The sequence below is a fragment of the Trachurus japonicus genome, chromosome 10, assembly GCF_045865225.1.
Source record: "Trachurus japonicus isolate A0001 chromosome 10, Traja_1.0".
Classification (NCBI taxonomy): domain Eukaryota; kingdom Metazoa; phylum Chordata; class Actinopteri; order Carangiformes; family Carangidae; genus Trachurus; species Trachurus japonicus.
Genome location: NC_140916.1, coordinates 12,487,362 through 12,557,563, shown reverse-complemented (window position 1 = coordinate 12,557,563; position 70,202 = coordinate 12,487,362). Strand labels below are relative to the sequence as shown.

Here is a 70,202-nt window from a genome sequence, read left to right as displayed (position 1 = left end):
ACTTTTTATCGCCACTTTTTTGTGACTTTTTTAAAATAGGTTTTTATTCATTTATTTCAATAATGACAGTGAGTTACAGCAACAGACAACATGCCTGTCATTCTGCTTTAATGCTTCTCTATGTCTCATGAAACGTTTCATTTTTCTTATGGCATGTGAAATTATGAGAGTAGGATGAGCGTCCTGTGTTGATTCACTAAGGGACAGTGCATTTTATATTTCAATAGATTCCAGTATTAGCCTATTATCTGCCGATTCATCCTGTTTTAGGCTATCACTGTGTAATTACTGTGTTTTGGCTGTTTAATAACAAAAGTGCGTGGCCAAGCCCAAGGCCACACAGCCATTTTTCTTTTCTGAAGCAGTTGCCTAACCCTAGCAATGGTCTGTTACAGAAACAGACCTTTGAATGCAGTGATTGACCAATCAGAATGCAGCTTTTAATAGAGCCGTGTAATAAATGTAAATTGTATGTAATGTAAATTTTGTCAGAGAAAGGTTTTGAGGGCCCTACTGGGCTGTAGGCCACTTGAATTGTCATCACCTTTCTCCTCAAGGCAACAGGCCTGATGACAACTATAAAGAGCTGTTGAGATATTTCATTCAGTTGGATTGACATCTCCACAACTGTGGTATTAACATGATGTAAGGTTATGATGTAGGTTTTTGTTTGTGCTATGTGTTGAGTAGCCTTGGGGTGTTGCCAGTCTGACATTTGAATCATTCATTCAGTTATATTTGTTTTTCATTTTAAAGAAAACTCACCTACATGAACAATATGGCTGTAATAAATCTGGAAACGTGGCTGATGTAGAATCTGTTTTTGCCTCACGGTGTGTGCCGTCATCTTGTCTCAGGGCAGATAAATGTTTGCTCGTTTGATTAAAGCATATGAAGTCAGGCCATTAAAAGTCCTCTGTCAAAGCTTTGGTGAAAACTGTGTAAACTGATGAATAATTCAAAGACAACTATCATTTTACTTGAGCTTAGCGTGCTAGGTTGCCATGGTAGGGATGCATGTATTATTTACTGGCAGAGTGAGTCTAACCGTAAGCAGGCTCTCAGTCATTTTTAGATCTGTTCAAACGGTGAGGAGGATTAAACGTGGTAGTAATCCATGGGAAGGAAAATAGTGTGTCTGAGCTGCATGCTTACCTCTGAGTGAGCAGCAGGGAGCTACACTGCAGTGCTGTGGACCATGTAATGTAGCACAGGGTTGGCAATGGAGGGGACGATGCTGACGGCCGACCAGGAGAAGCCACAGAAGAGGGTGAGGTTCCGCGTGGCTTCGGGGAACAGCGGACGGGTGCTGAAGGAGATGTTCAAAGATGAGGGGCCTTCAGACTCCCTGGATTCAGACTGCACCAGCAGCTCGGATGCCGACCGGGCCAGTACGCCCTCCACAAGTGGGGAAGCACAAGGACACCTGTTTGGATACCTGGGCTCGGAGCTGGACGACAGTGAGACCGAGCCCGATGACCTGCTCACGTACGCAGCAGGAGCCACCAAGGACTGGATGTTCACCACCAAGAGGGTCAACATACTCAGTAAAAATGGGACTGTGAGGGGGGTCAAAAACAAAGTCATCGCAGGTCAGACGCTGTTTGAAAACTTTCCCACTTCCAATGGTGTAAGTACATCCAACTGGGCTGCGTCTTATCTAACTCTTTAACACAACCTCTTCATAAAGTCACAATTTCTCTTAAAAGCTTCCAGCTGCAGTTCCCATCAGTGAAACTTCCTGTCCTCAAGTCTAGTTACAGGTAGCAGCTACATACAGGTGTATGAATGGGATAAAAGCTCACAATAGGGGACAAGGTCACAGAGCAATTAAAGTTTAATGATGCATTTCGTTAAGTGTTTCAAGAGAAACTAATCAGGTTAATGAATTCTCGGCACTTTGCTTTCTAGTATCCGTGCACAAAGAACTGTTTGTTATTCTGATGTCAGTCTTGGCCTCTATGCTGATGCAAAGGTGATGTAAAAGGTCATATTGAAGAAACTATTTCTCTGCTGAGTGGTATTAGGTGGAGGCAGCGTCACTGTAGACTAGATAAAGCTTCTCACCATGATTAAATGAGATTATCTTTCTGTTGGGGGTGAAGTTTAAATGCGTATCAAGGTGATGCAGAACAGTCTGGTCCCAAAGGAAATTTTGGGTGTTTCGATTCTATTACATTAGTTTTTCTCTCATTTGAGGTATATGTATATCCATATACAGTATAGTGGTTGTTTGTTTGTTTGATCCACACTCTGCCAATCAAAAATACATAACTTTGATGAATCTCACAATTTGAATGTACCACATTCAGTATGTCGAGGTTTTCCTGTGTAAATTGATTTCAAAACCAAAATAGAAACCAAAGGCAGCTGCCAATACTGGGGGGACAGAGCCTTCTCCATTGCTGCCCCCTCCCTCTGGAACTCACTCCCCAAACCCATCCACACCTGCACTCACCTCCCAACATTCAAGACCATGTTAAAAACACACCTTTTTAAATCAGCTTTTAATACATAATTTCTGTGTGTGTTTTATATTGTTTTCTATGTTTTATTAACTGAATTTATATGTCTTGTGTTCTTAACTGAATGTACTGTATGTAAAGTGTCTTTGAGCTTCTGTAAAAGCGCTTATAAATAAAATTTATTATTATTATTATTATTATTATACGGTAGGGTGAACACATTTAAAGTATATTTATCTGTCTATGGTAGGCTATGTATTGGCAAGTTCTTGAAACTTATAGATGGAATACATAACAAGGGTTAAAACATGAGTTACTGCTTTGAAGGGTTTATAACCTAATAATAACAACACACAGGCACCCAAAAATAGGCCTGGGAAGGATTTAGTTAACGCATTGGGGATGTTATTTGGTTGAATCCGAACTACAACTGGTCAAACTGCGTCATTGTTGGCCCCACAATTATACAGTATGAGTGTAAAGCTCTTTTGTAAGAGGACTATGAATTTACCTTGAACATTTAGGTGAACTTGTTTCTCAACAATGTTGTCCTCCATTGTTTTGACTAATGCTGACTCAGATTGTAAACTTGGAAAAGACTAAAGTCATAGTTACCTTGATTGAAGAACAGCAACTGATACTACTCTTGAGACCCCTACGTAACATTGTGACAATTTGTTCTGGTATTTCTCAATAACATCTAAAGCATGTAGTAGGATTTCATGTCATAATCTGAACCTTCAGGATAAAAACGAATAGAGGAAATCTCATGTTTTCTCTCCCTCGTGTAGGTGGATATATCTCTGGAGTTTGGGCGGGTTGTGATCTATACAACCAGTTTCCGTGTGGTGAGGACAACCTTTGAACGCTGCGAGCTGGTCAGGAAGATTTTCCAGAACCACAGGATGAAGTTTGTGGAGAAGAACATCGCCCTTAACAGCGAATATGGGAAGGAGTTGGAGGAGCGGTGCAAACGTGTGGAAGAACCTCCTTCATTACCAGTCGTGTTCATTGACGGACACTACCTCGGGGTCAGTTATTATCACTCCTTGTGGGATCAATATCTTGCATATTCTACACTGAGTTCACTGAATATTGACTTTGAGTGTTTGCCTTATTTTGCAGGGTGCAGAGAAAATACTTAGCATGAACGAATCAGGAGAACTTCAAGATCTTCTGACGAAAATTGAGGTTGGTTTTAACTGTGTTTGCCTTGGAAATCACACTATTAATAATTAAAAGTGGCTAAATATGTTTTTCCTGTGAACCAGGTTGAGTCAAATATTTGATTTGGCATTATGTTCTTGAATTATTTACACAAAATTCCCATTAGATTAACCAAATGATGTTATATATGCTTTGTAGCACCAGTAATTTTAAAGTGATGATTATAAGCGGTGAGTATACAGTCATAATAAATTGATGCTTTGTGTGTGTCCAGAACCATTAAGATGAACACAGTGCAAACAGGAGCAGTCATATCCACTCGCTAGTCATGTCGTCAATAAAACATGAGCGAGCTGCAATGTTAAAGATGCATGCACATCAATAAGTGACCATCAATAATGGAGGGCTTGTTATTGATTCTGCCTCCAACACATTTGTTCAAACACACCAACGCTGAGCACATCGCTCCGCAGTACAAACTGAGATTGTGTGAACTATTTTTTTTTTTACGTTTCACTGTGAGCTGCGGGAACGTCACTCACACAAGCGCTGGCCTTTTCTCAGACTGTGCCGTGGCTACGATTTGGAGTTTAGACTCAACAAAAGTCTTCATAACTGAGAGCAGTGTGATGACATTTACGTAATGCATCCCACTCACTGCAGGCTGTTAAAAAAAAAGTATGCAGCTCTGAAAGGTCATGCATTCACTAATCAGTCTAGAACTAGCCAGCAACATGACTTTAATTTGGGTTTACAGCATATAAACCCAAACACAGCATTATTTACCCAAACACTATCCCAATTTGTAGAGGGAAATAATAGTTTGACATTTTGGAAAACACTTTTCTTGCCAAGAGTCAGAGGAGAAGATTAACGTCACTGACTTGTCTGCTGTATGAAGCTACAGCCAGGAGACGCTTAGTTTAGTTTACCTTGGCTTAGTTTAGTATTTGTCCCAGTACCGCACTTGTTTTTATTTTTGCTCATATTTTGTCTTCCAACTATGTTGTTCACGGTTTTGCATCATACACCCGGGCAAATCCCTTATGTGTGAAAACTTACATGGCAATAAACCAGATTCTGATTTTTAATTTAGTTTAGTTTGGCCTGACTCAGCTTGGCTTGGCAAATATGCAGCCCTTTTCTCAGGATCAGCATCACGCTAAGCCCTGTACTGACTTAATGTTCCTTATAATCATTGGGGCCGGCAAAGGCCATGTGCATGGCCCAGCCCAAGGCCACACTGTCTCTGGCCGCATTAAATAAATGTTTCCTTCACTTCCTGATAATACTTACTAATGATGACACAGAGCTAAATTTATTGCGATCACAGTAAATACTTTTCATATATATTCATTATAAGAAAACAAGGCCATCGTTGGCAGATCTTGTTGATTCAGCCAGGTAACATAGTTGTCCCAGTTGGGATTTAAACCCCAAACTCCCACTCCAAAGTCAGTGTCATTAACCACTGAGTTATCCAGCTGGATATATTGAACCCTATAAGGTCCACCATATTATTATCTTGCATTACACTTCCTGATAATACTAATGATGACAAAAAACACAATTCATAAAGCATATCATACGAAAGCAGGCTCTTCTTCTACAGATCTCGTTGACCTGGGCGATATAGTAGCAGTGACTGTGATTCGAACCGTCAGCCTCTCGATCCTAAAGTGAAAAGGCAATACACACTGACCTATCCAGCTGCTTGTGTTGTTCAGGGACTCCTCTGACTCTCCACACACACTCACACAAATGCACACAGACAGGTTGACAGCTCCTTCATGTCAGTGTCTGGAGAGAGAGAGACAATCATGTGTCTGTCTGATTAGCTCTGTCTGTACAACGTGTGACTCCTGATGTTAGGGTTGTGAGTTGGATTCCCATGTTGACAGGGATCACATCCCACCCCCATGGCGCTGTCAAATTCTCTGCAAGGAAACTTTCTGCTTTGCAATGCAGTCTTACAAGTGGAGGATGGAAGCACCAGTAGTATAATTAAAACCTGCTGTCTGTGTGTTTATTCTTAAATACTTTTAGATCATATCTATCAACATGTTAGACTAACTCGTATTGGTATTGGTTGTCCCATATAAAAACTGTCTTTGTCCCACATTTGTTCTTGGGATCTGGTGACCCTAGTGGGAGCAGCCCTCCTGCTAATTAACTGAACTCACATGATTTAAATATCTTAAATTAGCTAATTTACTGGTTCAATGTATTCATTTACTTGTAAAACTGCATTCAGACTGACTGTTTACCATTTCTGTGGTTCACACCAAAAACAGGACATATCGGTACTGTAGAGTGCTGAGCATAAATTGAGGGTTGTACCTCAATTGATGCTCAGCACTCTGCAGCAGGTGATCACCTCCTGTATAGGTGCTGGCAGTCATGGAGGATCGTCAGGGCAAAATACTATTAGTTTAGTATTTTTTGCGACATTTTCATTGGCATTTAAAAGCCGACTTGTCTCCTTTTGTCGCATACATCTAACCAGTTTGAGACAACACTACCAGAAGTCTGCAAATTCAAAATTACTCCAGTTTCTGACATGAACAGCTCTTCTGACTTAATTGCTCCCAATGATGACCTAAACGATTTAACTTGACCACAACATAAATCCTGTGGTGACCTTCTCAGGTCTGTCAGTTTCCTGGTAACCTACCAGTAGATGCAAGGCCAGTAATTCCTGATTAAATAATTAGATATCATGGTAATTAGTGAGCTTTAGACCAATTTTTTATACCTTTTGGATACAGGTGCTTGCTGTTCCCAGTCACTATGCTATGCTATTATTAGAAAAGTGAGACAAACTATATGCACAGACCAATTTTAACCCTGAATTAAAACCATTTTGGTTTAGGAACAGAAATAAATGAACACTAATTTGCACTGAACATATTTTAACATGGGATATCTAAATTGAAGTATATATGTTATCTATTCCTTCCCCCAGAGGGTACAAGATCCCCAACTGTGCCAGACCTGTGGGGGCTTCGCCTTCATCCCATGCCCGACGTGCCATGGCAGCAAGATGTCCGTGTTTCGCAACTGCTTCACGGATTCCTTCAAAGCCCTCAAGTGCACTTCCTGCAACGAGAACGGCCTGCAGGCCTGTGTGAGCTGCAGCCAGTGAGGATGTAATGTGCCTGACCCAATATCTTTACTCCCGCCTCGAGGACCCTGAACTGGACTGAAACACAGGCAGTGAAATGAAACTTCTATGGCCATTGTTAGTTTAGAAAAAAAGAAAAAAAAGAATTTGTAATAAATAAAATCTGTGAATTTGGTATCATTGCTGTGAATGTGTTGAATCTCAGTTTAATTCAGGAGCTGAATGTTAATTATTTAGGATTTAAGCAAATCAAGTCTCCCTCATCAGATTGTTTTAGTTTGTAACACGTGTTGTGTACATGAACTAGTTACACCTGTACACCTGTGGTGAACTTAAGCTTGTTAGCTAATTAGCGAGGAGGCTCCTTCATTGACAATGCTTGCATCACTAATCCCATATCAGACAGAGTTAAGGAGAACGGACAGTGAGGACAGAGAGCGAAAGTCAAGGGCTCAGCTTGCAGTCAGTTGAAAGCCTGAAATTGGACCTTTGTTTGTTGACGTCAGAGAACAAAACCTCATTCAAACACTACTGATTTTTTTCTTTTCTCTCTCTCTCTCTTTTTTTTAACATTTATGAGGAAGTCAGATACATGCACGTGTGTAATTCACAAAAAAACAAGGGAATCAAATTTATTTCAAATGTTTTATTTGACTTTATACATTGGTCTTTCAATTTACATACACCCAATCACAATCAATGGTGCCAGTTTGTGCTTGGACACAGTCACAAATCTATACATCTAATTATGTGAATAACAATAACTGCTATATGAGGCCAGTGTTGCACCTCTGTGACTAAAACGTTTAATACTAATACATAGGGTGCACAAACCGAGGCTGATCCAGAAGCAGCACAATGCAGTGTAACTAATTGGCTCAATAATGTATCGGCTGCTCCAGGATGTAGGTTTGCAGTGACTCATTCAACCCAAGGAGAACTTATTGTGCTCCTTTTTTTTTTTTTTTTCTGCTGCTGCTGCTGCTGTTGTTGTTGTTATTATTTTCTTCTCTTACCATGAAAAAGCAGAGACATTTCAGAGTGTGTGACTGTGCCTGTGTGAGAATTAGAAGACACAGTCACTCCATTGCCAACAATCCCTGCGGGTCACATCATGCTGTCCTCTCAGTTTTGTGTTTTTTAAACGGATGATGTCATTTGTTGGCTGCCATCCAGGGGGGGGGGGGGGGGGGTCAGGGGGAAACGCAGCTCAGCTCTCTACGCTGTCATAGCCCTGTACAATGCTGCTTGAACATGATAAAACAAGGCAGCACTGTAAAGAGGCTAAAAGCGAAGAGCAGGGTGATGATGATGGTGGTGATGGTGGTGGTGATGGTGCTGATCCGCCATCACACACCAGCCGGATTGTGCTCCATCCTCCTGAACCTGTGACTGAAACAGCAATCGATCATTTAGTGAGGTAGAAGACACGCACGCGCGCACATGCACGCATGCACGCACGCACGCACGCATGCATGCACGCGGACACGGTGCCTAAAGCAATAATAAAGGTTAATGAGTTCAGGTTTTCTCGCATGGGCAAATGGGAGGTGATTATACACTGCTGCACGAAAACTCGTTCCTTTCATTCAATCCCGCACCGAAGGAAAATGTGGAGAGAGAGAAGCAATGGAGAAGAAGGAGAAAAAGAAGAAGAAAGGGAGATTGGAGGATTTGCAAACCACAGGGATGTGCTGATGGAGGGGGTTGGGGGGGTTGCATGAAAGAAAAAGAAGAGAAAAAAAAAATCTGAGACCCCAACTGTGCAGGTTGACTGCGCCCCCATCTGTAGGCTGCTGGAGGTGAAAAATACCGAGGAGGGAGAAAACAGGATGCATCGAAAAAATATCATAAAAAGCTACATTCATAATAATAATAATAATAATAATAATAATGAAAAGTGTCTGACAAATATGTGGCAGCTGATGAGGGTGGAAGCAGCGATGTGATGTGCAGGAGGCTGAGGAAGGAGCGGAGATGTGTTTGGTGATCTCCAGACGTGACAGGCGCGTCTCGACGCATGTTTCTATTCTTTTTATAATAATGAAGCCAAAATGAGCCAAAGGATCTGCTGGTGTGTCATTGTTGTAGGTTTTGTTTTTTAAAAATCAACGTGCACAAACGAAACCTCTCTTCTTCCTCCTCCTCCTCCTCTTTTCCTTCTCTAAGTGCATCATGAAAGGAAACGAGATGGGCAGTGGCACTGGCACAACTGACTGACTTGGGGATGGTAATGACGAGACATGACACTGATATGCGCGCAACACCCATAATGTGAAGACAACATTGAATGGTCAGAAAAACCTGCAGTGGAGTTTTGTCCGCATTGTCTTCCGCTCTCCGGGGCTCGGCGAGAAAAATTATTTCAGTCGAGTAGTCTAGCGTGGTCCGGCCGCGGTGCTGTGCGTAATGTTTTGAATGGTCGGTCAATGCGCAGACTGGTTGGAAATGACTGTTTTTATTGACGTCAGCGTACAGGCTATAGTCCCCCCTCCCCACCCCCACCTTTCTATTTCTCCTTCTCCTTCTCCCTCCTCCTCCTCCTCTTCTCCTCTCTCATCCCTACAACTGCACCATCTAATGGACTCAGGTTTACATTCCAGTCAACCAGCTGAGATTTAAACAGGAAACAAGCCTCACATCCAAAACACAGAGGCTGATCCACATGTGTAAAGGACTTCACAGTCCAAGAGCTCCTGCTAGATAGACCTCCTTGCAACATCTGGATGAGACTGGCAATGTTGCCTTTCATTAATAATATAATCACACATAAAAAAAGAAAGAAAAAAGCACAAGGTCATGATGTTAAATGCAGAAGACAAAAGAAAGAAAGAAGAATAAGAAATCCAGGTACATGACAGAGAAGGAAGCAAATTATTTTAATAAATTATTTCAAATTTATTCCAACTCCTTCAGCAGTGGCAATATCGTTATAACCAAAAGGTAAATATTACATTATTAACACCTTCAAAAATATATATCCACCCCTCCCGATAATGTTTGAAATGACTCCAGCCCACCTCCTGTTTTCAGCAGGCAGGTGTGTGTGTGTCGCGCTGCAGCTGTGGACTGTGAGGCCGCCGGCCGTAGGTTCAGAACAAAAACATCAAGCACAGCCAGCATTTACCGTATCTGCACACTGATTATTCAGCAGAAACAACCACAGAACATGAGATTATTCACTTTGGTATTTTTGGTACGCGGACTGTACAGGGGTGACATCCTGAATGGTTAAAACAAAGCCTTTCTAAATGTTGACACGTGATTAAAACCTGTTTGACTGCTCTGTTTGTTTGGTGCCTTTTTTCCTTTTAAATCGGCCACTTATTTACACTGAGTGTCCTCCAGTGTTATTGAAACAATCATCTGCTGATCAGCTGCCAACCTCACGAGACAAAGTAACTACACCTCAAATTTGGAAAACATGGAAGTTCGGAGTGTGGAGCCAGAAAAGAGAGAAGGTAGAGTTTAGATGCCACCGCCTATTACATTGTTTTATGGCGTGGAAGGATGTTTAAACTTCTTTTTTGATGTCCAATAAATGGTTATTTATCAGATTTGTTAGTTTGACCTTCAATTTATCTTCATTATATCACAGGAATACAACAACCTGTTTTCTAATAGGGTTTTTTTCTTTTTTTTGCACAAGCTAATGCTCATTAAGTGCTACTGTATTAAACATCAGTTCACTCCTCAGCACTATCATACAAATCAAATGGAAAGTCATTACAACACCTTTTACTTTGCATATTTTTCTGCAATTGCAATAAAATCTATTCATCACAGATTCTGTCTGTACTAGAGAGGCTGCAGCAGCACATCGCCATCCTCAGCTCCTCCGTTTTTACATTAAAAGAAAAAAAAAAAAATCTAATATCAACTAGAATTTAAATAAGTCTAGTTTAAATATGTAGCTCCCAGGTTTCTTTTGTCCTATTGAAGGCAACACTATCACTGTGGTTCAAGCATAACAATAATGTAAAGTACAAGTAGAGTAAGTGATACTGGTCCTTTTCTTGTGAGTTTGTTTTTTGAAGGAGAAATGTTTTCAACTATATCCAGACACATTCATGGAGGAATGTGAGTTCAAGCAAACGACCAAAAGGACTAAACCATCAGATTTTAAATATTCTTAAAATTCAAGGAGTCTACTGAGAGTCCTTGGTCTTTAGCCAGAAACACATGCATCTCTGGCAGCTTGAACTCTTGCTATCGCTACATGAAGTTTTTAAGCAGCACAGAGACAAAGTCGACCGTTGCTCAGGCGACGTCCCTGCGTGCCGCTCTGGACTATTCTACAGTAAGACTTGTGCAGAGACGGATGTTTGTTATGCGGAGGTCAGGATGGGAGGCAGATTGTGGAGGTGGACTGGGATCCTCCTTTCGCCTTTTTCTTCTTGATGCAGCAGGATGTTCCCTCAGCAGAGACCAGGAAGTATTATAGGATCTCCAAGTCCACGTGACGAACCTCTGGGTTACGTTGCTATGGAAGAACCAAACACAATTAGATACCAATCTATCCCGCAATGTTTAGTGGTTAACACCAACACTGAAATAGTTTTTTAAAAAGTAATTTCTAGATATATTGTAGCTTCAACAGGACTACAATGAAGACAGGATTAATGTGTCAGCACCTTGAGCTCTTTCTCCAGGCGGTCCACCTCAGCTCCCAGGGTGTCGATGATGTTCTCCCCGTGTTTCAGCATGAAGTTCTCCAGCTCCTCGGGGGTCTTCACCTGCTGAATTTCCTGCAGAGAGAGAGAGAAAAAAAGCCCACACTTAATGGTCTCTGTGATGAAACACTAGGTAAACTACCTGGATGCATGTTGGACACAAAACAAAAACATGAAACACACAAAACAAGATAAATACTGATTAAGATAATGCAGGTAAACAACAGATCAGCAACAATAGAGATCATTGCTACACTTGTCCAAATACATGTATCTCTCATAAAAATTTACTAATATGTTTGAATTACACCACGTCAAATGAGGTAACAGATTAAACTCCTACACCTCTGTACACTTCGCAGTTAACACCTATAGAGAGTTTTCTGTGCAAGTGGAGACCACTGCAGAATCTGGTTACACTCACATACACGACAATTTAACCTAAACAAAACTTTGTAGCAATTCACTGTAATCAAAGCAACTGTTGTACCAAAAACACCATCTGAATAATTAAAATACACTGTGTTAACTCTATAGGTAACTTTATCTGTCAATTATGATCTTCTTCTTCCCTAACGTACCGTCATGGTGGCGTAAACAAACATAATTATCCTTGTTTTGAATTGAAAACTCAAAGCATCAGTTTAGAATGTGAATGAAGAAACAAAAATAACTTACATTAAGGATTTGGTCAATGTCTTGTTTTTCCAGATACGACCGTGTCACTACTCGGCCATCAAAGTCAACTTCAGCCTTGAACCGCACTTTACTCAGTCCCATATCGGTGGCCTTCACGTCGTGGATGGCCCTGCTCACAACAACACAACAAGTTCAGGGGTTGCAGGTAGAAAAACAACAAAACTAATCAGCTCTACTGGATATCAGTGAATTTGAACAAAGAATTATAAAAAATTTAACTTGAAAAGCTCATGTAAAGTGAAATGTTGGAGTGAGGTGTTCAATAAAACAAGATATTTACAGATCTTGAAAGGTTATTTGATATTATTTTGAAAGAAATTTGACAATAGCTGAGTCTTAAATTGTGTTTAAAAAGTCTTAAATCTTTTTTTTGTGAGTTATAAAATGTTTGATTTTAGGATTTCCAGTTCCATTAATCTCAGATATCAGGTTTTAATAAAATTCAGATAAATATATGAAATATTTGAGTAAATCAGTTTTTTCTGAAACTCACCCTGATGATGTTTAGTGATTAATTAATAATATTATCAGGAATTAACGTTACGTGCAGCTGGGAAGACGTTAGCTCAGTATATAAGTCACACTTTCATGTTATAACAGTGGCATTAACCAGGGCCACTGCTCTGTATGGAGCTAGAGATATTCACATATGAAGAGCAGTACATACCACATGGTCTATTTTAAGCATGAACACTGTCCATTAACTTTGTTGTGGGCCTATCAATTCACTGTTAGTCCAAGTGGATGGCTCACTCAGTGGGTGGTGGATTTATTTGTATTCCCATGAATGACTTTAGACCTGACATCGACAACAGCTGGTTGATGTGTTACAGCTGTGTGTGTGTCTGCGTTCACCAGAGCTACTGACCTTACAGCGGGGTCATTCTCTAGGAACTCTGTCAGCTTCTGTACACGTTCGGCCTGTATGGAGCGTCCCAGCAGGGCCTCTGTGTTAGTGTAGATGAGGAAGGCTGAGACGGCGCCCAGCAGTGTGCCCACGCCCAGAGAGCCCAGACTGTCATAGTACGGGTTACCTGAGACAACACAGACGGAGAAAATCAGCGAAAGTTTGAGATCTAGGTGAGAAACAACACTGAAAAGTAGAAAGACCAAAGTCCAAATTCACAAGAGAGAAAAATTATCCTGAGGGTAATTTATAAACCAACCACATCAGAATACAGTACAGATCAAGGAAATATTATTTAAGAAAATAATGAAATGTGAACTTTGCATTGCATAACTCAGGACCACAGAACAGACTAAGCAGTGTGAACAATACGTCCATGTCTTGTTGTTTACCAGTGAGCGACGTGAGCCCCATGCAGCTTGCAGCCATGATGACTCCTATCACAGCAGCTGCGTCCTCCAGCAGAACCACGTTAGTACTGGGGTCTCGACTCTGCATTACTGCACACACACACACACACACACACAAACAACACAAGGCCACATTTACACCTGAATATACACAAGCATTACACTGGTTTGGGATTTACTTACATTTACATTTGATGTCAGAAATGTGTCCTCTGCAACTAGGCAGCTATCGGATTTCCTACTTTCCTTCTCTCCATTGAAATCAACTTGACCTCCATGACACCATGACAGAAAACACCTGGTTTCACTTTACTCTACAGGTGAGTCTGACCTTCTACTGAAAAACATAGCTAGCTAATTCTGTTGTTTCATGTGGATAAGCAGTTAACTAACCTGATATCTGATAATGACCAGTAACGCCAGGTGTAAACGACATACGATGCATTTAACAACACAATGTTTTTTTACAGTAGGTGTACATACCATATTCATAAAATGACAGTCCGTGCTTGAGGGCACTCTTCTTTATCTCATTGACGGCCACTAGTAATGTAGCTGAGAAAAGAAAAATAGAAAGAGATGTTAAAACTAAACAATCCAAGTCAAAACATTATTAAAAAAAATCTATTAGTTCATTTTTTATAACCCACCTCCTTCAGACACCAGAGAGCCCGCCAAAATACAATAAGCCTGGAACACAGAGACACAACATGTTGGATCATTATTAATCTTCTTTATACATCTCACCCAAATGTATTTAATTGCACTATACATCCTGTTTTTTTTGTTGTGTATTACTGTCTATTTGTTCTTTTGGTTTTTAGTAGTATCATATTAATTGTCTCTTATTTGGTGTCACTGTCTGCTGGTTTCTGTTTGGATATGTTCTATTCTTGCGCTAATTTCCATGTCTCCTGTGTCCCTGTTTTTATGTATTATGATCCTTGTGTTCCTGTTGAATATTTTAATGGCTTTTTAACATCTTACCGGAGGACTGCAGTTGAAAACTAGCCTCTGTCTAACACTGGCACTTTTACAGAAATGTTAATTAATGTGCACTGTCCTCTCCAAATAAAAATAAAAAAATAAAATAAAATTGTATGACCAGCAGGAGCTGATACCAAACACTCACCCACAACAATGATTCAATGGGCTCTGGGTGCAGCAATCCCATGATACCATGGTACCAAGAGAGGCCTGCGCCCATCATAAAAATACCCACTCCACTGATGAGTGAGGCGATGTAGCGCATGTTAGAGAATCCATACCTGAAAAACACAGAAGGGTTTCATCACAACTCACACTTGATGACGATGATGATACTGTAATTGCAAAGGATTGAAAGTTACATCTGTAAAGTTGTTGGGTAGATTTCACTGGGTATTGTGTAACAAAATGCTGATGTACAGTTCTAACTTAAAGGCATAGTTCAAACCTTTGGCAAATTGGTCCATTGCCATGATCCCTATAGTCTTAGGGGTAGGTTCCTTACCTTTAATTGTCGGTGCAAGGTATTTTTAGAACGGCAGAGCAGAGCCGTGAGCTGCTCAGCTAATGCAACATGGGGCATGGTACCTTCGCATTTCCCTCATCAATCTCATCAAATACACAATCCACAGTGTTTCCCACAGGATTTCAGGAGACCATGGCGTGACGGGAAAAAATTTGAAAATCTTTTTTTTTTTTTTTCTCCCGCCACAGTCTCATTAAAGCAGATATCAGTGGAATGTTTTTGTTAATATAAGTCCTAAATAGTCCTCTTTTCCGTCAGCAATCACTTACATGAAGTATTTCAGCCTAAACACGAGTCTCTCCGTCACTCTGCTCTGCTGTAACCCGAGGAGAAAATTTTCCTTGTGGGATACAAGTGTTATCCAATGAGGGGAGAGAACGGCATGAAGGGCTGTGTGTGCAGCCAAGGGATGCGCGTGAATGTGGTGACGTAGCACGAGGACCAATTGATGCCTGACAAGGGCGGGGGCTGCTAACTCATGGTGCGTTCAAGGAAACTCGTACTTTGTGTTTTTCCTTCCTGTGAAGTCATACCAGTTCGATCTGGTACGAGTTCACGGGTCGGAAGTTACGAGTGGCCGTTATAGGGAACTTTCACAGACAACAGGACGGTAAAAACACGAGCTACGGGTTACCTGGAACGCTACCAAGTCGTAGTTGTGACTTGAAGCTGTAACTTACGGTTTCAAAAGCCTGCCTTGAACACAGCATTAGCCGAAACGGCCGTGCCGATGATATCTGCTTTAATTAATGGTAAACACTGATCCAACAACTCCAAAACGCTCTTGTGGACAAGTTGTGACCTGCACATTCACCACGCTATGAGATAATAACAGAACGTTACGAGACAGAGTTGTTTTCGAGGCGAATTGACTGAGACTGCTTGCTGAAAAACTGCCCCCGATGGGAATGCGCAGCAGTTTTGCATGAATTTACCTCGAAAAACAACTCTGTCTCATGATGTTCCGTTATTATCTCATAGCGTGGTGAATGTGCAGGTCACAACTTGTCCACCAGAGCGTTTTGGAGTTGTTGGATGAATTTCCACGGCAGTGGACAATAAAGATTTCAATTCAATTGGATTGTGTATTTGATGATTTTGATGAGGGAAACCAAGAAATCCCATGAGCCTCCGTAGCGTAGCTCTGAGCAGCTCGCGGCTCTGCTCCACCGTTCTAAAAATAGCTTGCACCGACAATTGAAGGTAACAAACCTACTCCTAAAACTATAGGGATTATAGCAATGGTTGAATTATCCCTTTAATTCACTGGATTTGAAGTTGTGGTTGTGGCAGCAAATGTACTGGTCGCTACATAGAAACACTGCTGTTAAAGCTACATTAATGTCTCTACATTACTTCTACTCTTGGCTGCTGTGCTGCTGCTCAACTCCCTGTCATCTTCCTTTCAGTTGTAATGTAAAGGTGCGGTGCTTACGGGTGCCCGGCGTCCGGGTTGCGGACAGACTGGCTGATTCCCAGGGCGAGCAGACCCTGGTTGCAGGTGTCGGCCAAAGAGTGGATGGCCTCAGAGAACATGCTGGCTGATCCGGTGTAGACCCATGCCAGGAGTTTGAAGAAGAAATTCAACCCATTGCTGAGGGGAAAGAAAACAAGCTGATGAAGCAGTCACACAGTGATGACACAAGTTTCCCATCTTAAACACATTTGAATGGTGAACAGGAGCTATGACTAAGGTCTGTGGCGTTCAGATTTATCTGTTGACCTGTGCAGGACGACAAAACATGATTCACTACCTGATAATGTGGCTGTGAGAGTGTGGACAAACAGCAGCTGCAGTCAAATCATAAACAAATGATGACATAGCTGAGCTGCCATGCACAGCCCTGTCTGTGATCACATTGGCAAAGATCAGATTTGAATCACATTCAGCGCCACATTTGCAAAGTGGTCATTTGAATGTAGCCAAACAAGCTTTATTTACATTACTTTACTTTTTGGTGTAAAGTTGGTAAAAACTGATTCACAGCTGATTCACTGATTCAATGAATATAAAACATGATAAAGTAAGAAAGTACTAAAACACGATAAACAAGGATAAATGCATTGATTACCATTGAGTAATGAATGTATCGACCTGTGTGATAAACTTGGTACTGCGATGGATAGTTCAGTCCATAGCTATGAACAGTATGTGTATATATAAATGTATGTGTATATTATGGATATTAAAGCAGAAGTAAGCGATATATTTGTGTTAATATAAGTCTTAAATAGTTATATCTTCCGACAGCAATCACTTACATAGAGTGTTTGGACCGAAACACGGGTCTGTCAGTCCCTCTGCTCTGCTCTGAGCCGAGAAGAACATTTATCGTATCCTACAGTTTTTATCCAATGAGGAGAGAGAACGGCATGCAGGGCTGTGTGTGCAGCCAAGGGATGCGCGTGAATGTGATGACGTAGGGACGAGGACTGTTATGGTGCGTTCAAGGCAGCCCGTAACTCGTGTTTTTCCGACCTGTGAAGTCGTACCAGTTCGATCTGGTACGAGTTCACGGGTCGGAAGTTACGAGTGGCCGTTGTAGTGACTTTCACAGGTAAAACAGGTCGGAAAAACCCGAGTGGGTTGCCTGGAACGCTACAAAATCGTAAGTTGTGACATGAAGCTGTAATTTACGGTTTCAAAAGCCTGCCTGGAACGCAGCATTAGCCAAAACGACCGGATCGCTTACTTCTGCTTTAATACACATACTGTATGTATAATATAAGGTATACAAACTTGATAAATTGTAAGACTCTTGCTTAGATAATCGTATTTATTCTTCTCAGTTTAGTTTAAAAAAATCTGTGTTTACATTGTGCTATCTTGTTATCTTGCTCTGTTATGCAACTTTCTTTCTTTCTTTAAATACGGTAGGCAAAATAAGCCGCTACTTCAGCCTCCGCATTTTTGGTCCAACTTGACAAAGTAATCCAAATTGTATAATGTACGTATATTATGTTCTGTTGAATGGATGGAATAAAACTACTACTGAAACTACTACAGCCTACACACTGAGCCTGGACTTCTGCTGTAACGACCACTTAACTAATTGAGTCCTGTGAGTCTTTGTGCACATTCAAGGAAAGAAACGGCCTGCTGCTCATGTGACTGCACATGTCCTCAATCATCCTAATCCAATAGGCTGCAGGACCTCATGTGAGACGACGTCCCAACACAGAGATCTACATCTTCTACATCTTTACTGGTGAACTTCAAAACTTTCTTTAAAACCAGCGACTGTATGTCTTCAGTTCAAGTCTACAATAAAGATTTTTTGTTCAGCTTCTCCAACGCTGCGCTCTGAGACTTATCCGACACAGCGTATGTAGTAACCCCACGGAGAACAAGACTTGTAGTTTCCCTCTCTAATCCAGTGCCTCCCACTGTGCTGCAGCTCAGTGAAATCACTGAGTACAGACACGTCTCACAGCAAAACCAAACAACGCTCAGGGCAAACTCAGGGTGAAGGAGAATATGAAAACTTACATGCAAATAGCGACCATGACCACCTTTCCTGGTCCTTGTAGAAATGTTCCCCTCTTGCCTGATCGAGGCTTTGTGAAACAAAAAACAACAAAAAGCTACATGAAATTCTGTTTATTATTAAGTAAAAACAACAACAAAGAAACAAGGCTGTATAATATAATATAATGTAATTATAATATATAATATGTATTAATATTAATCAGTTTGATCATTTCCTGTCCGATAGTCAATATGCAGTTTATACAGTTGATTTAATCTGATGCAGTTTCCTGTGGGGAGCAGAGTATATAATATAATATCACACCAGGACAGTACAGTCATTGAAATAAGAGGAGCATCAGAGGGGCACTGTATGAATGATGGTTGATGACACCGTCATATAAATGCAGAGACCTCTGTAGCAGACAAAGGTCACCTGCTGTTGTCAGGACAACCTGGTGATAGGACTGTCCACGTTACTTTCTGTTTCGTGGCTGAAACGTGACTTAGAGGACTTGGACCGTTTTATCAAAGTCAACGACAGCCAAGCGTCAAAGTGCTCACCTTGGTGTTCCCCCAGAAGTCTTTGTATTCTTTCAGCAGCTGTTGATTTCGGAAAATATCTGGAAAACAGTGAATAAAAAATATCAATGAAACAATGTGACGACAAACCAAAATGAAAATCAATTGCAACTGAGGAAACAAGTTAAGGTTATATAAATAAGTTAAACAAATATATGAACTGAGCTCAAGTTCAAACGAGTCCACATTTAAGGAAACACAGTTATTTATGGCTACAAAGATTAGTCTATGTATTGATTGGTTGTGCAAAACAGAGAATGACTCAGCAATTATTTTAAAAACAGATTAATTGTTCAACCAAAGCTGTGATAATTATGTTTTCAAATGGAAGAATGATACATGACAGTGAATTAAATGTTTTTGACTGTTGGTCTCACAAAACATTACATTTAGCGATGTCACCTTGTTTTAAAAAAAATATCTTACTATATTTTTTTGACCAAACAATAATAATGAAAATAATTGCAAGATCAATCGATGATAAAAAAATATATATATATCTTTAGTTGGAGTCCTACACTTGTTCACTGTCTAGCTTACCTTAGCATAAGAGACCAAATCAGATGAGAACATAATCGATCTTCTCATCTGACTCATTGTCAGAAACTAAATAAGTGAATTTCTCAATTTGCTCAACTTTTTGCTTCAGAACTAAATCTTCATCATGATTGAATATTTACAACGAGCCACTTGGAGCCTGAAACAATAAAAACCTACTCTCTTGGTACTCTCTCTCCACCTCTTTCCTGACGTTTATCTCTCGGGCCAGAGCTTCATGGCTTCCCCACACGTCAAGTGCTCTAATATTAAAAGAAAGGACCAAGGGAAATGACAAAAGTTAGAGAGCACAGTGATGAACCTGGAAGTGTGAGCATTAATTTCTTGGAAAATAAAGTGTGTTCTTAATAGTTCTTCTGGTTTATAGCAGAACTAACTTTGCCTCGACGTCTGAGCGCAGGAAGACGGTGAACGCCTCTGTGTCATCGTGCGGACTGCGTCTTCTGATCTTCCGAAGTTGCTCCAGATCGCTGTGAACACATGAGGCGAGGGGGGGAAGAGAGAGAAAGATGTAGGAAGACCTGTGTTAAACCACATTTGGCAGCTTCGTATTAGTTAATCACAAAAGCATGTTTACTGATTAACTCAGAGGAATTTGTGCTGTGGTCGTGGTCTGCCTGCGTCGCAGCCTGCAGGAGTATTTTACATCATTCAGCTACGCCATAGCACAGTTACTTTGGGGAACTGGAGTTACCTTGGTTTGAGGCAAAACTCATTCATGGCTCTGACTGCAGTGATGAAGTTGTTCTGGGTGTACTTGGCTCCATATTCCCTTTTCTTCAGGACTGCTCGAACTACAAATGACAAGAGGGGGAAGTGAATGATGCAGGATTTTTTTTTCTGCACTCAACAATCCTTTCTTGTTCAGTAACCCATCAAATCATATCAACATTTTAAGAAACATACTAAAATAACAAGGTAAAGGCAGTGCACATTATTGCAAATCTGTTTCATGTGACGATTCAAAAAAGTTAGGTAACACTTTATAAATACACACTATTAAGCATTAGTTAAGCATTAATAAATACTGAATTCTTCATTTATAACGCATGAATACTCAGTAGTATGTAGTTTAATGTGTTTATAAACATAAACTATACATACTAATGAGTATTCATGTGTTATAAATGATGAATTCAGTATTTAATGCTTAAAGGGATAGTTCACCCTAGAATGATATTTCGCTCATTATCTACTCACCCTCATGTTGACTAAGGGCTGGAAGAAGTTTCAGAGTCCTCCGTCCCTTCTCTGAGTTACAGGGGGTCTTAGCGTAGCAGTGCATTTCAAAGCAACGGTTGTAAAGGGACACCAGAGCTCTTCGTAAAAAAAACACACACAAAAAAACATCCAAATACCTCCATGATGCTCGTATGTAATGTCCGTCTTGTGCTGAAGCCCCAAATTGCGTAATTGTCCCGAAAAAAATTAAATAAGTCCACATTCCAAGCATGTTTGTAGCATTAGCTCTGTGTCTGTTGTCCGGTCTTCCGCTGCCAGCGCGCATGCGCAACCAGACTGAGACTCGAGTCGGTCTCAGTGCGAACTTTGCGCATGCGCGCTGGCAGCGGAAGACCGGACAACAGACACAGAGCTAATGCTACAAACATGCTTGGAATGTGGACTTATTTAATTTTTTCGGGACAATTACGCAATTTGGGGCTTCAGCACAAGACGGACATTACATACGAGCATCATGGAGGTATTTGGATGTTTTTTTGTGTGTGTTTTTTTACGAAGAGCTCTGGTGTCCCTTTACAACCGTTGCTTTGAAATGCACTGCTACGCTAAGACCCCCTGTAACTCAGAGAAGGGACGGAGGACTCTGGAACTTCTTCCAGCCCTTAGTCAACATGAGGGTGAGTAGATAATGAGCGAAATATCATTCTAGGGTGAACTATCCCTTTAACTAATGCTTAATAGTGTGTACTTAATAGTGACTTAATAGTGTTACTAAAGGTTATTATTACCTTTCACTTGAATTGTCTCAGCTTTAGTCAGACCCTGAGCCGTGAAACCTAGACAGACAGAAGTAAGAGAACCAAGGATGACACCAACAACTTCTACAGAGTTATTTGTGAGGATAAGAGTAGTGCACAAATTGATGAACGTCATAGACCATCTAATATGACCTGCTGGTCAAACGGCTGATTACTTTCACATTGCAGATTACGTCTGTTATGTATCATTTCAATCTCAAACTATGGCAAATTCTGGGAGATTTTCTCCACTTGTTTCCTTTAACATCTCCACTTCCCTTAACGGTTTTCTGGGGGGTTTGTGTTGACACAGGCTGTGAAGAGACAACACTTCTAAGAGAACAAACAGTCAAGCCGGTGCCATACAAAAGTGCTGAGGACAGACAAACAGACAAACACATCAAGATGCAGCAGAGCACAGAGAAACCTTAGGTAATCACCTGATGGAGATGGGGGAGCTTTTGCAGCACCGGGCTTCTCTGCTGATGCAGCTTCATCTGGTGGTGACTTTGGGGGGCCATCTTTACTGTTGCCAGAGGTAGAATAATACTGAATCTTTCCCAGTCCTAGAGAAGCCACCCGGCAGTCGGGGAGGCTAAACCAAAGGGTGTGTATGCCTCCATTTTGCCAACCTGTGCAGCACAATGTACAATGATGTTAAGCCTTTTCTTTCTTCAGCTCTACAACTTAGAAAAACAAGCACCAAGGTTCAAGAGAAAGCAAAGCAGATATTACTAACCCACTACATCCATTATCTGTTAATATGATGAGTCGCTGTGCCCCGTAAAACAGTGAAAATGCCTATCACAAGTTCTCAGAGCCGACTATGACATGGCATACTAATGGCTGTGGCTGTTTTGACCAACAGATATATTCAGTCACAATGAAAAGAACACAGAAAGGCCCAGGAGCTTCTTCTTCAAACATCAAAAAATGTATATGCAAAGTACATGGTATAATAATATAAAGTGTGGCATGCAAACATTTGGTCAAAATGTCTCTTAATGAGAACAGTTAAGTGAGTGGAAGATGAAATGATCTCCAAATGGCATAAAGTTAAACATGAACACTCTTTTGCAATATTTTAAGCAATATCAGTGTATTATTTTTGTTTTCTACAATTTTAGAGAGAAAAGGGGAAACAAAGCAGCACCCTGCAAAAGAATGGGAAACCCAGGAGACTTGATCTCTCGGATAACTTTGACCTAGGTATCAGACAAGCTATTTACTATTTACATGCTGTGCTACTAGGTACTAACTATGCAGGGTGCCCAAACCTTTGCTGCGGGCCCTTTTCCTTTTCTGTCATTTTGAAAATGTAAAAGATGAAAATTATAATACATATATATAGTTTAAAATGTATATAGGGAGGTGTCATCTGTAATTGTATGCCCTTTTGGAGATCATTTCATCTTCCACTTGCTCAACATTAACAGAAATTTTGACCAGGGGTGCCCCCACACCTTTGCATGCCACTGTAATTAATCAATTTATCAGCAGAAAGCAGCATAGCAGTGAGAACAGATGTGACCGTAGCTAACATCCAGACCAGCAGCCCCCTCCTCCTCCTCACCGTAGCACTGGGGAAACCTCGGGGTCCGCTGAGACAGAGACGCCCTGTGCTGCAAGAAGGAGATCCTGCAGAAGACATGCCATGGTCTGTGGGCCAGGCTGGGGAACATCCTCGCTGTAGCGGAGCTCGGCGCTGAAGAGCAGGACCTCTCTCTCTCTCTAAACACACACAGAGAGAGCAGCCGGGGTCAGCGGTAACGTTAACGTAGTGGTGGTGGTGTTACAGTAGCAGCCTGCTTGTCACTTTAACCCACTCCACACAAACAGATTAATAACACCACTTCGCCTCCCCACATATGACAGTAGTCCCGTCAAATAGCAAGCTTAACATGGCTACAAACGGACTCAGACGCTGACAAATGCCTTAATAAACTACAAATGGTTGTCACTGATAATCAATCGACTGGTCAACTAATGCCTCTGCCGGCTAACGCTGCTAAAGCTAACTACCTTAGCCCCGGATGCTAACACCGTTAACAAGTGTCTTCTCTCCTTTTCTTTCTTTTTTCTTTTTTAGCATATCAGCTCACCGAGAAAGAACCGCGACTGACTAGTTGATAAGTTTACAACACATCATTGGAAAAAAAAAAAAGCCAATACCTTTCTATGGTGATGTTTGTTCCGCATAATATGTGTCCATTTTAAGAATCTATGACCAAGCTGATGTCAACCAACGGACACGGTTAACTGCTACAAACACACACACACGTGACCTGTGACGCCGCACTGACGTTGAATTGACGCTGTTCTCGCGAGAGTATCATTGGAATCTGTGTTTTGCGATCGCGATATCTTGAACAGTTACAGTAAAGCGATGTGGAAAGGTCACCAGGGGTGTGGGCAAACTGGGCAACAATGAGTTTTGATGTACGGCCCGGCCAGTATCAGATGGATGGAGATTGTTTGTGTGAACTAATAAAAATTACATGTAAAAGCTATTAGGTCCTACCTACAAATAAAAGGAAACTTACATTCAAGTTACATTCAGCTTTAGTGTGGGAGCAGAGTTGTTGGTCATCCTTTTTTTGCAAATGCATCAAAGTTTGCAGTCTCTGCTTTAATTTGGACAATTTTGTATCAATATGATATGAGGCCGGATTAAAAAGATGTATGTATGTATATGTATATGTATATGTATATGTATATGGCCCTTGTGCTGTTTGCCTATGCCTGGCTGGTATATAGTATTACAGATAGCCAATAGATTTATATAGATCGTGTGACTACATCAATATATAGGATATAAATACAAAATATGTGTACATCTTTCTTGACAATGTGTGATGACATACAAAGAATATTTACAGACTATATAACTGTCAACTAGCTGCTGTCAGCAATCACCTGGATTGTATTCCTGAAAGATAAAATGTAAATGCTCAGATACAAATACCACAAAGTTGTAATTAAGTACAGGATTTTAACACATACCTCCAGTACGCTAAAGATGTCTGAACACATTTATTCACCAGTCTCATGTGCTACTAAATACATCACACTGGTACATCTGGATACTATGCTGGCACGAGAAGGGAGTTTCTCATAGTTACAAGTAGGAACACAACTCCCTCTGCCAAACCTGAGAACAACAGTACAATACTTTGTTCATTGCCCAACCCATTTCAATTGTAAAGACAGGTTAAGGCACTGGGTGGAAGTTACAGTACTACAACATGCCACTGAATTAAAACAACAGTCACATGCCACATGCCTTAGTCACAGAGTAAAGAGAAAAGAGTCACAACGCTTACGAAAAAACACCTGCTAGGTTTATTGATTCTTTAAAACAGTACAGTAAATATGTTATGACCTTGCATTGGTAGTAAATAGGCGCCTTAATGAAGCAGCAGTGTTTGGAGAATTAATCTGACAAATGACTGACAAATCAAACACATACACTAGGAGACAGGTCTTTTTGACTTCCCAGCCAATCACTTGACAACAATAGTACCTGTGGATCCATCACTTCCATTTCACAATCAATAAAATGGATTCCAGTACAGTTTAAGAAGGTCATAACTAAGTCTTGGTCCATTTAGGCAGAAATTAGAAAAGAAAGAAACACTGCGCACAAATAAGGTCACTTATATGAGAGAAAATAGAAGTATGAAGATAGTTTTAGAAAGCAAAGTTGTCAAGCTGATGTAAGAGTATTATGTAGTGGAGACTCTGTCCTGGTATGCCGGTCGTATAGGGAAGCAAAGAATGGTAGGTGGGTGGAGGTTGTTTGTCGTCGCATTAACGCATCGTGACAAACTCCTCAGATGAGGTGGGGTGAATGGCAATAGTTTTGTCAAAGTCTGCTTTGGTAGCACCCATTTTGATGGCCACAGAGAAGCCCTGCAGCATCTCATCACAGCCCAGGCCCTGCATGTGCAGGCCCACCACCTGAGAGAAAAGACACAGATCGAGGGTCAGAAAAAAGGAAAAAAGCCAAACTCATAGAGGTTTAGTTCATTTAGTCCGGTTTGTGGATGAACTGCACTCTGGCACCTCCTTCTACTGTTCAGGAGATGGATTTATTTTTGCATAAGAGCTGATTACAGTGCTGGTGATGAACAGCGAGTCTAAACAAAAGCCTTTGTAAAATGCTGACATTTACTGATGATGTCTTATGTCAGACTCGTCTGGTTTATTTCTGGCTCCACTAAATAGCAAAAAAATGTCCCCAAAATTCAACCCAGTAACAGCTGTTTATAATCATGTATTCATTTTTTTCAACAGTTTAAAGAGAGTTTAGAGAAAATTCTTTCTTTCTATATTTCAAAAAATATATACTGTTTCTGATTTGTAAAGCCAACACCTGGGGGTCACATGACTCCTACCTTCTCCTCCTTGCCCACACACACCAGCTTCATGATGCACAGACTCTTCCTGCTGGTGATGGCGTGATACATTGGAGTGAAAGAAGTCTTGTAAATCTTTATATTCTCCTTCCCTCTGGATTTAATGGCCTCCTCTGTGACATGAACATGAACAAATTAAGTATATGGCTTTTTGTCTTACTCAATAAAGCTGTAATGTACTGTCGTGTAAATGTTAATAGTCATGCTCACAGAATATTACATGGGAGAATCTGGAAAGTGAAGTTGTGACTGAAACTCACCTTCTGTGAGGCCGACAGTACCGATGGGTGGGTGGCTGAACACCACTGTGGGGATGCAGGAGTAGTCCAGCTTGGAGTCCCTTTTGCCCTCAAACAGTCTGTGTGCCAGCTTTCTGCCTGCAGCAATGGCAACTGCCACAGCACACAACAACATATCAGAATCTAACACCCTAAGTAAACAATTCATTTCCCTAAGAAAAGGGAGGTGGATGTCCACCTCAAACCAGAAAAAACAAGACAAAGACAGTGATGGATGTTCTGCTCTAATCTGATCTGGCTGTAGTAAACGGTAACTATGGACAATATGTATAATAGATGGCTGTCTCTACACGTGAGCTGCACCTGCACCAGACCTGCACAGGAAAATAACAGTTTTTTCCTCCAATAAACACTAAATAAAGACATAAGAGTCCCTTTCTGTTGAAATTAATTACCTTAAAATGTTAACATTAACATTTATTTTAGCATATTTTATTTAAGGACCCCCTCGAAAATGAGATGGCACATCTCAAGGGGCTATCCTTTGAAATAAAGTCACATTAAGCTGCATTAGTGTGTCCTACAAACCCAAACATAGGATGGCTCCAATGACAGAAATTAGAACCGTCAAAGATAAATATAAATATTAAACAACGACAGTAACAAAAACATTTATATGAATAAATTAATATTGAACTGATCTAGGATTTCAGTCTAAAATATTTTCAGAATCAGTCTTACAACCCTAATCTTGATAATACTCTACACATTACTATAGTTTCATAATAGAAAGTAATTAATTAATAAGAAAAAATAATAATTTTCACTTATTATTAGGTAATACAGTGACTTTCTACCTGGTGTGAGAAGAGCTTTGCCACAGACATCTCCCACAGCGTAGATCCCTGGTCGACTGGTGTTCTGAAACTCATCCACGATGATATGGCCTCTTTCGTCCGTATTCAATCCCTGCAAACAGAGAGAAAAGCTGTTATGTATTTATTCGAAAATCAGCAAAGACATCACATTTTAGCACTGAGGGTCTTGTAATAGACAAACAAAGGAACAGGAAAGTTTTGTTTTCTGTCTACAGCTAGAGACAACAGTGAGTCATGCTGACTGTGGAGGCGCTAAGGCTGTAATGTGGATGCACAGAGAGGAGAAAACAAAGTTTTGTGGTAATGTGTCAACAATGACCAACCTCAAACAGGGTCCAAATACCACTAAGACAACAAGGAGGTGCTGGTGATACAAACAGTTTTAACACCTTTTTTTGCAATTCTAAAAAATGTAAGAAAAGTCACTTTCACTCCTTCATATTACATATTAGACAATAAAACGAGAAGTCAGAATAAGAACAGAAACATTTATTAAAGATCACTTCCTCTGAATAGTCAGTCTGACTACGCCCAATTCTGTCTGCTGCCTTCAGCTGAAGCACCATAAATAGAGGGAAGACTTTGACTTAATCCAGACTGAACTGCCCCTTTAATCCATTATTAATTTGCCTTTTGACCCTGCGCTAACGAGCATTTTACATGTGCCGACTGACAAACAGCATAACAAAGACTGTTATGTGACAGCTGTCTAATCTTGTCTCCAGATTATCACTAATCATTGATTTAACATGAACTCATGCCTGGTTTATTTTGAGCTCCTTTTATACAAAGGTGTTAAATAATGGAAACCTTAATGAAGCTTTCACACTGTGTGAAAGATTAAATAATGTGCCGCTCTAATCTATGGGGACAATTAAGCAGCCAGGACGAGGTAGACACAGGAAATATGAACGGAGCCAAAAACTAATTAATTCCCTGATAAGGTGATAAGACGAACGTATCTGTCTGTATCTACTTTATTGATGTTTAAATCATTTTTATCCACGTAGGAACCTCTGCCTGTTCTTTTCTCTGAGCTGAAAGGGCTCCATGTTGTTACCACCATCCAGTTTTTAAGTATATTTTGGGGCTTTTTGCCTGTTGTGATATTTACCCCAAAACCATATATTGCTATAATGTCTAAGGCAAATGTCAATATCCCAAACATTATAGCAATGTATGATTTTGGCTCTAATTGATAGTATAGTCAAGAGAGACAGGAAATGGGGAGGCAGAGAGACGGGGAATGACATGCAGCAAATCGGGATTCGCTATGGGGCCGGCTGCAGTGAGGACTACAGACTCTGCATATGGGGCGTCTGCTCCACCAACTCAGCTAAAAGTACCATCTAGTTTAAAATGAACAGAAAACAAACTGAAAACGCCTGTTACCATCTCGCCGATGTTGAGTCCACAGGTGTTTGGCTGCCTCCCGATGGCCCAGAGGAGACAGTCCACCTCCTGGATGGTGCTGATCTTCTCCTCATCGTTCTTCTTCTCCGGGTCTTTGGTGACGAGCGTCACGTCCAGACCTCTGTCTGTTTTACTCACAGACTTCACCTGAGTGTTTTTCCACAGATCGATCCCAGAGTTTTGCAGCTCTTTGGTGCAGTTTGCGCTGACGAAGCTGTCGAAGTTCCTCAAAACCTGCAGAGAGAATATGAGAGTAGCACAAATGCACTGGCCGCACATCATTCATGTTCATCATGTGAGTATTTACTTTGTGCTGTGATCATGAGGGTCTCTTACCCCTGACTGTCGAATAATAAGGGATGTTTGGGACCCCAGGGTGGAAAGGATGCCTGCCATTTCCACTGCAATGTAGCCAGCACCCACAATCACACTGCGCCTGTTGGGAAAACAACACAACACTTCGATCAAGGACACAATTTTTTCCTGGTATCCTGAATTCAGAGATTATATAATGATCTTACTTTGGTAGAGTTTCAAGTTCAAAAAAGCCATCACTGGTAATGCCCAGATTCGCCCCTGTAACAATCATACACACAGTATTAACTTTATAATTGTATCAAAGTCTATCAAGTCTATTTGCAAAGCAACAATAGCAACAACAACAGCAGTGCTGAATACAAAGGTGATTACTGTTTCCAAATAAAACCTAAGTACAGCCTGTCTTACCTGGAACTTCAGTGTCACTCAAAACAGAAGGCTGCCCTCCAGTGGCGATGAGGATGTGAGGCGCTGTGTACTTCTTCCCACCGACCTCCACAGTCGGCTCAGGGTCATTTGTGAACCTTGCATGACCATGGATTGTTTGTATTTTAGCCTGTAAAAAAGGAGCAGATGTCATTAATTACCTCTTTCAATAATAAATAAAGTCGAACATGTCTCAGTGAATTGAGGATGCTGAGAATAGACATTGACAGACATGTAATTAAACTGTAGCACTGAAATAACAGAGATAATATGAATTGTAAAAACAAAAAAAACAAAAAAAGGTTACCTTGTCCAGGTTGTTGCGATAAATGCGATTTAGGTGACTGACATAAGCATCCCTTTTGGCCTTTAGAGTTCTGCAAACACAAATAAGACACAGGAAAGATAAGATTTTATTTCCCACCTGCATTTACTCAAGGCTTCATCCCAGCAGATGCACTGTCTGCACAAACAGACAGGTGACTGATTAAAGGGGGAAAAAAACACAACATGTCTTAGTTAAGTATGGACTCTTTCCAAAGAGGCATTTCTGTACCGCAGACCATCTGTAACATCGCCGCATTAGTCACTTGTCTGTTTTTTCCTTACACAATACGTAACGCGCTAGTTTCACAGTCATCAATTGTGCGCTGTTGACGACAATGTCCAACCCTTTTACATAGATCATGTTAGTCACTGTCCTATTGAAACTGCAGCCAGTGGAGCAGTCATTGACCAAACAATGAACCCTCTTTCAAAAATCACTTTGATCTTTTCCTCTTTCCACCCGGATAAATAAGTGAATCATCTGGGTCTGTTCAGCATGTTTATACTTGCAACGGAGCATGATGGGATTATATCTAGGCTATGTGCAGGGCACCTGTATAAAAGTACTATAATTTATCATCAGCTTTTCATAACCTGAATTTCCTGCCTGCTCCAAAGATTATAACTCTGCAACGGCCCGATCACAAGTTCGCAACGGTCCGTTGGAATAAAGTTATTCAGGAAGTAAAAGTATTTCCTGCATCGGTAAACAACATCCAGCAGCCATCATAAACACTGGTGTCGTTATACTTCTGTTGTGAACACACTGCTTAGTATTTAAGGTGAGATATTTTCTAAATGTAGATGTCCAATACTCTAATAACAGTAGCAGTAACAGTAACTTTTGTACATTACACTCACAGGATCTGAAGGTTTCGTTTTAAAAGAACAATATTTTTTATAGGACTGTATTTTTCCAATTTATACGAAGCAGATTGTCATGTCCAATCACATTGTAGTGTAGGTCCTGCTACAAAAAAACAGAGGATGGACTAAATAATAGGAACACATGACAATATAATGTAAATCTAACACCACACAACACAAACTACTCCTGATGAAAACAGCGTTGAAACGCTTTCTCTCTCTTTTATTTACTCCATTTTTTCCCCTTTTTTTCCCTTTGGCCTTTGAAGCACTCACCCCACCCCATCTTTTTTTACAAACTACAGTCTCCAGGTTAATCAACTGAAACTTTAAATGACATTAGTGTTCAGTGATACTGCTTTCACTGCCTATAGAATTTGATATATTTTTTCTAGTCTTTTCTAGTCTGATGATCCTCACAGTTACACCTTAAACCTTAGAGTGTCCATTACTGTTGTGCGTTGTGACTCCCTGACCAGTGTGTCCCATGTGGGCAGCCACTCCTACCCCAGGGTTATCTTAAGCAGTCACCTTCACCGAACCGTCATGTTGACACAAGATAGAGAACTAGGCTGAAGTGAGGCAACACGAGACATGGTAGACTAGAGAAGTTACGCTGTGAAATAGATACTGCTTTGTACCAGGAAGTTCCTCCCCAACTGTTTTCAAAAGAGTGCATTGTGGTTGCAAATAAAGGGGAAAAAAGTGAAATGAAACAGGCACCAACAGACAGTGCAACTTACTCCCAGCTGAAACGAACGCTTCCAACGTCAAAGCCGTAGTCATTGTGATCGTGGAGATATTCAGCATGAACTGCTGCATTCCACATCACCTGTAAGGACAGGGCAAAGGTACTCGATTCAACGTCTAGTCTAGTGAATATATAAACAAATGACTATGTCTCCGAGTTTAACTTGTTACAACAAGAATGGGAAGACTTTACCTTCTTGGGGACACAGCCAACATTGACCTGAAAAACATTGAAACACAGCAAATGAGTTCAGAGAGTAACATCAGTCAAATAGCGTCCAAGCACATGTTAAAGTGAAAAGAAAGGAATGGGCTGAACTTTAATTTGCACAAGCTCATTGTGTTGCAGTGTTAAATGAAAAAAGTTCAATATAGTCCTCATTATTCTTAAAACCAGATGATACGAACATGAATATTTGTCATTTATACTAGGATTTTTTTTTTTCACATCCACATACCGAAATATTTTAAATGTATACACAGCTATAGTAATTTTACACATTTGATTACAAAACAATGTACTATGTGACACATATTTGATTACTAATTTTATCGTTTGCTTAGAGTTGAAATCATCAAACTGGACATGAGAGGTTTTTTCAGTTTGCTGTTTGTATAACAATTATGGCTAATTATTCTATAATAATATGAATAGGCTAACTTATTCTGCAAGTAAAAAGGTGCACAAATGGGGTTGAAGCATTGGAGAATCAATTATATGGTTAAAATGTACTACAATATATTCTCAATTAGACCATTTCCTTATGTTTTCAACTGCATCCAACACAGTTTTGCGCAATAAACCACCTTTAACACACATCTGATCTGCAGCTATCTCTTTAACAACTACAGTAACCATAACCAACTGGGAAGTGGATGTGGTGGGTGGATGCAAAAGTATAAACACTTAACTATAGGCTACAATGCAATAGTAGATATCAAAGCTATGATAAATCTCCACACTTTTTCTATGATCAGTAGCCTAGTGTTTTGTAGAGTATCTGCTGGGACGCTTCAAACTTCTATTAGACCCGCAGTGTTTCTGTTTGTTGTAGGACACAAAAAACTTCCACAAAAGGAGTCCGGAGGCTTCGCAGTCAACCTGGCAACTATATGTGTGTGTATGTGTGTGTGTGTGTGTGTGTGTGTGTGTGTGAAAGCTGCAGAGGCGACAGTAAAGTGACAGCAGTCGGGTGTTTAGTTTTTGTTGTTTTTTTGTTTGTTTTTTTTTACTCACGCAGGTACCTCCGAGTTTGTGACTCTCGATCACCGCGGTGGCCGCTCCGAGCTCCGACGCCCTGCGAGCCCCGGCCAGACCTCCAGACCCACCGCCGATCACCAGGAAGTCGAAGCGGATCGGTTCTGCTGCTGAAGCCGGGTCTGAGGCCATGCTGCGGCGGATCACTCTGTGTGGTGGTGTCAAACAAAAAAACGAACGAACAAACAAACAAACAAACAAAAAAAACACGACAAAAGACAAAAAGTTGCTTTCTGAGGACAAAACCTAGTGCACAGGCTGCGTCCGGGTTGGCTGGATTAAAATTGCCATAACCAGGAAGCTCGCCGGCATAATGTGTCGGGCGAGTAGGGAATGGGAGGGTCAAGTGAATGCCACTGCTGTGTCATTATGAATTGCAACAATAGGTGTGTAAATCCCAGAAACAGTTTTCACAATAGTCGTGATGATCCTCACATGAGCTACAGAGCGGAGTGGCTACAATAACAGCAACATTTTGCAACAAGAATTTGATTTAAAAAATATCGCGCTAAATTTAAAGCACGTGGGCAAACAGGCTTTTAGATTAGGTTTTAAATAATAAATAAACTACACTCGAGGAAGCATATGGTAACAATTTCTTTAAAATAACGGGCATTCAGTCGTACACAAACACACTCACCTTGGTAATGCGAGGGACACCGACGCAGCAGGTCGCAGTCTGCAGACTCTTATAAAAAACAACATCTTGATATATATTTTAGGGCATTTTAATGAGTTGAATCCACAACGTGCCGTTGTTTATCTGCCTCCTCTGGCCAGTGGCCACTCTCCCCTCAGCGTGTGGACTCTGACTTTTGTGTCACATCAAATACAAAAGCTTTAATCCACTTCCTGTGTCACTGGGTGAGCACAAAGTGATTTAGACACATGTATACCAAACTGCTGCGATGCCCCCGCTTTCCTTGTTTTATCTCTAACCTAAATATAAACGCTGTCTATGTCGATCTAATGTGAAGGAAATGCACTGAGGATTTTAAAATTATCATCGTAATGGTGGAAGTTGTCATGTTTCTAAGGGGCGGGAATAATAACGTCGACGACCAATCGTAGATCTACGTGGTTTCTGTAGCAGATTTACAATTCAACGTAAACACATCAAGGGAAATCAAGAGAGCTTTGCGTTGTGCCCGTTCAAGAATAGACGTTACGCTGCGCCCAGCTTGCCACTTCGTCGGTTGTCAAGAGAAACGAATTCAACTTTAACTTCCGGCTACAACTTTCAAACTAAAAACGTCACTTCTATAATAAGCTATATAAAACATTTTTTTGCAGCATAAAACACAATTGCAAGAAATAAAACGAATTAAAATACAATTCAGCTCACAGATTTATAGTATAAAACAGACTGGGGTAGTTTAAATTTTAATACATGCTCTTATTTTGAAGGCAGAAACAGACAATTTCCGGAATTGTGTTTGCGCTAGCCACTGATGGCTAAATGGCGAGCTAACCTCAAAGCGACTCGGTTGGCTGTGTTGACAAGCGTCAGTATCACATCCAGAGAAGGGGATTTCTGAACATTTTACACAATTCAAATATATTTATCGGACCACAAAAACGCTCGTACACAACCATCTGAGCAGGTATGTTCGTGGTATTTGACTCTGTTGCCAACATAAACACTTGATATGCGGGGCGTCGTCTTTGTGAAACCCCCCCTCCTCCTCAGCTGTGGTCAGTTGGGGCCTTCTGCTTGTCTTCAAAGGCGGACAGCAGCAGGAAAATGCAGGGATGAGTGCAAATAAATCCGGTGAATGTTATGCATGTGCGTGTGTTTGTGTGTTGTTGTGCAAGTTGAGGGGGGAAAAAAGCTACAGGCGTAGACACAATGCTGCATGGGCTGTGGATGAGGGGGGAGGGGTTTAGGGCCTCGTCTTCATGTCAGCACTTTGCCCTGTAAGGTTCAGTTACATACTTAGATTTTTTTTTAACCCTCTCTCTCTCTCTCTCTCTCTCATTTGCATTTCACAGGTTGGAAGTTGACGTTTTCATCAGCTTTGACTCCCCCCACCCCCCACCCCCACTAGCAATGGATCCTTTTTTCTCTGTGTAGCAGCCGCAGCTTTTGAATTTTGTGGTACCCTGCTGCTGCTGCTGCCAGATGACCAGTAGACCTCATCAATGCTCAACATGAAACCCGTGGGCTATCCAAGCATGCCACCGTCTGTGAACGGTGGACATCATAGCATGCCCCTGGATCGTGTGTTAAGCACCTCCAATGTGATGTACTGTGAGAAGTGTGGATTTGCTTCGCCGGACGCTGCGGTGTTCAAAAAGCACATGATCGAGCACATGGGAACAAGGTTTTACTGTTTTTATTGCAACAACGTCTCCCTCAGTGAGGCAGAGTTAAGCGCGCACCTGAAGCAACATACCGGTACTGCAAAATATCAATTTAAATGTCCTCACTGTGGACAGGGCTATATGAGGAGGCTGTGCCTTGTGAAGCATATTGAGCGTTTGCATGGTAAAAGCAACAGCCAAGGACCTGCTAAGCCTGGCATGACCAAAATTTCTCCTTTGCCTGTGTCCAGTGCCTTATCAAGCATGGCCACCTTTGATCCGTCCTCAACTCGACCAGCTGTTCGGGTGACAATACCCCCGCCGAGTGCACCTGCAGTCAGGCCGGGTAAAGAGGAACACAGAGGAAAGACACTGGACATAAATGTATCAAACGGCACTAATGGAAATACAGAACTTTTGTCTCCTTTGAATGGACTCATACAGCACAACCGGGCCCTCACTGTTTCTCTTCCAGAGGAAGTTACGATCCCTGCTGGCTGCTTGGTTGAACTTGTTGAGGTGAAAACTGTTAATGGGACAAAGGAGCTTAAACTGAGGATCGTCACTCAACAAGAAAACGAGTCTGTGATAAAAGACACAAGGACCACAGTTTCTCAAAACATTGCACTGGAAAAGACATTATCATCCACATTAAATCATCCCAACACAGTGAAGTCTCTGAGCATGGGGATGTGCACAGTAAACAGGAAACAGTATGAAACAAACACAGTGAACATGGAGCGTCCAGCTGTTGCTCCGATCAGTATTTCCAAAACTCTCCCAAATCAAGTAAACAAAGAAAAGAGCGGCTTCAAAAGACTGTCACAAGAAATAATCAATTTAGAGCGCAACTCAGTCATTCCAACCAAGCTTTCTAAAAGTATGCCCAATCCTGTAAGGGATGGAAATAGTGGGATGAGAATGGCACAGAGAGAAGCTGTGAATCTTAGCGCAGCTCCTCCAACTGTTATCACCAGCAGGGTTGCCAACAGGTTATCTAGCATCCTGCATCCGGACAATATGGCAATGAATGTGTCTCAGAGAGCAGCGGAGGAAAGGAAGAACTTAATCCCAGAGCATTCCCAGAGTGTCCTTGCCCGGAGAGCTAGCGACACAAAAAACATTTCTCGAGATGTGTCAATGGCTGTGAAGCTGGAACCTGGGGAGATCCGCCGCAGGAACAACGCGGCTTCAAAAATAACAACGGAGGGGATGAGCTTGAAACAGCAAAGTCTGAAACCTATACCTCTCTCCTTGAGCGTTGCCTCGGCTGCAGCTGTTCAAGTGAAACCACCAGTGATTTTAGCGTGTAAGGACAACGTTGCAAATCAATCTTTTCCAACACACAGGACTCTGCTTTCTAACCATACGAATTCAAAGATCTCAGCCTGGAGCCAGGAGGTCAGGACCAGAGAGAGAGTTCGAGAAATAGATGTGCCAGAGCCCGAGGGGTTTCCCGTGATTTCTTCAGTGTTTTCATTAAGTCAACAACCAGAGGAGGCCCAGGGCTCTATTCAGCCACTTGTAATGGCTCTACGCGGCATAGTGATGGATAAAAGCAACCGTTCTGGCGGTATACCTCAAGATCACATCAAGGTTACAAACAAAACAGAGCAGGTGAGGGAGACGTCAACATCCGGGTACTGTGCTCCAGTGGACACAAAAGATGGATCCTTAACCTGTGACCCTGTGTTGAAAAAGCAGACCACTGACTCTGTAAAAAAAGAGGAGTGCGATGAGGGGATCCCACCACTTCCTGGACTGACTGACAATCGTATTGATGTCAAGAAGGAAACAAATACAACTAAGCCTGAAGACAACGATAAATGTTGTCAGACTCTTGTTTCCAAGTCTTCAACGGATCAGAAGCCCGTTTCTAAAACCCCCGCGCACTCAGATACATCTGCGCCCGGAGAGGGTCTCCAGAAAATGGCAAAAAATGAGTGCGACATTTCATCAAAGTTCCTCACTGTCTCTCTGAGGAGGGTCCAAGTTGGTGTGTGGAAAAAAAGCAAGAAAGGACTGAAACTTAGAATATCGAAATGTAAGACACATTTGCCCATGGGCAGCGTAACTGATTGTACAGTTATTTACCCGATGCCGTTGAAGGTGGACCAGCTGGTGAAACGACCAGGCCCCAACCAGCCTGTTGTGGTACTAAATCACCCAAAGCCGCGGGTGCCCATACAGGAACCGGGAGCAGACACTGTTGCAGACTCAGGAGCCTCCGATGTGGTTCCAAAGTGCCAAATCTTAAAAATGAGGCTGAGCAAGGTGATGGGACAGAAATACGAAGTGATGGGCTGCACTGTCGGAGTCTTTCCGTGAATTTATGGGAGCACGTATCAAGTGAACATTTATGTGGAAATGACTAGTATTACGATCGGAAGATGATGACTATGTTACATGTTTGTCTATATCGGCATGGGATATGGATTATTCAAGTGCAATGCAGCTTTGACTGCTTTTAGACCATCTGCTGTAGTAGATTGTCGTCGGTGATACACAGATGTAAAGAACTGTTGAAAAAGTTTGAGAAACTAGTAGATCTGTCAGAGTTTAGGCATTTACGCATGCTGTTTATTTAAAACTGTGTCTTTTATTTATATTTTATTTGCATCACTTACATTTTAGAATTTATCCAGTCCCTTTAAAAAAAAAAAAAAGGATGTTCAAGTGGCTGCAATATATGCAGCACAGCTGAGTTTGTCGGAGCATAAAAACATTGCCATTATGGTATAAACAACACTACAGATTTAATTATTTTAGTGGGTGTCATTTAATTTCAAAAATGTTTATTATTTATATAATATCTGTTTGGCAAAGTTACACAAAAATATACTTTGAAGTATTAATTAATAACAGTTTTTCTGTTAACGGAATCGTCCAACACAAGGAAAACAAAAAGGCCCTTTACAGTCATCATGTATCTGCATAATATAATACACAGAGACAGCCTGCAGGAGTAGAAATGTTTGCCTCTTTGTCGTGTAATCAGCTAGTTTAGTGTAGACTTGCCTGGCAGTTCAAGAGTTGCATAAAAAAACTATACATTTAAATGCTAATAAGCTTGTAACTGGTCAACAACTGGTAATTAATTTGTAACTATAAGGATCTCTGAGTTTGGCCTGAGACACGTGGTTTCCTTTGAGATCACAGTCAGTGTTTTATGTGCAGCACTTCATATCCTTACAGAGATGCCCGGTGAGTCACTTGTTTTGTGGTGCATTCAGGCACTTTTGTAAGCTCTTATATTTTTGAAGTATTACATGACCTTGTCATATTTTTCAGATGGTCACCAGTCACTGCTAAATCCATTAAATTAATTTGACCATTGAAAAAAACACCGCAAGTATGTACTTCACACTTCATATGGAGTTTGCATGTTTCCCTGTGCCTGCATGGGTTTCTCCAGGCACTCTTAGCTTCTTCCATAGTACAAAGTCATGCAGCATAGCTAATCATGTGGATGGTTGGTGGATGGAGTTGTAAATAATGGAAGCAAGGCGTAACACTAGCATTTGTTTGGGTGTTGTACTGTAAACTTGGGTATTATGGAATGGGCCTCACTTTTCAAGCAGTAAATCGATCAATAAACTTTATGTTGATGAACAGGAGTGCCTGAATGCACTGTTGCTTAAAGTTTCTGTGAGGCTAGAGTCTAATAGTCCCTAGTACAAATGAATGAGAATGGTGAGGTTGTTATAGACTATTCATCTGTTTTAAGTTCTGCCTGAGGGCTGAAAGGGCAAAAGTAGTCTCAAAGAAACATTGTGAATGTTTATACTGTTTGTTCTCATGTTAACCTAAAGTTGATGATTGCTGAATACCTTTCTGTTTTTTTGTTTGTTTGTTTTTTTACCACATTAGATGTGTTTAAAATTTTTCTGAATGATCTGAATTATCACAGATGCTATTTGAGCTACTGCCCTTGAAACAAGTGTTTATTCCATAAATCCTCCTATATCATTGTTTGTCTTTGTGTCGTACAATTTTCATTGTTGCCATAATTCAGAAAAAAATGAGGACCCTTAAAATAAACCCGAACCGGCTACTTAGAGATACCCTGTGACTTTTTAGGGCTTTTAACCCTGTTTTAACACTGATGTATAATTTTAAACCTTCTGTCCTGATACTTTGCAGATCTGTTTCTCTTCTGAACGGCAGCATTATGACACCTATGTGTTCTTGTTTATACTGTAATCATAATGTATGAGGTGCTAGACCTATGATTAAATTGTAGGTTTTAGTTGCCCACAGTTTTTATTGTGTATATACTTTTTGGTCACCCACAAATTTTATTGTATATTTACCTATTAAAACAAAATGTGATGATTCGTGTTTCTAATCAGTAGGGAATGGTAAACATTCCACGGCCTCTTCTGCAGCGACACTTATGTTGTGCTTTTCTTTTCTTACATTGCAGTGTTTGAAGCTGCTGCGCAGTCTTTGTTACATATATATATATACCGGTAGCCTAATCATTTAAAAGGTGTTTGACTTTTTTTTTTATACTATACATTGCCTTTCTTTCACTCATTTGTGTGAGATGAATCATGTTGCTGTTCTGTCAAGTGTTTTTGGTTTTAATACATCCACAGTGTTTATCATTATGTGTCCACATGCTTTTATAAAAAAAAAAAAACTATTGTGTAATACCTTTTTCATTTAAAAAAAAAGTAAATATGATCATGATTTATATGGCTTTATCTGTTTTGTTCAACATAACTACATCACATGAAGTGTTCATGGTCCTATTACATACATCCTGCAGGGACAGATTTAACACATCAAAAGAATCTCAGAAAAGGCATATTGTATTTGCCAGGGGAAGATCCAGCTAATTAATACATTACATCCAAGAAAGAATATATTGTTTGTTGGAAGTTATTGATTGTTGCATAGCATTACATAAACATTGCAGCAGGTAAGGGTGAGGCTATATTTCATTATCTCCTGATAGGTATCTTAATCATTAATCATTTACCTAATAATAATCGTCATAATATTTTGGATTAATAATCTGAATCTCCGTAATATCCAGTAACCAAAGTTATCATACATGTAATGGAGTAAAAAAAAAGTATAACTAAAGTACAGAAAATGTATGAATGGGATTATTAAACTGCAACAGAGGAAAACTCCCGCACACTGTCTTAACTTGCATGGTATTTAATAAGAGTACAACGTTTCAGTCAGTTTGAGTATTAGTTATAAAACTAAAATTAGTACACTACTGTTGCACGAGTACTACACTTTCTAGGTTCTTTAGTGGACATCCATGTCCTGGCAGCAGGCATAAGCCATCAAAGTAGTTCACAGTGAGGACATGCTCAGGTATTGACCTGAAATTGTTACATCCTATCTCACTCTTTCCACCATCAAACAATCAAATTGATAGAGAAACAGAGACAAATATTCCTCCTTTCACAAACAGACCTGTTTTTAGCACATCAAATCAGATCATAGGCTAAACCATCAGCTGCAGAGGATCAGCTAAATGGACAAAAGGCAGGGTTGCCTTTGGAAAATTGGAGAGAAGAACCAAAATCTCAATTCTGTAACTACAAGACTTTGGTCTTTGACTCAAATGGTAAAAGTAAAAACAAAAGGAGTGTGATTATCACTAAGGTTGAACCCAGGACTCCCTGGTTCACACAAACATGAATGTCCCCACCCTCGCCCCACCACCCCCTCGGCTCCTCTTTAAGTTACAAATTTCAACACTGACAAGGAAGTATATTGTTGCACGTTGTTGTTCAAATTTCGAAAAATACAAAACGCAACACACTGCTCCAACTATATCAGTTAGCAATCAATATAGACAACAGAAATGGTTTGTTTTCATGGTGATTTATGAGTTTACACCGTGTTGTTGAAAAAGTACTGGTGCAGTAGTACCAGGTACGGTGGATGGGTGTATGCCAAGAGTATGAGTGTGCCAAATTTACTAGAACATTGGTCTAGCTATATATCAAAACTGACTTTTAGATTAATTTTTAGATCACACAGTGAGACAGTTAAAACTAAAGGAAACCCCCAGCTGGTCAAGGTTTGCATCAAGGAAAGTTTACACTCTTATTTTTGGACAAATTATTGGATATGAGAGAAACGGAATATAAAGACAAACACAGAGGCCAGAAGCTCAGTCTGGTTTATGTGTTTACGGTAGCCTAAAATAACATCCCATGCATAACCAAAAAAAAAAATCACTGCATTATATCAAAACAAAAAAGGTGGGAAAACAAACTATTTAAAAACAACACAAGATTTAGGATGTATCAGATTTATAATTGAGAGCATGACTTAGTTTCCCTATGGAAGAGAAGAGCTTATATCTGTTTTATCTGTTATATCTGCATGTCAGCTACAGGGACCTGAGGAGCTCACTGTTGTTGAAACAAAAAAGAAAGAAAGAAAGAAACAGAAAAGATAAAAACTCACACCTGTCAGAGGCCCTGATGGACAGCTCTGAAATGAGAATACTCCTGTCTCTTATATTAGAGTAAACAAAGATGTGGGAGTGTCCAGCCCTAGTGGTATTTTATGTTTTCACACCAGCAAGCAGCTGAGAGTCCTCCGAAATTCAATGTGCAGGAGGGAAAGAATTAAATACTCGTTTACCACAGTGAAGGGCAGCTCAGCTCTAACCACAGCCACACTCCTGCTCTAAAATGATCTAACAAATGTTAAATAATGTAATTAGTGCTTTGTTTTGCATTAACCTACAAGAGCCAGAGGCATACAATACAATCTGCCGCTACCTGCCCACTGAGAAATCTGAGATAACTGATGAAGCCACATATCGTCTCCAGGGAAACCACCCCAGAGTCCATTGTGAGCAAGTTTCCAGTTTAAAATACCAATATGTTGTACAGGTGCAGCTTGTGCGTAGGAATATGCTACATGAAGCCCATTGGGTGTTTCTCTGACCTGGCACCACTGTTGTCTACACTTGGTTTTACTTGGGTCTAACACCAACTATGCATGACAAGAAAAAAGAAAAGAAAACATTACTTGAACATGAGATGTATTTTTATTGAAACAAGCAAACACTTTCACACCTTGCCTCCACGGACAGTTTTCCTCTAACACACATTCATGACTTGACTTGATGATCTTTTATCAATAGTGCCTGTGTTATTGTAGGAGCAGGTCAACGTCACTCCTTGTCACTGGGCATGTCAGTACACAGTTTTCTGGGTATTTACTTCCTGGTATATTTCTGCCACTGACGAGTGTTATTGGGAATATGGTGTGAAACTTGATGATGTCTCCCACAGTGTCAAACATCTGAGGAGAAATGAGATGTTAGTGATAGTAATCAAAGTGAATTAGACAATTAAGTATGTTGTATTTAGCGTCATGATGGTGTCCGCTCACATCCTTCGATCGTTGTCCAGTTCCCAGGGCGTACTTGCTGGTGCTCTCCATGAACCGAATTTTGACATTGTAAACCTTCTTCTCGTGATAAACAGCCAATACCAAGGGCTCGCTGTTCGTGGTGTTGGAGCAGTCACGTACCAAAAATGCTCCATCCTAATATTAGGAATTAGAGGACTAGGTTTAATGGTTTGTTTGACACTTGTTAGTTTTTTTGTGAGTTTCCACAGGTTGTTTGTGTCTTTGCACGTGTTTTCTTAAAGCAGAAGTAAGTGATCCGGTCGTTTTGGCTAATGCTGCGTTCCAGGCAGGCTTTTGAAACCGTAAGTTACAGCTTCAAGTCACGACTTACGACTTTGTAGCGTTCCAGGCAACCCGCATCTCGCGTTTCTCCAACCTGTTGCCTGTGAAAGTCACTATAACGGCCACTCGTAACTTCCGACCCGTGAACTCGTACCAGATCGAACTGGTAGGACTTCACAGGTCGGAAAAACACGAGTTACGGGTTGCCTTGAATGCACCATAACTTCTTGTCAGCCGATGGAGTTAGCAGCCCCTGCCCTCGTCATGGATCTATTGGTCCTCGTCCCTACGTCACCACATTCAGGCACATCCCTTGGCTGCTCACACACAGCCCTTCATGCCGTTCTCTCTCCTCATTGGATAAAAATTGTAGGATACAAGAAAAGTTTTCTCCTCGGCTCAGAGCAGAGCAGAGTGACTGACAGACCCGTGTTTCGGTCCAAACACTCCATGTAAGTGATTGCTCTCGGAAGATATAACTATTTAAGGCTTATATTAACACAAAAATATTGCTTACTTCTGCTTTAAGTAGCAGTGTTTTGAGCTCCACCATAGTTTTAAAGTTGACACATATTTGGGTTCATTTATAATTAATTTCATATGGAGATACCTTGTTCACTAGGTGTAGGGCGTGTTCAGCATCAGCTCGAGTACATGCCCCAACATACCAGTCTTCTTCACAGTAGGTCTGTCAGAAATCAATAGTTCAGAGATCAATGATTTTTCCACTAAACTCAAAGCCTTGTTCTCTATTTGACAGAATATTTTTCATCAAGTGACAGGACGTTTACCTGTTGAGGCTTTTCCTTTGGAACAAAGTCGTTTTGGTCAATGTCTTCTTTGGTTTGAGGCCACTCATGGTGATGACGTTTTGATGGCACCCTTTCTTTAAGCAGAAGTCAATGTTGACTTGTTAAATCAGTGGCTGTGTAATGATGCTGATGGGCTGTAACATTACTTACCTAGATTTTTCTGTGACCTACATAAACAACAGAAGAGCACATGCGAATCAAACACAGCCTAGCATGACATACCTGTCCTGAGAAGCCTGAGAAATAAAAGTCTCACCTGATTTCCATTTGAGTTTCCAGATCTAAAGAACGTCTCTGGGTGGTGTTGGGAACTGAAACACTCTCAGCCCTCTGGAGACCTGAAATCAACATCTGCCTTGTTACAGATGTGAAGATAATTTTCAACCAAATGTTATATTAAAGGGATAGTTCAACATTTTTGGCAAATTGGCCCATTCCCATAATCCCTACAGTCATAGCAGTAGGTTCGTTACCTTTAATTGTCGGTGCAAGCTATTTTTAGAACGGCAGAGCTGAGCCATGAGCTGCTCAGAGCTACGCTACGGAGGCTAATGGGATTTCTTGGTTTCCTTCATCAAACTCTAATGAACTAATGAACCTACTCCTAAAACTATAGGGATTATGGTAATGGGACAATTTGTCAAAATGTTGAACTGTCCCTTTAACAATTAATGTAGTTCTCTTACCTGTGGCATGTGACCTGAATTCTGCCTGATGAAAGTATCAGGATTAGTTGTTGAGTAAAATGATAATATGGAGTGACTACACCATTTCACACAATATAGGCTACAAAAAACAACAACAATTAGGACATGGATAAATGTCAAACTTACTTTTTTGGTTCCTTTCTGTAGTCCACTGAAATGAAAAAGAAAATCACAACATGTTTTGTCAAAATAAGAGGAGCATGTGCCTCCAGTCTCTGTGATGACTTTTATAACCACTAGATGGCAGTAAAGCTACACTGACTGTACAGTGTGTAAAATGTATATTTAGGGCCTTCACTGCCTGACTGTCATTCACACTGAGGAAATGGCCACATACGACTACATAAAACTAAAACACCCACAGTGTAGGTGCTCATTGGTATAAGTCATAGTCTGGATACTTTTCTATAAATGAGCCTGAATGGGAAAAATAAAGCAGCTCTCACTCTCTCCTGCAGGGCCTGTCCAGACTCAATCTGGGCAAATGATTCACCAGCTCCAGGGGAGGAGGCGGAGGAGATGGAGTGCGTCTGGAAGAACACAGACTCCAGCTGTAAGTCCACTCACAAGCCTCCAGTGAATAATGTGAATAGCAGCTGGATGAGTTACCTGCGTAAGCGCTGGAGGGGAAGAGAGAGAAGCGATCGGCTTTGTAATGAGCTGCAATTCAACACAGTTTATACAGGTTAAAAACAGTCAAAACAGTCGATTACCTGGTCTCCTGGATGCACAGGCGTTGGCCTCTGATCTGTAAAAGTTACATATTAATATACTGGATGCTACACAAGAGGTACACTACTTTTAGTCATCTTTCAGTCATTTTTGTTTACCGAATCTGGTCCTTCTCCTGCCAGGCTTCAGATCTCTATTCACAACAGGTCCTGTGATTTAAAAGCAGAGTGCAGACAAGTAAATATCTAAAATAACATTTACTGAAGTGTGATATTAAATTTGAAGGATCTAGTACTCACCCTCAGAGGGAAATTGGTATACATTTCTATTATTTGCTTGCATTCATGGACACATTTCAGACATTAGAGATTCTTAAAACTGACTTGTTGAAGTTTTATGTGCTGCTCTAACTCTACCAAGGTCAGATGCTGCATCACTGTTGGTAAAAGAAAAAACTTTGATTTTCCATTTAGGTGATTTTCATTACAGACTCTGATTCATATTCATAGTCTAAACCTATTGTACGGTTCACTTGCTTCATTGTGGTATTACTTCTTCTTATAACGGCATTAATCAAGTTTTGGACACTATCAAAGTACATACAAACCCACCATATCGGTGCTTACAAATAGTTTTGGCTAATCTGTTGGCAAACAGCTGGCTGCTTTCACATCAAACAGACTCACTGTAAAAGCTGTAGTTTCCCCCCCTTCAGGAACAAGTGAGACAAGTGTCTCAGTGTTAGGTTGATGCTGAGCGAGACTTGACAGTGTTCATTAACTCGTTGCTAACTTAATGCTCTGTTCAACCTTCAACTACCAAGGTTGAATAGACTGAACCATGCAGTAAATGTGCTGTTAATCCAACACAATGAGCCAAAGGATGTTAAAAAGCTCTGCAGACGTATATAATTACTCTCCATTCTACAGAGTTAAACCTTGAATAGCGCAGTTTTAAAGGTAACTTTTGTTGAGCAGCAGCCTGTGGCCGATTGGAGAAAAGTCTAATATGTGTCTTTTTAAGGTTTGCTTAACTAATATCAACCGCTGTGTGTTGTGTTGTTTACATATTTAACTCTTCAAATTACCAAGCATGGTTATGAGCACTTCTTTCTCAATTCTTTCTATACCGCAAAAACAACAGGAAAAAAAGGTTTTGCCACTTTACCGAGTATATGTGGGATTTCTCTGGGTGGACATCTAGGTAACATGTTCCCCTGATAAAAAAGATAACAAATAACAAAGTTAAGTCATATATCACATAACAAAACCAGAGATTAAAATGTGCATACACACTCAAAATAGATAATTATAAAAAATATTCAAAGAGTTGAAAAAGACTTAAGATTTTTTTGTTGTTGTTGCTTTTTTAAACTTTTTCATGATAGGTGCTTGGGTAAAATGTGATTTAAGGTGGGCCTGCTTCTCTCTTCATGTGTAGCAAAGGGCTAAGAGAGCCACCACCGTCATAGCAAAACACAGTTAAAACTCTCCTACTGAGCTGCAATAAAGGGGGTGCACATACAGTGTATTAGGGAGATAACTCAAATTAGAACTTTTTAAATCCTATTTTTCTTGGGGCATTAGGGTGGTGGCAAAGGCAGGGAAACATTTGTGCATTCATTTTAAGAAGAGAAAAGTAATCTTACAGTGGCGAGTGGGGAAAGGCTCTGAGCTGATAACGACCGCGGAAGATTCCTGTCTTGAGAGGGAAAAGAAACTGTGATCAGCACGCAGTCATTAGAGGCAGTCATGATAGTAGCCTCAGTGTCAGTCAACAGCTTAACACAACTTCAGTGTTTGTATCTTTCTTGTAAGTCGGTCGTTGCTGGTCCCAGCAGCAGCACACTACTGCAGCAGCAGCAGCAGCAGCAGACTGTATTGATTACAGAGGGAGAGCACTCCAAGTGTGAACACGTTTAAAAGCCACATTCAGTGTAAAGTTGTAGACGTGCAGCTGTGAGGCTCCTGGCTGTGGGCCACATCCATGCAGGGGGAGTAAAGGGAGTCTATTCTCACTCCATGCTTCCCTCTTTCTTCCCCTCTGGCTCCTGGATAATTGTGATCTCCCGCAGTCTGACTCAGCCAACAGATGGCTCTAGAGACCCACTGGCAGATCATGCTCACTCAGCACGAGCACTCTCTCTCAGATCCACCCCGCTTTCTTTCTCATCAGTCTGCAGTGGAGCTCTGTTGTTTTGTTTTTTTTCTTTCTCCTGCACTTCATTCAGCCTCATTTTAATTATGCTCTCCAGAGCTTTTCTGAGTAGAGACGTGAAACACACTCACCCTCATTGTGTCAACTGGAGTGTAAACACTTTTTTAACTCCAAGTTTAGACAAGTTTGTGGCACATTTAATTCTTATAGGTTATTATAGTCTCCTCGTGAACTATTTTTGAGTTTCATGTGTCAATTATTACACGTTGAAGTTGAGAGGAAGTGATGAGGGTTCAGCCGGGGAAGTGTCACACATCAAAGGTCAGAATCTCTCCTGCAAACTGAGAGGATCAGTCAAGCACTGATTAAGACACTGCTCAGGTCTGTATAACTGATCTTAACGGACTTATGCAAGGCACATAGATAATAATACATAAACTCATGTCTTTTTTAAATTCTCCTTTTCAAAGTCAATGTAAATTCATATTAAAGATAGAAAAACAAAAGTAAAACTAAACTTAAATAAGGCTAAAATGAAACTTATCACATTAAAGGACAAGAGTCTAGATGAGCTCATGAAAAACATCAGGCGTAGGTGTTTCCTTCTCTACCTGCATATTCTCTTTCTTCATTTATGGGCCTCGCAGGAAGTATGCGCACATTCAGCACTTCCTCTTGGTCATCCACCACATCGTACTCAGGCTCCTCGGCGTTGTTGTAGTTACCACATCTTTGATTCCTGCTTCTGTCTATTCTGGTGCGATCCTGTTGAAAGACAACAGCTTCTTCAGACTGGAAATACAAAGCGCACAATGGACGACCTTCAAAACTGCACATTAGTGCTTGGAGCCTCATACCCACATAGTCTTTCACTTATTGGATACATTGTACTTATCTGCCTTAAACAAGGAAATCAGCAAATAAACCTCCAATAACTTTTAAGTCCTGCTCTTTACATCACCTTATATACATTTATAGACTGTGTTAGATCCTCTATATCTTATACTAAATCATCTTATAACTCCGATAAGCACAGGAAGCTACAAGGAGGTGTTGCAACATAACCCCCTGCTTGTCTCAATAGGCATTTCCTTTTTAAAGCTTCACTCTTCACAGTCACAACAACACATTTACAGTCAGCTATAGAAAAAAGTGATAGTCTGTGACACTGCGTTGACGTTTTATATGGCAATCTTTCTCTATTTCTGCAAATCAGTGTGACCGTGGTTTGGTGTTTCTGGCCACCTGTGGTGAGGCTAAAATCAAAACAAAAGTGAGATTAGGATGACAACGCTAACAGTGGGATGCATCAGTCACAACCTCATTTAATTTAAACCAAGGTGATAATGAAGGATTTTGTCTGACAGGTGCATGTATGCAACAACCATTCGTGCCTCATGGTGACAACGTTTCACCACTAGTAGGAAATGTTCCTTTTTGGATTCCCAGCTTGAATGTTGCCCACATGTAATGATGCACCCATAAGACTTTAATGTAAGAGACCAGAACTCTTACAATAAAAAGCTTAAACTGCTCAGAGAGAAATGTGGAGAAAAATGGTTGGATCACAGTGGCAGTCTGACTTGATGACTTGATGATGCAATATCTGTTTCAATCATTTCTAATTGACTGATTGAGAGAAATGTTTAACATTCAGTTTTTCAGTTACATAATCTTTGTCTTTTTTATGATATAGAACTGAATATCTGTAAAATGTCTCACCATGTACTAGAGCTCTTCAATAGGCTTTGATTTGAGTTAATTTCTTTTCCTCTTTAATTTCATCAGCAGGCTCTCACAACTCGTCAGCAAGTGCCATAATTTCAGTGTATCAAGACACGTTAGTATCAATTAGCAACGCAATTAACAACATTGCTTGGCCTTATCCCCACACCGGATCAAATTCTTGTAAGCGCTTATAAATACATGTGTCATATCTAAATTTAGAGACTGCAGACGAAGCGCTCATATCCTCTCTCTTCAGATGCAGTCCATCAATTGGAAAGGAAGGTTTTCATCGGTATTCAACATGCAGATATAGTTCACAACATTGGTATGGACGCCAACACACTGCATTTTAAATGTTTATTGCATGATCAGAGAAAACACTCCACCTAGTGTCATTACTGCATTTATGAAAAGGTCTTCATATTTTCAAAGATTTATGTCAAAAAGACAGTTAACAGTGTCTGTGCAGGTTATGCTTTGTTATGGTCAAATATTTCATCATCAGAGCCAATAGTGCTTAGCAGTGAACTATATGCACATGGTATTCACAACCACAATGAGACATTTTTGTGCAGTTTCACCTTCGACAGATGTAGCACAGCTCATAAAAATAAAAAGAACTAGTATCTGTCAGGTCTGTGACAGTGACATGGAGTAAAATATTATTCTTTACGGTGTGTGTTGTATACATTTATAAGAACAGTATCGATAGAACAAAGCACATAATTATAATTTGATAGTTAAACTTTAAAAGGAATATTAATGCAAGCAAAAACCGCATTTGTATCTTGGTCTGTGCTGCGTCGAACACTAACAATGACAGAGCAGAAACTCACTCCTTACTTATTTCTGTGCAAAAAGTAATTATCAGTGGGCTGCAAAACTCCCTAAGTTTCCCCTGGGAACGTTCATGTGGAACCAGCAGGGAAACGCTGTGGATACGGCCGCCATAACTCACCATTATCACAGCAGACTCATGGCTGGTCCCTCTCCCTGCAGCTAACGAGGGGGTGAAACAAAAATGAAAAACATCATTAGTTGGGTGTTACGTTAAAGACTGCGGCCTTTCAACACAGTTTGTCCTTGAACAGCTACAGTACACAAGCATACGAGGTGAATCTGTAGCCTATATACAACCACATGGAGCACAGCTGTGTGTTTTACATTTCGAACATTCAGTGAAATTAAGAATATCTGTACAATGAATTTACTGTGAAACTATTCTTTTGAAATAGCGACCTATTTGGTATATTCTACGTGACACAAGCACCTCGGTGGTAAGATCCAGCTGCGTCAGACAGAGTAACAGATGTTGCTTTAACATCTTAAACATAAACTCTCAAATATTTGGTCAATCTTTGCTTAATCTACGACGCCCCTCTGAGCCTCCGGGATTAGTCTGTCATGTATTTATATTAAACATTAATTCTCAGTAAAACCAGGATTTAGTTCAACACTATTGCCTTATACTACTTTAACTGCGTATGAAGTGTTTTCTATTACAACTAGGCGACTATTTTCTTATCATATCTCAAAGGTTTCCTGGAAACAGGAAATATTGGTACATTAGTTAATTATTGAATTCATTATGATGATGAAATAATTTGCTTATGGTGTTATCATTGCATTTGAATAACTGAAAATGTATCAACTGATCCCTTCCTAACTTACAGACCCATTAAGATTTTTTAAAAAGTTAATTGTTTAAGTCAGTACATAAAGCAGGATTTTACATTGACAAACTTTCTCGGTCTAGAATGATCAACTTTATGGTGCAAACGTTATCGTTAACATTACCCGATAGAGATATTATAGTATAACGACATAAACAAGTCAGTTCACCAACTTAATGACTCTTTTGCTGACTCCGTTTAACATCTACCACTGTCCCATTATTAGCACATTCCATCACAGTGGCTGCTGCAGAGGAGGATTTATACATTTGTACATTTTCAGTTTTATTATAGCAGAGACAATGGTGGGGATGACATGCAGCGAATGACCTAAGTCGGAATCAAACTCAGGTCATTGTGGCAATATCGAACCTGGTTAAGTGGTATGTGGTGAGCCATTGAGGCCCCCCACTGAATATTATTCATGACAAATACATAATAATAACAGCTGTATGTGTTTTGTCCTGCTGAGATGTAAAGCTTGGTGTCATCAGCATAATGTCGCAACAAAGATGCTGACCTAACAAATGTGATACGTGTTTTAGTAAAAGTTCTATACAACAAATTTGAAAGAGCGAATACATTTTGAAGGAAATATAACTGCGATGGGGTTAAGTGTTCTGTTAACATACTGAGGATGTTAATGATTTACATATTGCACTCCAGTCTGAAATATGTTGCAACTTGACAGATCTTAGCTCTCTTATTGTTTTTTTAAAGTATATTTTTGGGCTTTTTTTGCCTTTATTTGATAGTACATAGTGATATAGACAGGGAAGGGGGAGGCAGAGAGAGGGGGAACGACATGCAGGAAAGGTCTGCCCGACGCGGGACTCGAACCGGGGACGCCTGCGCTGCGGCCGCTTTAACCACTGCGCCACGCACCGCCCCACTCTTAATGTTATATTTAGGTGTTCACAGCACTTGGTTGAGGTCAAGAAAAGATTGTGGTCTGGTTTAATGAAGAAAATGCTGGACAAGACACAAATACTTAGATTTTCCCCTTTCACTTTTGTTGCCTAAACATAACAATAGGTGGGAATAGTGGGAATCCAGATTAAAAGCCTGGTCTCTGATGTGGCAGCTGTGTGCTTTGTTCACCTGCTGTCACTCCACACACTTCTTGGTGAGTCTTTGTCAGCAACATAATTGAAAAGCACTTAAGTAGTACGACACAATTGCAAATTAATTTCATATAGTGAAAGAGTTTTACATCAGACATAAACAGGAGTCAACCAAAGAATATGACACATGGTACTCATTTTAAACATCCCAATTAACCCCATAACCACTGTGTGTGACTAGAAATGACCAGTTTCTCGTTATAATATTAATACGTAAACCCACCAGTTACCAATTACAAGTAGTCAGTGACATCTTGCAAGAAAATGAAATCAACACATTTTTGCAAAACTTTCATTAATCAAATGCAGATCCAAATTATTTCAAGGGGCATGGGAATATTGAATTAATTTCTGACTTAGAAAATATTGGGAGTAACAACTTTAACATTGTTTAACTGATGCTTTGTAAATGCTCCAGATAAAAAAAGAACAATCTAAAACAAATAAAGGATCAAAGATGATTGTTATAGATTTATGTCAACGTTTCTGCAACACACACTTTGGTATCAAGTTAGAAAATAATGTTTTCAGAGAAGGAGGCTCGAAAAGAAAGAGAAACACAGCAACAGTGTCAATCAGTCACTCTTGGATTGACAGGTTTTCATCTTTAAATCCTTTTTGGCTGTGAAGAAAAACAATACAGGAAGCAGGAAGCAGGAAGGAAATCTTCCCGAAATAGAAGTAAGGACATTTTAGAGAGGCCTAGTGATTGTGGAAATGCCAGCAGACATTACAGGCTACCAACTGACGGTCCCAAAATGGAGACTCAAACTCAGTATTGGATTTGGCACCGTGGTCCGACACTCAGCGGAGCTGTCTGTCTACTTTACAGAGCTTACTGGGCCATGGGAAGTGGTGTTGGATGAGATGTATAAAGAGGAAAGAGATTAGATACATGGAGCACACGTCTGAGGTTGAGCAGTTAGTCTGGAAAATAAACTTCTGCCCCATGGAAATTGGGTGCAGAGGATTTGTGGCAACTCAAACCACTAGACTGCTTAAGGATTTGTGACCTGACTTTGCTACGGGTATCAAGAAAAGTATCAAGTGCAGAGTGAGAGCGAGCTGAGGCTGAGGAGAGAAATTATATCAACAGTGCTCAAATTAGGAAGAGCCGTGGTCGATATTAGGATTGTCTTTCATAAAACGTAATTTATTATTGTCGACAATGTTGTTGTTTGCCGTTTAAGTAGATATTTATGTATCAAATTCAAAAATCCTTTGCCAGTTTGTTCTGTGGCAGCAAACATGCATTTATGCTTCTTTTTAAATCCAGCATCAGATCTTTTATTAATGTGCTCTGCTCTCTTTTTCACTTCTAATATCTGCGGCGCATTGTGTGAAACATGGATCTACAATAAGTGCTTGTCATTGTTGTTATGCAGTATGCGGTATTTCATCTTCACTGGATAAAGTTTTTGTAAGGAAAACTAACCTTTGACTGATTTATAGCATATTTTGACTAAAGGTACACCCTCAATAATTCACACACATGATGAGATGACTCGACATTGCATCTCATATATATATCACATTAAGTCTAGTTGAAAAACAACCAGAGGCTTGTTCTTAAATTTTAATAAATGCTTGATTCTCATCTCTATCAGATAATCCTGTGCTTCAAGGCCGTCTCTTTTTTATATTCCCAAGATTTTTTTTAATACATTTTCATCTATTCTCTGTAACCAGACCTGCTTCTGCGCCTCCGTCTTTGCTTTCAGTCACAAATACAGCAGTTAAAAGTTACCTACCTTTTCAGAAGACTTGTACAGTCAGCACGTCTGCGTCAGTGGCTGTCCAGAAACTTAAGTTTTAGAGACTTTAGTTTTTCTTTGTCTCCCATTCACATACAAGATTGCGTGGTCTTATTTTAACTCTGACTGCTGGTGGAGTTAAGCAGCCCACTGCAGTAACCTGAAATGACTTCCTGTGTGGTGAATAACTGGCCTATAACCTGAGGTCTTCAGACACAAACAGAAACAGGTTTGTTTGTATATTTGTTTGCTTGTGGAGGGCTTCCTCTTCTGCACCTGTGATTTCACCGCTGCTTCAGTCGTTGTCAGCGCAGCGTATGAAGTATTTTTTGATGAATCGCTTGTTATAGAAGATTTCTGTAGAGCTAATTTCAGCATCAACCTCTTGACATATGAAAAGCCCTTTGGGGGGGTGATCAAGAGCCATACCCTCTGTGTTTCCTGTGTTAGCTTCTGTCACGTAGCGTGTGTGTGTGTGTGTGTGTGTGTGTGTGTGTGTGTGTGTGTGTCTGTGTTATGCAACGAATGTGCAAAAATGTACAAATCAAAAATAAAATCTGAAGAGTCTGAAAGTCAGGCTCAGATAACTGTTAAGGAAATCAGGGTGAAATTAATCTACTGATGCTACAGGTATTTCAACATCTGCAACATCTGCTCTGTCAGGTGTTAAAGGAAGCAGGCTGACATTTTCTCCTTTCATTACATCATCATCTGGATTTAACTTTTATATATCTACCAAGAAAGTGAAACCAAATTACAATTTCATCCAAGCTTAACCTTTGAAAGTAATATTTCCCTTTAGTGTAATATTTTTATTTTATGGTATTAACACTTGAAAGAGCACACAGCCAATTAAGTTAATGGGGGAAAAAAATCTAAATTTATGGTTATAATTTCAGCCCTCAGGTGAATAAATCTCCAAGTTACAACATGGTTTGTTAATATCAGAAGAATGGTTGTGTGCTGTGCTGCCTTAGACACACATAAACTAAAATTGAGACAATGGACTCTGTCTATTAGTGGTTATGTAACAGCTCAAATGAGGCTGAACAATCTGCTGAATCATGCTCAGAATATTTGCAAAATCAGCCATGAAACTGGGTTTTTATTGGTCGGGGAAGAAGGCACACTGACAGTGTTTAGGGATGAAGAGGTGGGCATTACTCACTTACATATTTAAAACCTTTGCAGCCTGTCCAGGATATTCCTATTCCTAGGAAGTGTGACCTCTGTTTCAGTGTTATTTCCTTTAACCTTGAATGACAGGGACAACTTTTTTGGGGGGGTCCCCTGGGTCAAAAAATCATCCAGTTAAAGGAAAACTTCAGTCTTGTTGCTCCAGCCATCGGTTTGATCAGTAATGACACTGAAATCAGCAACGTTACCTCTCAGATCTCAGTGGACACGGACAGTTTAGCCCCATTAGCTTTCATTGTATTGGACCGAACACCTGCAATAATCCCTCACTGCACAGGAAAACCTTGAGTGAGCACGACTGCGACCAGTCCTGTGTGCCACTGTTGAACCAGGAAGTTGGTTGAAACTCTGCTGAATGTTAAAACAGCACACCGTGTGCATTTGCTTCTCTTCAAATACGTTGGACTGACTATCAGCTGACTGCCCATGTTTCTCAACCTGTTCAACATAGATTATTATGTGGTGATGTAGTGTTTTTCCAAGATCTGAAAAATCACTTTGCATTGTCCGTTGTACTACTGAGTAGGCTATAACAGATAAACAGATGGCCAAAGCTACAGAATAACAATATTTAAAATAAACTTAAGCTTTCCTGCATAGGCTATATTGTTCTGGGTCAGAATAACTAATAAATGTAGACATGGAGAGACAGTATATAAAGTCAGTAAAAATGACAGTAGTTGTTGTGAATTCACTGTGGGTGGCATGAACTGCTGTGAGGATGCACAGGGAGGGGGTAAAAGTAGGTTATTCTGAGGCCGAGTGAATCTGCTTTATAAATGTGCAGAGAGGAGAGGAGGAGGCAGAACAACTGGGAGTAAACACACAGTTGTTGCGTAGAATAGTTGATCGCTTGCTCAAGCACAAACAGTCCAGTGTAAATGCAAAGCGAAAGTGTTGGTTTGCATTCTGTTTGGACACACCTCAAAAGTCAGACATTCAAGTGTCTGAAGCTGAAACTATCATCTGCAATCCTGTCTGAGGTAAATGTTGCACAGCAGTTCCTTCTCACAACGACATATTGATTCTGAATTTTGGTTATTTATCCTGGCAGAGCGCTGTGATGCAAAACTGATGAGCATTGTAAAGTGAAGGACGACTTCTCCGTGATTGGCACAGCAACACTTGGGGTTGACTTGCCTTTGTTTTAAAATAGAGCAGCACGGCTATGACGGAGTGTCTTCCTGTCTGCAGTGGGTTGGGGGGCCAGGCCTCTTCCAAAAAAGCAATGCAGCTGAGCACAGGCCCACAAGGTCAGCCTCTCTCCTGTGGTTTCTTCTGCAATGGTATAGCCTGACTTCCTGTGAGAGATTACCATCTAGCCTCTCATATTCTCACTGATGCTTATCTTTTGAGCCACAAACGCCAACTCTCCCGAACATCTCTACACCTTGGCCCCCAGCGACAGCGCCATCGGCCTGTCAATCTGGCAGCTCATCCTGTGTCCTCACCCCCAAACCCCCCTCCCAGCCCCCCGTCTTCCTCCTCGCAGCCAAAAAAATTGAGCCATCCTCCCCTTCTGTGTCCTGGACCTGTCACTAAGAAATAAGATCCAGAGTCCCAGCCCGGGGGGGTGGGGGCGGGGGGCATGGAGGTGGAATATGGGTGAGATGTGTGCACGTAGGAGTGTGTGTGACAAAAAATTTCAGGACTTTCATAGGTTATGATCACCCAAGTTCTTCATACACGTGGTCATTTCACTGAAGTTTAAGAGAAGGTGTTGCAGGAAGGTTGCATGTGATCTGTGCATCATAAACCACATCCAGTAGAAGATTATGAACAGCTGCAATGGCAGTGACAAAAAAGAAAACGAAAAAAAAAAAGCGCCCGCGCAAACAGAACAACCGCAGAGCTACAGTACAGTAAAACAGGCCTGCCCTAAGTTTCACAATGATCTTATGTAGGTCATCGTTTACGTCCAGACTGACCATCGAATGGACTGGCACAACGTTTTGTTCATACACCCATTGACTCCACTTGCACTTATTTCATCCAGTATCGCTATCAGGCCAAACATGTATATCTGCCCAGTGCTTTAATTTATCAAATACAACCAAACCTGCAGATCTTATGACATTTACATCAACCACAGCCATACCTTGTATTAAGGGCTAATTAGCAACTGTGCTACCATGCTAAACTAAGTTGATGAACATGCTCAATGTCAGTAAGCTGATGTCAACAATTTTCTTACTACCCTGCTGCAGAAAGCTCTTCTACTTCTTTGTTTCCTTTTTTGTGAAGATGATTATCAGTATAATGCTCAAAACTGCAAGTGGCTTTAAATAAGTATCACATAAGAAGTGAAAATCCAGATATTACAGATATACATACATAACAGACAGACAGAAACATAACTATAATAACTACCTACCTACCTACCTAGCTACCATCCATCCATCCAGAACAAGTTGGACTTATATTGCACTTGACACTTGGATAGAAACTTGTCACAAATCTGTCAAGCGTGAGTAAAAATACATGTGAGAGAGTTTCAGATGCTGTTAGATCATCTGACGAGCACTTCGGTTGAAGCATACAAAACTTTTCAAACTCCTTTGTTAGACTATACCATCATTGTTATAGAAAACATAATAGAGGAGAGTAAATATAGCCTCCACATATTATCAACTTTCTCTTTTACCATAAAGCAAACCCGACTTCTGATACCAAATTTCAGATGAAACTCCAGTCGCTCCTGTCTTGATTTAGTTAGTACAGAAAGCTTGTTTTGCTTATTGTATGTTTAGGCGAATGCAGTAGTTCAGTAGTAGTTCATCTCCGGCATATAAGAGAGAGATGAGATAGCGTCATGCAGCCAGAGAGATAAGATCTGAGAGAGGGAGAGGGCAGGTGGTCTGGCCAGTCTGGCTATCTCTACAATGAGAGTGTGATTCAGCAGCGTGAATAATTAAAGCTGGAAGCACTGATAGGAATCTGTAGACGCCAGGCTCGGATAATACTGGACGGATATAAGGGGCCTTTGGTGCAGGGAGGTGGCGTGTGAGACGACATTAGTCACTCTCCCCGTGCCCCAGGCAGCCGTCAGGGCACCGAGCTGAAGGTCAGGAGATGATGGATGGACAGAGACCGGCGGTGGCTCACTGCTGAAGTTGACTAGAAAACGAATGTCCTGAACATGAAATATTATCCTCACGGAGGAAGATACCTGATCTGATACTGCAGCAACGTGTCGCGGCTTTGTGAACTTTGTGACGAGCCGTGGCCCACACGTCAGTTTGAGAAGCAGTTTGTGACCAGACAGAGGTAGAAACTAAGAAAGAGAAAATGTATCGTTGTATTAGCATATAATTGTTATTCAACCACAGCTGAACACTTTCAGATAGTCAAGAATTTCCAAAATGACTCATTTGCCATTCCACTGAACCATTTATTATATATATATTTTTTTTACTTTGAAGGTGTTAAGTATTTGTTGTCATTGTCTGTGTTTGTGCTGCTGGTCTGTTTTTCTCGCCCCACCTACATCGTCATTGTTTATCTTGTCGGAACCAGGCGTCTTTCATGTTCACTGCATCGACACTAACTCAGCTCAATGAAGGTTTGGAGGAGGATGTGTTATTTTGGAAAGTCCTTCCTCCGCAATGTTCTACAACTTCCTACTCACTGATTGTTATTAATAGGTAAAAAAAAATTAAAATTCAGTGTTTGTCTTGCAAATGATGCTGTTCCAAATATAGAACGCGGGCAGGCGGCTTCACAGCGTGCAAAAGTTGTACTGAAACAAGCCTCTGCATGAACCCCAACCAACCACAAAAGAACGTCTTTCTCCTCCCCGAGCATGATTGTAGTGAAGGTCTCTCTCTGCCCCTCTCTCCACACACTGCTCCATTCATTATAATGGTAGCAGTGTGTCGGCAGAGCCTCCATGACGGCAAGGAGCCCTCTATTCAGGTCAACTCGCAGCCAGGAACGATTCCTTGATTATTCCTTATTTATCCCAGTCATTCCCCCCACTGTGGTGTGGATCTCTGGAAAGATGTGAGTCTGAGTGAGAGGAGCTCGGGCTAATGAGCTGAGAGCTGGCCTGCTGATAGTTAGCAGGCTGGGAGCCGTGTCTCACCCAACGCAGACGGCACATTCAGCTCATCAGCAGCCCCGCATCTCATTCAGGCCCATGCGAGGCGGTAATGCAAGTTCATAATGCTAATGTGGAGGTGTTTACTGTCTTGTTTATGTTGATATAAAACACCCACTGTGCATCCGATGAGGACTCACACACTGGAGATGATTCAAGGTACAAGTAGCAAACATGTGTTTTACTTGCAGTGTAGTGAGTATGTATTGAATCGCTGCCATTTACATCTAATGTCAACATGCTAATATGCAAGAAACTACAGCCGAGGCTGATGGGTACTGAGTTTCATGACATTATATCCAATAACTGTCAAAACACTTCACCTAAAATCACAAATATCAACCTTGGGGTGATGCAAGTCGCCAAAATCACCCGATAACATCAACATGTTGATTCTCACAATTACTTAAACCAACCAGCCAGGTGTTAAAACTCTCCCAGGTTTTGTGAAATCATGACACCAGTGTTACACCATACTATGGTTGGCCAAACAAACATAGATGTAAACATACTTTGTTTCTCTAAAATGCTGGCGCACAGCCATAAAAAATGAAAAATGTGACTAACCCTCGAGGACTCCACTGTGAAGTAAAGTGTATTTCATCAAATGTTTTATTTTTCTTCTTTTTTGGAATTTTGATGCAACTGAGAATTTTTGATGTGGAAGTCTAGTCAATTCGTAAATACAAGTTACTTGCAAAATTGCATCCCTTCATTATCTGGTAACTCTTTATTCTACTGGTCATTTTAATGAAAGCCCTGGCTTCACAAAGAACATTTATTACTCATTTATTTCTTACTGAAAGCCTTCTTTTTCATTTATACTGAATTGACTGGTTTGTTTGAAAGCACATTTGGAGCTCTGTTGAACTAGGTTAGTATTTAGACATAACTGGAAGTTTATAACTGATTACTTTTTATTTGACCTAGTATAATTAATACCAAATTATATGATTCTTTGCAGGAGATGTTATTATTGTTATTTATGATTATTTCAACATTTCTTGTAATTTATAGACTCATAGGATGAAGTATATTATGTAGTTGGTGGCATGGTGTGTGGGAATCAACAGCAGTTGTTGCAGCAGGGAGTTTGGGATTTTGTTGTTCAGATTTACCATCTGAAAAAGATTCAAGTTCACAAAGAACATCTTGATATTGTCTCTTGAACATTGAATGTTAAACATGCATCTGTGCTACAAAAAATCCAACGCCAAAAAAAAGAGAAAGAAACCTGCTGTTTTTCCAGGAATCGTAGCTCATGTGTTCACTTCCTATTGATGTGGTGCACCTGGCAAACAGCCGCATACACTTCTCATCAGGGCTCCGTCTGCCTGTGGTGAGAAACACTGATACCATCAGCATGCACGTTCTGTTAAACTAAAACAAGTAAACACTGTGTTTTTCAAAATTATAAAGCATCTCTGCGATTCTGAGTGGTGTTTAGGAGCCATTAAACGAGATGTTTGTCTGGTTCTCACTTTGCTTTCTTCAGTTTTCTTCCCATTCTGCTTCTTCTGTTTTTCTTTTGAAAGTCTAGGATCAGTGCTGGTAAGTTGTCAGCTGCCTTTCCTGCCTGTTTCTCTCTAATGAACAATGATTATCCACAATTAAATAACAACATTTGAAAACTCAACATTTTACAAGCAATCTAGTTGGAGTTACAGTCTAGCCAACACGTTCTCACTCCCAATGCGTCAACAGTCTGACTATTGGTCAGGGTCCCTCAGCGTCACATGCCGACTCATTAAGCACCCGCTTTTCGTCATTTTTCGACTGTTGACGCATTGGGAGTGAGAACGTGTTGGTCTAGCATCTGAATAACAAATACATCGTCAGTGTTTTATAGAGTTATTCAAGTATTCTGATTCTTTATAAATTTAAAATTTGATGTCCTCAAGGCAAAGCATCGTCTCTGACAGTGTTTAAGAGGCTTCATTTAGAAAAATGTAACAATAACACATAGGGCATGAAAATGCAGATTTGTCTGAATAAATAATCTGCAACAATAAAGTGACTGATTGAGAATGTGAGAAAGTTTCAGAAAGATCTCCTGTGGGATGGTGGAGAACATAAAAGTAAAAATACTTTTAATAAATTGTGTTAAGTTTGTCATATTAAATAATTCATTCGGCTGTACCACTGATGGTTAATAATTAAGCTGCATACTTGTGAGGCAACAATATGCCTATTTAAAAACTCATTCCTATTTAAAACTCATGATGAAAAAATACTTTGATGCCACCTCCAGTTTAGGGACCACAGGTATGATGTTTAAATGATGTTCAACATAACAAAATATGAAAAGGAGTGAGGCGATAACGTGGCTGTGTAGCAGAGTAGATCATTCACCGGTGGTTTGATCCTCCACTCCTCCCTGTTGTTGCTCTCTGCATGTGAGTGCGAATGGTGGATGAATTATAAATCACATCAGGGCAATACAATTAGGTGAAATTATAGGTTTTAAAACTTGAATTATTTGAGCCTCTTTAGCCTGGATGAGTTGCCATTTTGTGGTTAAGTTTTTTATCAAATTGTTTCACTGTTGACTTTCTTTGTGTCAATTGATTGTCAGACAAGAAAGGTTATATTAATCCATCACAGAGCAGAGCAGAGCAGCACGGCAAACAACCAACAGCTGTTTTCATTATCAATAAATCCGCAGATTGTTTTCTCTATCATTAATCGATTTTCTTGTTCAGTGTAAGAAATGTCAAAGCACAGTGAGAAAGGTCCATCAATACTCCCTGAAACTGCAGTTTATTTATTATAATTTCCTGTTGTATATGAGCAGCTGTCAAAAACATAAATGTGACATGTTGCAATTTTTTATTCTGTCTGTTCTCTAATCAATTAATTAATAATACCAGCCTTAGAGTTTCTGGGTGATTGGGGGGAGATAAAGAAACTGTAGAAGAAATTGTAGAATTCGAGATGAGTCAAAACTTTGCAGAGAGGGGAGCGGTCATGTTACTTTCACCCTCTGCTCAAATTACACTAGTTAGAAAAAAAAGGCCAAAACTCCACTATCTTGACTTTTAACAAGAGCTACTCAAATATTATATGCATGAAGATACACACACACACACACACACACACACACTGCTCTAGCAGTTCCAAATGAGCAACAGTGGGACCAGGAATAATGGATGAGCAGCAGCATGGTCAAGTCTAATTAATGCAACCTCTGGACCATTGAATCCTGGTCCGTACTTTCCCCTGGCCACCTCTGGTCTGGTCACGTGTGGCGGCCTGTTGGGAGGGCAGGCATCAGTCTCCCTGAGCGGCTGCAGATCACTGGGTTCACAGTTCAGGTCCTCGCCCTCGCCCCACAGTAAATGTGGCTCTACATCACCCTGGACACAATCCATCCCCATTAACTTCAAGCAGGAGGAGCCTGTATTTCATTCTCATTGCCTACAGTGCTACTGAGTCCGACAGCCACTCCATTCATATAATCCGCAGATCTCGGTGCGGCGTGCCCTGCTGGAGAGGTTCAAGTGGTTTAAAGGACACGTCGGGGCAGAGAATGGAAGTTAATTGGCTGTGCGATCACTGTAATGATTTGATCCCGACCAGAGTGTGAAAACCATCATGTGATGCTCGTGTGTCAAGTCCACAGCTGCAATTAACTCTGCTGCTAACAGGAAATGTGTCACCTATGCAAAGGAGGCACAATAATAAACTCAGGATGCTTCAGTAACAATTGTTTGTGTATTAATGATGGTGATTATATGGAGAGAGAATAAAATGTGACAAAACTGTAAACAGCTATGGGTTATTTCTTTAAGCTTTTTCATACTGTTTATTACATTTGATGATGTCAGGTCACATGACTTATTAACCCTAAATGAACGACAACATCCAATTTGAATTAAGCCAAGTGAAGTCAATTTTGCTTTATGGTCCAAAGTTACAAATGTATATTAAAGGGTTTAACAACATGCCGTGATTTAACGAGTAAAAAAGGCAAACCCCATTAAAATTTCAACATCATGGGGAAATACAATGTTAATACTGAGAATATAAAGTGTAAAAAATTAATAGAAAATGTGCATCTGAAGTTGGCAGAAAATTACTAGGATTATTTTTATTTTATAACACTTCACACATAATTACCATTATCCTTTATTTGTATAATATACTAATCTTTTCATTCTCTTACTTTCCATTCTCACTTTCCATTGATTTCTATAATTTTAGGGGGAGTTTTTTTTAATCATCAATCAATGCATTGACAATCTCTCGATAGCGTGAAAACTTGAAAAGTTGACATTCAATTTTCCTGTTTACATTGATGCATTGATTAAAGGTTTGAAAAGCAGAAAAAGAGAAAAAAAAACATAAATTTCTTGAATGACCAATATTTTGAAAAGTCTGACCTCCCGATTCCAATTGTATTTCCAATAGCTATAATTGAAAACTATGCAAACGTTTTGTTCACACACGTGAGCAGCAGCAGTTCAGTGAGGGAGGTGCCACATGTTCATGGAGGAGATGATGTGTTTAAAGTTTTATTAAAGTCGTTATCGCAAATGTATGAAGAACTATAATTATAGCCAATCAGGTTGAGAACGCTCCTTTCTGCTAACACCTCTACTCCACTCCCATTTACTCCTACTGAAGGTTAAAAAAAAAACCTTTGAGTCACAAATTCAAACTATATGAACAATGTCCAGTGATTGCCGTAAACGGTGGGACTCAGCAAGTGTTACTCACACAGTAGGAAACTGTGATTTTGTTGGGGACTATTTTCAGCAGCAGGGCAGCGGTTATGAATTGACCGCTATTGCCCATGTTCATTGTTATGAGGAAACCTGTCTGCCAGTGCAACAATGTGACTCACTAATGTGAGTTCCTGAGCTCTGTGGAAGAATTAATTTAAGATCCAAAGTGGGATCAATTTGATGTCGTAGTCTTTTTGTCTTTCCGTGGGATGTGTCTACACTTGAGGAAGAATGAATAATTTACATCCAGATACTTTTCTGAGAAACTGCAAACAACTTCCTTTTCCTGTATCGTTTGTTATATTCAGCTCAGCTTCAGCTTTATTTAGTTCAAATACACAAGAATTTTTGTTGCACTGCAGCAGCAACCGTATGAAAGGAGCTGTAAGAAATTATCTGAACTGTGGTTTTCTCGTGTAACATGTGGTGGAGGTTAATACTGTGCTCATCCTGCTTGTTTATATACATTTCTTCCTTTCACAGTATGTGATAAGACTGGTTGTGGGTAGTTTACAGAGGAAGTCTCTGCAGAGGAAGTATGAAACCGTCCTCGTTGAAGATCTCTGGCATGAGTCTGTACTATGACAACTGAATGTGCGAAACACTTGAATTAGTGATCGGTACATTGATCGATACAGTTGACTCCAGTGGATGTGAACATCCATGTGATTTTACACTTGACCAGTGTTCGTCACAGTGACATCAGTGAAACGGCACAGGTGAAAGTCAAAGTCATCGACTCTCCTCTTTGTTGTTTTCTTTTTTGTAGTCACCACTTGGTGGTGCCAATAATCACTCATCTATCACTCCCCTGGTTTACTCAGTAAACATATTCAGCAACACTTCATCACTGTTAAAGGTGGGATGGATGTTCTCTCTCAGGCAGTTAGAACAGACATTGAGGCATTCCTCTTGTTTCAGTGCGATATGAAATGATGATGATCCAAGTTGATTCACTATTAAGCATTTTACAAGATCAGTTTCAGTCATAAACCAACTGTGAGAAAGCTTCCCCTACAGAGATCATCTATGAACTCTTCTGCTGTGACCTGATGAGCGTTTCCATGAAACTTGTAGTGAAAATTTTAAGAATTGCATTTTGCATTTTTACGCTTTTAATGCAAAAGTGTTTTTGTAATTTTCTTTTTAACAACCTTAGTTGCAATCCTTAAGCCTAATGTCTTAAACATCTTGAAGTATTAGTCTGAAAACAACCATGCGGTGTTGCAGTCAATTAGCACTGCAGTGCGTTTAAAACTAATGTTGTTAATGTAGTGTTGCACTTCATTAGCACTAGAGGCCAAAAAGCACAAACAATAGACACAGAAACAGACAGAGTTGGGCTGGAGACGCAGGAGGAAGGGGGAACACAAAACAAGATCATGTCATGGCTGCTTCTTTCTGCGTGGAGAGCTCAGGCTCCGCCGCATCAGGATGATTTTGATGTTCCAGGTAACAAAAATATGTCATACTGCACCACCACAAACAAACTCTCCTCTCCGAACACTTTAAGAGGAGGCCTGGCACCATGGACCTCCAGAATCTCCCCTGTTGGCCTGTTGGATAGTGTGTGGAGACAGAGACACACACACACACACACACACACACTCAAACACACCCACAGAGAGAATGATGGCTGGCCTCAAAGACACAAAGAGAATTTGTCAACTCTGAAGCTGGTACTATATTTCAGGTCTAGTGCCTCTAAATTGGAAAGGTCTCAGTGTTGCAGTTATTTTGTTCACTGAAGCCCCTCATGGTGCAATTTAACCACTCTGAGCTGAGCATGGAAAAACCAACTGACCTGACCTGTCTAATTTTATTATCAGGTCACTGACCACAACTTTTAATTCAAAGAGTCTCCGAGAGCATTTTACTATGACTATTATGTCTTTCCTTGTAATAGGTGTACCTGGAAACAAAACTTCTTCAGTTTCTTGGAAACAGTGTCATAGGATGATTTTAATTTTAGCTATGACATTTTTCAACCTTATGAGTAATATGTATGTGGCTCTCTTTATAGAGAGCACCTGTACTCTTCTTATTCCAATAACATGCAGTTATTTATTGTATTGTATGTACCCTTTACAACTGTGGTGAAAAAAGCATTTGAGAGTGAGCAACACATTGAACCTGGAGGCAGATGGGCTACAACAGCACAAGATCATATCAGGTTTCTCTCCTGTCAGTCAAGAACAGAAATCTGAGGCTGCAGTGGACCAACAAGTTCACAAACTCTTCAACCACATAGGTTTCAACCCCCTGATACACTGACTGGACCTCTGTCTTGATCGTCACCAAAACAGCGAAAAAGGACTGGGCAAATCTTGCGCAATTTGCGCCGGCTGTAACTCCGAGAAGGCACGGAGGACTCTGAAACTTCTCCCAACCCTTAGTCGACATGAGGGTGAGTAGATAATGAGTGAAATTTGAATTTTGGGTGAACTATTATTTTAACTGACAGTTCAATGTGCGAATCAAACCTCAATCTTCCATGGCAAAGTTTCCCATCCATCCACCTCTACTTTCTTTTTATATTACATTTCTCATGCTGCTCATAATGACCTGCTGCATAAACAACTTATGGGCCCAAGTTTTTACAGGAGAGTCTCAGCTGAACAGTTGAAGACTTGGAAAACACAGCGTGGTCTGAATCTGGGTGTCCGCTGATGCACGCAGATGGCGGGATCAGAATTTGGCAAGGACAGCATGAATCCAAGAATCCAGCCAATCCAGGCTAGTGGTGGTGGTGCTGTAATGATTAGAGCAATGTTTTCTGGGCACAGTGTGGACCCTTAATACAATTCAATAATCATTTGAACGCCACATTGCCTTTCTGAATATTGTTGCCAACCATGTGCATCCCTTTATGGCCACGATTTACCATCTTCTAACGGCCAATTCCAGCACGATAATGCCCCATGTCACAAAGCAAAAGTCGTTTCATGAATGTAACAGTAAGTTCAGTGCACTTCATTGACTTCCCCACTCACCAGATATAAATTCAAACTGAACACCTCTGGGATGTGGTAGAGCAGGAGATTGGCAGCCAGAATGTGCAGCTGACAAAGCTGCAGAAATGATGTGATCCAATCATGACAACACAGAGCAGCATCTCAAGGAAATGCCTCCAACTGTTTTGACAGTTTTGAGAGCAAGGAGAGTGTGTGGTGGAAGAAAAATGAAAGGGACAAAAGAAAGGAAAATTTAACAAATACTACTATTTAACAAGTACTTCAAGGTATGCCAGTTTGATTTAAATGAGAAAAGTGAATCACTCTCACATCTGTGTGGTACAGCTTTTTTGAATACAGCCAGCAGCAGGACCACATACAGTGATTTTTTTAAGTTTTTTTTTTTTTTGCCGTTTTTGCCTTTATTTGATAGCACATAGTGATATAGACAGGAAAGGGGGAGGCAGAGAGAGGGGGAATGACATGCAGGAAAGGTCTGCCCGATGCGGGATTCGAACCGGGGACGCCTTCCCCTTTAAAGCTCATTGATTAATGCATAAGACCAAAGTGTAGGAACTTGGAGTAAATCACTGCACTCATGACCAGCGTGTGTCAAGGTGCACACATGAGTGTACAAAAAAGGAGAGTATCTGCACACTTGGATCAGATGCAAGTTTCAGTATCTTTAATAGACCAAGTTTTCAGTCTGTTTAGAGGCCTCTTCAATAATGAAGAGCATCAGATCCATGGAGCACTTGTTTAAGATCTCGCACCACTTCTTATTAAAGTCTTTATTTTCCTGACCGAAAGCTTGGTCTATTAGAGATACCGAAACTTGCATTTGATCCAAGTGTTCTGATACTGCCCTTTTTTTTTTTATATAACACCAAAGTGTAAAATAAAACACTTTGTTGGTATGAGGATCTTCTCTCACCTTCGAGCTAGGCTAACTGCTTCCCTGCTATGATAAATTAAACGAACCATCTGCTGGATGTTGAAATCAATCTTCCCATTTCAAGCCCCTTTTCCACTGGTCAAAAAAACAAACAAACTGCTAAGACCTGCTCACATTTGGCTTTGGTCAACAATGGAAAGCGTTCTGATGAAAACACAACACCTGGATGAACCCACCAACGTTTGCCCCTTCTCCTGCTGTGACATCTTTCAGAGCACAAACACTGTAAACAGACCTGTCACCTGCCCACAGCGTCACACCGTTAAACCACTGTGGCTACGCTGCGCTCAGGGATAAAAGAGTGAGCTGCAGCCCTGAAAAAAGTTATAAAAACATAGATGCTCCAGCACTGACAAGAGCACCAACCCGGGGTGGATGATGCGAGGGATCCCTTACTTATTTTATTTTTTTTACCAGTCTGCATGACAGCTACTGTAGCATCACACTCTGTCTCCCCTGCACCTGTGTGTGCGTGCTCTGTAGCTGCGCTCTGTAGCTGATGTGATTACTTTGCTCCTCGCAGTTATGGGTGTGTAAAACGAGTCAAATGCCCTTTTAGTGGAACCTGCTTGTATCTGCAAATTTTGGCAAAAAAAAAAAGGGTATGACTCAGTAAGCTAGTAAAGCTATTTCACAAAGTGGTAAATTATTCATTTGTTGTGATATCGTTAGAATTAAATACATTCATAAAAAATATATATATAACACCGAGACACTGAGGGGTATTTGGGTTTGTAACAGGGCATGTATAGACTCGAAAGTTTACTTGATTAATATACGTCTCAAAGCTATTTTTGTCACATACAGCACAGGCTGAACACAACTTTGTCTCACTGAGGACAGGTATCGCCTTGAGGGGGTAACAAACAATACATTTCAGGATAGCGCTTTAAGCCACCTCTTACCCTGCAGGAAACACTTCAGTGAAGAGAGGAGCGAAGGAGGTGTGGGGACTAGATCTAAAGACAAAAGTAGGGAGAAGAGATACAAAACTATGTTGCATCTGATAACAAAACCACAATTGTTTTTTTTTTGTGTCAATTTACATTGATGTGCTTCTTTTCTTTTCCTTTTTTCTTTTTTTTTACATGTCTGAATATAACATTGTCATATAATTTCAGAAACATTTAGGTTCCTATACAGTATATCCTTCCTGCTTTAATACTTTATGAATTTCCTAACTGTTCCTCTTGGGACTGAAGGAAAAGTGCACCAACAGTGCAGCAATCACATAAAAAACATTTTCAGTGCTACAGTGGCTTCATCTGCACATGACAAGAAGAAAAGGGTTTTTTTATTTTATTTTTTTTTAAGATGTCTGCATAGTGAAGTTTTCCGTGCAAAACCCTGTCCTACATATTCGAAACTGCTCTGAGCAAGGCGATGAAATTATTACATCAAACTGAGACATCAGTATGCTCTTCTTCTTATTTCTGCTCGTATATGAGGAAGGAAGGAACTTTACTTAAAGGAACAGCTCAACATTTTTGAGAAACATGCATATTTAGCCTTCTTGCAGTTAGTTGGATGAGAAAGACACTGCCACGTCTGTACATTTAACATGAAGCTACAGCAAGAAACGGGTTAGCTTAGCTGAAAGGCAAAGGCAAGAAACGCATGCAGGGAAACAGCTACAGTAGCTATAGCTTTGTCCAACCAGCAATTTATTTGGCCTGTTTTTAGCCTCAATTTCTTTTGCTGTTGTTATGTCGCCTAATGTGGCTAATTTTCATGATCTTTATGTTAAGATATTACATCTATGAAGCTCTCATGATCTGCCCCGTCTTTAATTACACATCTGAAAATATGTATTACATGACCTTTCACAAACGTCTGGGTGTGTGTTTGTTAGTTACAGAAAATACAAGGACCAGGGACCATCAAAGGCAGCTGTAAACCCCCCCCCCCAAAAAAAAAAACAGGGGAACTTAAACAGAAGCAAAGACAATAAAGTCATTGATATAACTTGTGAGACGGAAGGTAAAGGTTGGTGTCGCATCTGCACTTTTACTCGTCAAGACCAGAGACTGTAGTGTAACTCTAACACCTGGTTGTAACTTGTTATGGGCTGATTTATGCAGGATTCATTTGGTGGTTGTTCTTCAATTCTTGTTTTAATTTCTGCAGTTTTCAAATCATATCATCTTATTTTGTTGCCACTTTTTAATGAGGCAATATTGAATGAATTAATTAATTTATTTATTTATTTATTTCGGTATATCAAGCTTATATTTAAGGTTTAATAAGCTGTTCTACTAAATATTCTCTGACCTATCTACAGTATTTTACCAATGATTTTTAAATCAATTCTAAACAATTTATAAGAACAACATTCGGGTTAATATAGGCCATGGAAAATTTCTCTGGAAGACACTTTCTTGTGAGGTTTTTTTTTTTTTTTTTTTCTCAATATTTTCTATTATCGTTTCACCACATCATCTGGAAAATGGCTGTAGGACATCTGTACCAAAATCCATTGCTAAACGGATACGGAATCTTTTTTTTGTATCTCTATATTTTTTTTTTCTGGCTTAGATTGAGAAACCCATTGACTTTTAATAATAACTTCTATTCATAATTGCATAAAGTGGTCTCCATGCATATTGAAGTGCTAACAAAGTGTTATGCTTGGGGAGCAATATGTTATTATAAACTATACTCATGACTGTAAAGAATTAACCATCAATAAAAACCATTAATTTGAATGAAGCCTTGTCAGGAGGGAGTACCCAAATGACAAGCTGTGAATGTGCATGATATATGCCATGCTGTTCTTACTGGTACTAATGTATTTCCACTGTAATAATATTTGAGCCTTAAAATTGTTGAAATCATCTTAACTTAGACTAAAGCTCTGTTCTTTGTTATTTCCATTCTTTATGTTGAGATAAGATAAGATAAGCTAAGAGCTTCTGTGGTCCAGTGGAAAATTGTATTGACCTTCCCATATGGCAAATAGGCTTAAGTGTTCAACCAAAAAAACAAACTATTACTTCACTCCCTCAGCAACAACAGCATGCAGCTGACTGTATGTGCTGTAGCCTACATGCGTGTGCATTCATGAAGCGCTGCCAGGTGTAAAACCAAACGTGTCGTGCCTTCGCTCTCACTGTGAGGCCTCACACATTCACAAGGCCAAAGGTGAAAATTTCCTCCAAACTATGTGAGCAAACATGTGTTCAGACCGACAGCGGCCACAGTCGTGATATTCTT

The 70,202-nt window shown here is 40.4% G+C and overlaps 5 protein-coding genes across 8 annotated transcripts; 2 read left to right on the top strand and 3 right to left on the bottom strand.

Moving 5' to 3' along the window:
- The first annotated feature begins 867 nt into the window (after positions 1-867).
- grxcr1a (glutaredoxin and cysteine rich domain containing 1 a) lies at positions 868-6,931 on the top strand. The gene is made up of 4 exons (XM_085789314.1): positions 868-1,630; positions 3,257-3,496; positions 3,591-3,656; positions 6,598-6,931. The coding sequence occupies exons 1-4, from the start codon at positions 1,223-1,225 to the stop codon at positions 6,775-6,777; spliced, it is 894 nt and encodes a 297-aa protein (XP_085645440.1). The 5' UTR covers positions 868-1,222; the 3' UTR covers positions 6,778-6,931.
- A 2,680-nt stretch (positions 6,932-9,611) lies between these two features.
- slc30a9 (solute carrier family 30 member 9) lies at positions 9,612-23,835 on the bottom strand. 2 transcript variants are annotated; one of them, XM_085789313.1, is made up of 18 exons: positions 23,719-23,835; positions 23,120-23,275; positions 21,987-22,178; positions 21,538-21,585; positions 20,262-20,361; positions 19,945-20,037; positions 19,727-19,809; positions 18,992-19,050; positions 18,449-18,516; positions 16,394-16,552; positions 14,578-14,713; positions 14,096-14,135; positions 13,929-14,000; positions 13,428-13,535; positions 12,997-13,162; positions 12,108-12,237; positions 11,391-11,504; positions 9,612-11,239 (listed from the first exon to the last, which is right to left on the bottom strand). In XM_085789313.1, the coding sequence occupies exons 2-18, from the start codon at positions 23,226-23,228 to the stop codon at positions 11,195-11,197; spliced, it is 1,722 nt and encodes a 573-aa protein (XP_085645439.1). In that variant the 5' UTR covers positions 23,229-23,275; positions 23,719-23,835; the 3' UTR covers positions 9,612-11,194. The 2 variants fall into 2 exon arrangements, with proteins under 2 accessions (XP_085645439.1, XP_085645438.1); XM_085789312.1 differs by having other exon boundaries at positions 23,120-23,269.
- A 1,030-nt stretch (positions 23,836-24,865) lies between these two features.
- On the bottom strand, positions 24,866-33,472 carry gsr (glutathione reductase). Of its 3 annotated transcripts, none has more exons than XM_085789309.1 (13): positions 33,081-33,472; positions 32,420-32,588; positions 31,376-31,402; positions 31,176-31,264; positions 29,546-29,615; positions 29,221-29,368; positions 29,016-29,070; positions 28,831-28,930; positions 28,474-28,728; positions 27,061-27,172; positions 26,225-26,356; positions 25,944-26,077; positions 24,866-25,506 (listed from the first exon to the last, which is right to left on the bottom strand). In XM_085789309.1, exons 1-13 carry the CDS (start codon positions 33,143-33,145, stop codon positions 25,357-25,359), a joined length of 1,506 nt encoding a protein of 501 aa, XP_085645435.1. In that variant the 5' UTR covers positions 33,146-33,472; the 3' UTR covers positions 24,866-25,356. The 3 variants fall into 3 exon arrangements, with proteins under 3 accessions (XP_085645435.1, XP_085645436.1, XP_085645437.1); XM_085789310.1 differs by having other exon boundaries at positions 33,075-33,094; XM_085789311.1 differs by lacking the exon at positions 33,081-33,472 and having other exon boundaries at positions 32,428-32,594.
- A 426-nt stretch (positions 33,473-33,898) lies between these two features.
- Positions 33,899-39,443, top strand: znf518b (zinc finger protein 518B). Its single transcript, XM_085789308.1, has 2 exons — positions 33,899-34,044; positions 34,433-39,443. Exon 2 carries the CDS (start codon positions 34,583-34,585, stop codon positions 37,070-37,072), a length of 2,490 nt encoding a protein of 829 aa, XP_085645434.1. The 5' UTR covers positions 33,899-34,044; positions 34,433-34,582; the 3' UTR covers positions 37,073-39,443.
- A 2,318-nt stretch (positions 39,444-41,761) lies between these two features.
- On the bottom strand, positions 41,762-59,605 carry clnk (cytokine-dependent hematopoietic cell linker). Its single transcript, XM_085789307.1, has 17 exons — positions 59,588-59,605; positions 49,465-49,505; positions 47,390-47,543; positions 46,270-46,322; positions 45,789-45,837; positions 44,780-44,830; positions 44,663-44,697; positions 44,559-44,569; positions 44,396-44,479; positions 44,076-44,100; positions 43,929-43,953; positions 43,499-43,580; positions 43,393-43,409; positions 43,222-43,316; positions 43,041-43,118; positions 42,128-42,283; positions 41,762-42,037 (listed from the first exon to the last, which is right to left on the bottom strand). Exons 2-17 carry the CDS (start codon positions 49,465-49,467, stop codon positions 41,885-41,887), a joined length of 1,071 nt encoding a protein of 356 aa, XP_085645433.1. The 5' UTR covers positions 49,468-49,505; positions 59,588-59,605; the 3' UTR covers positions 41,762-41,884.
- Positions 59,606-70,202: the final 10,597 nt, after the last annotated feature.

Excerpts from the sequence above, each read along its gene's own strand:
- slc30a9 (XM_085789313.1), bottom strand. The coding sequence starts at position 23,228 with ATGTTCCCCAGCCTGGCCCACAGACCATGGCATGTCTTCTGCAGGATC. Across the intron at positions 11,505-12,107 it reads ACATTGACCAAATCCTTAAT|GAAATTCAGCAGGTGAAGAC; the intron begins GTAAGTTATTTT and ends CTCTCTCTGCAG. Across the intron at positions 11,240-11,390 it reads GCCTGGAGAAAGAGCTCAAG|CAACGTAACCCAGAGGTTCG; the intron begins GTGCTGACACAT and ends GTTCTTCCATAG.
- grxcr1a (XM_085789314.1), top strand. The coding sequence starts at position 1,223 with ATGGAGGGGACGATGCTGACGGCCGACCAGGAGAAGCCACAGAAGAGG. Across the intron at positions 1,631-3,256 it reads ACTTTCCCACTTCCAATGGT|GTGGATATATCTCTGGAGTT; the intron begins GTAAGTACATCC and ends TCCCTCGTGTAG. Across the intron at positions 3,657-6,597 it reads ATCTTCTGACGAAAATTGAG|AGGGTACAAGATCCCCAACT; the intron begins GTTGGTTTTAAC and ends TCCTTCCCCCAG.
- clnk (XM_085789307.1), bottom strand. Across the intron at positions 46,323-47,389 it reads TGAAGAAAGAGAATATGCAG|ACAGGAATCTTCCGCGGTCG; the intron begins GTAGAGAAGGAA and ends TTCCCTCTCAAG. Across the intron at positions 43,581-43,928 it reads ATTCAGGTCACATGCCACAG|GTCTCCAGAGGGCTGAGAGT; the intron begins GTAAGAGAACTA and ends TGTTGATTTCAG.
- gsr (XM_085789309.1), bottom strand. The coding sequence starts at position 33,145 with ATGTTGTTTTTTATAAGAGTCTGCAGACTGCGACCTGCTGCGTCGGTG. Across the intron at positions 28,931-29,015 it reads GAACTTGAAACTCTACCAAA|GCGCAGTGTGATTGTGGGTG; the intron begins GTAAGATCATTA and ends TTTTCCCAACAG. Across the intron at positions 26,078-26,224 it reads TACTGTCGGCCTCACAGAAG|AGGAGGCCATTAAATCCAGA; the intron begins GTGAGTTTCAGT and ends TTCATGTCACAG.
- znf518b (XM_085789308.1), top strand. The coding sequence starts at position 34,583 with ATGCTCAACATGAAACCCGTGGGCTATCCAAGCATGCCACCGTCTGTG.